This window comes from Pan troglodytes, chromosome 19 (assembly GCF_028858775.2).
Source record: "Pan troglodytes isolate AG18354 chromosome 19, NHGRI_mPanTro3-v2.0_pri, whole genome shotgun sequence".
Lineage (NCBI taxonomy): Eukaryota > Metazoa > Chordata > Mammalia > Primates > Hominidae > Pan > Pan troglodytes.
This window is the reverse complement of record NC_072417.2, coordinates 60226962-60279435: the sequence shown is the minus strand read 5'-3', so window position 1 is coordinate 60279435 and position 52474 is coordinate 60226962. Positions and strand designations below refer to the sequence as shown.

The following is a 52474-nucleotide window of genomic DNA, read 5'->3' as shown; positions in this document are numbered from 1 at the left end:
CAGGGCCTTAAGCACGTTTCCTTATTTGTTACCACAGGAACCCCCCACTGCATTCCCTTGGGCCACTACAGATGCTCACTCTTGAAGTCCAGGCTTAGACAGCAGAGATTCTACCTTGAGTCTCCACCATTGGGCCAGTGCCCACTCATCTAACTTTGAAAAACATTATTAGTAGAAAATAATATGTTTATTACAGAAAAAAATACAGGTAAGTAAAAAAAGTCTCTGTAATCTCTAATGCAGAAATAAGATAGAGGCATATAAGTGGGATCATATTATAGATGCATATATAGTACATGTATGCCTTGTAATATGCTTTAATAATTAATATATCATATCACTAGTGTAATTTATACCCTATTCTTTAAATAAATTATGATTTTTTAAAATTAAACTCTTTCCTTTTTTTAAGGTCAGATATATTGAGGTATAATTTACATAGAGTCAAATTCACCCTTTTAAAGTGACAGTTTTATGAGGTTTTTTGCTTTTATTTTTAAAAATTTTTAAACTTTATAATAAAATTTACTTCTTTTGTTGTATGATTCTATGAGTTTTTATACACGTATTGATTCATGTAGCCACCACCACAGATAGAATGCAGAATAATTCCAGGCCTATGGGTTTGATAAATATATGCAGTTGTGTAACCTCTTACACTGTAATTACATAAAAATTAAAGCCTTAGAGATTAGGCTAAATTTTCCCTTTGATGAACACTCACAATGCTGGTATCTCCCTTTTCTCCCAAGGTAACTATGGATACCTGTTTGGTTTGTAATATTGCAGACCTTTTCTGTACATTTACATATGTATTTTCTGGGAAAATATAAATTAGTAAAACTGGTCTAAGGAAATTGGGCCATAGAAAATTTATAATATATAATATAGATGTTTAAAATATAGATAGTATGATTATTTATTTACAAACTTTCTTTTTTCATTCTACACTCTTGGATCATTTGCCATGTTAGTACATAAATAATAATATGAAAACATTTCAAACATATGCAAAAGTAGAGGGGGTAGCATAATGAACCTAGTATATTCATCATCCAGCACTGATAATTATCAGTTCATGGTCAGTCTTGTTTCTTATATATTCTCACCATTCCCTCTATCACTGGATTATTTTGATATTACTCATTTTTAAATTTCTGTGTAAAATTCCATAGGTTTAAGATTGTAATAATTTTGTTTATACAAGTTCTAAAAAGTTTCTCCTGATTTAATAATGATCTTTACTATGCGATCTCAATCTTCTAGAAGTTTTACATCTTTAGGTAGTCAGAGTTATAAGAAATTTTCTTTTATATTTTTGGTTTTTTGTGTGTATTGTATAAGAAAAACTTTCTCTAACTCAAGAACTCAGAGTCATACATATATTCTTCTGTATTTTCAATCTAATGCTTACGAAATAGTGAGATGTGTAATCCTGTATTTTCAATCTGATGCTTAAAAAATAGTGAGATTTGTAATCCAGCTGTGTGTGTGTTCGTGTGTATGTAATTTGTTTCTGGATTCCATATTTTGTACCGTATTTCTATGCCAATAGCATAGGTTTTGATGACCAGTAGGGCCAATTTTCCCTAATTATTCAAAGTTGTCCTGTTAATTTTTACCTTCTACTATATGAGTTTTAGAATCATGTTTTTCAGGTTATGGAAAATTCTATTGGGATTTTGATTTTGATTAAATTGATTTAATAGATTAATTTGATAAGAGTTGATAGCTTTATAAAAGTGAGTCTTTCAGTTTATAAGGATGATATATTTTCCTGTTTATTCCAAGTCCTTTTCAAAAATACTTTTTAGTTATTTTTAAAAGTTTTTTCCATAATGATCTTATATTCCTTGTTCGGTATATTCCTACAAATTTTAGAGTTTTCTGTTGATATGTTGGATAGGATTATTTTTTCTATTACACTTTCTACTTGGTTACTACTGGCACGTGGCAGACAAGTTTGCATAATCAGAGCTTCACTTTTGTTTGTGGCAGTAGTATGCCAAACTATATATTATTATATTCAGACTCTCAGCATAGGGTAACCATATGACACTGTTTTGGCTAATGAAATGCAAGCAGAAGTTGCTGGGTGGAGCTTCCAGAAAAGCTCTTTTCTAAAAGAGGGTAGACTTTGCTCATACTACCTTTTTCTTTCCTATCTCTATCTTTCTCCTACGTAGAACACAGATGTAATGGCTAGAACTATAGCCTTAAAAGAAAGGTCAAGAGATTTTTGGAGACCTTAGCCTTGACACCTGTGAGCTGAATTTCATTGTGTGAAGAAAAAAGTAAAGCACTAATTTTTTGAGGCATTGTTTACTCAGGTTTTTTTTGTTACATTCAAACACAATCCCTAACATACACGGTGTTTCAGAAAGTTACTGACTTTTCTGTGTTAACTGTTATCTGGCCCTCTTGCCGAACTCTCTTACCACCTCTAATAATTTATTTGATGCTCTTGGATTTTCAATGTGTCATGCGCAAATAATCACAATTTGTGTCTTCTTTCTCTTGTCATTTATATGTTTTTTTTTCCCTTCTCTTATTACATTGTCTATGACATTTAGGACAGTGTTGAATAGTATTAATATAGTATTAATACAGAGATACTTGTGTACATATCCTGTGCAAGATAAGGGCATCCTTATCTTGTTCTTGACTTTTATTGGATTGCATCTGATGTTTCACCAAACATAATATTTACTATATACTTTGTATCTAGTTTGCTAATCATTTTGATCATAAAAATGAGTTAAATAGTTCTATTTCTAGGTATATGCCTGAGAGAATTGAAAACATGTTTATATAAAAACTTGTACATAAAGTTTATAGCAACGTTATCTATAATAGCCAAAAAGTGGGAACAATCAGATGTCCATCGGGCACCAGGTAGATAAGCAAAATCCTGTTTATCCTATAATGGACTCTATTAATGCAATGAAATATTATTCAGCCATAAAAAGGAATGAAGTTAGATACTACTATATGGGTGAATCTAAAAATATTATGTTAAGTGAAAGAAGCCTGACACAAAGGGCCCATATTTGATGATTCTGTAGATCTAAAATGCCCAGAATAGACAAATCCATAGAGAAAGAAAATAGATTAGTGATTGCCAGAGGATGTGGAGAGAAGAGAATTGGGGAGTGACTGAAAATGGACATGGAGTTTCTTTTTGGGGTGATGAAAACATTCTGGAATTAATAGTGATGGTTGCATAACTTTGTGAATCTAATAAAAACCACTGAATTATATACTTTAAATTGTGAATTTTATGGTATGTAAATTATGTCTACAAATAATGGGTTGAATTTTACCAACTTTTTTATATCTGTTGAGATTACTGTTTTTCTCCCCTGACCTATCAATGGAGTGAATTATATGGTAGGTTTTTCTCACCTTTACCACCCTAGAATTCATGAAATAAAAGCTATTGATATAATATTGTTTAATTCTCTGCTGCTTTCAGTTTTCTAATTTTTTATTGGAATTTTAAAATCTGAGTTCATATATGACTAGGTCAAAGTTTTCTTGTGCTATCATTTTCTTGTTTTGATATTAGGATCATATTAGTCTTGTAAAATAAACTGAGCAGCTTCCCATTTGTTTGTGTTTTCTATAACATTGCGTTTGAGATGTGAATTATCTGTTCCATGATGGTTTGATAGAGTTCCTCCATGGAATTCTTTTGACCTCTAGCCTTTGTGGAATATAATTTTTTTACTCTTATTGAGTATTTTTATGATTATTGATTAGTCTTTGTAGAGTTTCTACTTGTCTTTTGGCCCATTTGGATGATTTATATTTTCCTGTAAAATTACTTATTTTGTGTGAGTTTTTATATTTTTGGGTCTTTTTTGTGCATATCTCTTTATAATAAAAAATCTCAGTTTAGTAATCTGTTTCATTATTTATATTAATTTTGTTCTTCTTTTTATTTTAAATCATATTTGCCAAAGTTTTATCTTTTTCATTTAGTTTTACTGATAGCTTTTATTTTCTAACTTCTTATTTTCTTTTAGTTTTATCAATTGCTTTATTTCCTTAGATTTGTTTTGATTAATTATAATTAGTTTAAAATTTTGATTCTTGTTTCAACTCCCAAATTATTTAAAGCATTTTGTTGTTTAAACTTCCAGGTATATGAATTTGGGTGTTGGACAGGCGAATTTCATCTAGCCGTTAATTATTTTTATCTTTTGTGAGTGTGTGTGGTTGTGGTGTGTTCATATCCTAGTACGCCCAATGGGAATGAGGATTATGGTTCTTGTGATTGTGTTTGTGTGTGTGGATGTAAGTCATAAAACAATTCAAATAGTATCCAATACCCCACGAAACTCTCATGATCTTCTGTATTATAACTCATATTTTCCTTCCTTAAAAGGTTACTATGAATTTATTTTTATGATAATTATTTCTCTGCATTTCTTAATGTTTTAAAATTTGTATATGCATCCCTAGTTTAGTTTTGCTGGTTTTGAACTTCATGTGAATACAACTGAATTTATTTTTTAGTATCTTACTTCTTTTGCCCAAAATTATTGTTGTGAGATTTTTCCATGAAGTTGCCTGTAACTGTGTTTTATATTCATTGTGTACAGTATTACCTTGTCTGATAATATGATTATTTATTTATTCTACTGCAGACAAATTTTTGGGTTGTTCCCAGTTTTTGGCTGTAGTTTATTGATTGATTGATTGCATGATGAACAGTGACTGTCACCTGTATGATATCTCATTTTAGAATTAGTTGACATTTCTTTTGTGGCTTTGTTCATAGATCAGGGTATTTTTTTTAAACATCTTTATTTAGGTAGAATTTTACATACCTTAAATGTCATCCATTTTAATTATACAGTTAATGAATTTTAGTAAACTTATAAAGTTGTGCAGTCATCACCACAATCTAGTTTTAGAACACTGTTATCAATCCAAAAAGTTTCCTTTTGCTCATTTGCTGTTAATTCCCATTCAACCCCAAACCTTGGGGAACCACTGATGTGCTTTTTGTCTCTACAATTTTGCCTTCTTAAGAAATCGTATAGAAATGGAATCCTACAATAGGCAATTTTTCGTGTCTGGCTTCTTTCCCTTAGCATTTTCATTTCAACTCCCAAATTATTTTATTTTTTAAACTTCCAGGTGTAGAAAGTTGGGTGCTGGGGAGGCAGATTTTATCTAGCTATTAACTTTTTATCTTTTGTGAGTGTGTTTGGTTGTTGTGTGTTCGTATCCTAGAAGGAAATTCAGTTTTTTGAATTTCATCTATATGCTGTTTTATGTGTCAGTAATTCATTTCTTTTTATGAATGTATATGTGGTAGTCCATTGTCTAGAAGTACCACATTTTGTTTATCCATTCACCAGTTGATGGACATTTGAATTCTTCCTAGCTTTTGGCTTTTATAAATAATGCTGTTATTAACATTCCACATAAGTTGTTGTTCAGACATTTGTTTTTATTGGTTTGTTTTCCAGGAATAGATGTTGGATATTATAAGAAATGGCCAGACTGGGAAGTAGCAGACAAAAGATATTGCATCTATTCTGGTTGGAGAATTGCAGTAGTGGAGTTCTAAGTAAAAGAAAGCAAGTTTCCAGGAATAAAAAGCTTTTACCACCCAATGAATTAACAAGCCATCCTACTTGACATCAAAACACATCTTTAAAATATGGGATTAAAACAATATATAATTAATGTAGATAAGTATAAGAGTAGAACATAATGTAGTCCAGAAATGGACTCTTGTATGTATAGCAAGTTAGCATAAGATAAAGGTGCATTTCTGATTCACTAGAGGAAGGGAAGAACAATTCAGTGAATTAAAATTGAGACTTAACAATTTGAAAAAAAATTAAATTACTTCCTTGGCTGACACCATTTATAAAAATAAGTTCTAGATGAATTAACATCTTAGGCATAAAAACAAAGAAGTATTGAAGAAATTATAGGAGAATATATTGATACTGTCAGAGTAGGGGGAGATCTTTAATAAGGCAAAAAGATCAGACATTTGACCACATCAAAATGTAAAACTTCTCAATCATTAAAAAAATCTACACAAACAAATTGAAAGACAAGTGGCAGGCTTGGACAAACTATTAGCAACTTAAATAAAGAAGTTATATTCAACACACACACACACACACACACACACACACACCTCTTTCAAATAGAAAAGAAAGGGAGATACAAGCAAGTAGGAAAAAATAGCCAAAAGATAGAAATAGATAATTCATGGAAGATGCAATACATATGGCTAATAAACATGAAAACATGCTCAATCTCAAGAGGTACAAAATAAAATAACAAAGAGCTAGTGTATTTTACCCATCAAGTTGGCAAAAAAATAATAATAATGGTAGCAAATGGTGGTGCAGAGAGGTGAATGTAATATGTTGTGAGTAAAGGTGTAAATTTCCAGGGCAATTTGTTGTATCTTTTGAAATTTAAAATTGCAGTGATTTCACTTCTCACTTTCTTTCCTGCAGAAGCACACTGAAATAGGAAGGATGCTCAAGACTGTACATTTAACATTTCTTCTATTAGCAAAATTTTGGAAACAACTGTCAATTCAGTTACTTGTAAGTTAATTAAGTGGCCACCTGTTAAGTGGTGGTGCTCCGATGATGTGGTCAGTGATTGAAACTTGAAACTTGCCTTAATCTAAGATTTGGATCAGCATAATGCATTTTCCACTGGTTCTCTTTGAGATATACTGATAACTGAAAATCTTATTTAAAATAACAATAAACAATGAAGTAAAGAGTTTTTATAGGTAACATATATAAGAATACTAAACTGGGAGATATATTTTGCTAAAGCCTAATTATTAGTATATTTCAACCCTTCTGTAATGTACAGATATCTCTTCTACCATTCTTGTGTGACAACTCATTTATTTTAACTTAGAGTAAAGGCCCTTCCAAGGTCTGGCTTACATCCCTTGTCCTTGCTCTTCTTGCTAGTATCCACTTACAATTAAGCCCAGGGTGAACATTAAGTTACCGTATCCAATGACCCTTCTGCTCTAAGAGTCCTTGCCAGAAATTAGCTTACAATTCCTAAGATTTCCTCTGCCCTAAGAGTTCCTCTATTTTCTGTCTGCAGTGAGTAAAAGCAGATGAATTACAGCCACTTTAAGACATCTCTACCTTTTCTAAAACTCTGTAATTATATTCTCTTCAACCAAAGGAAACAACTGACCTTTCATATGACTCATGCCAAAGAGGAATGTTATTTAGATTCATCCACATTCTTGCATGTATCAGTAGTTCATTTCTTTTTATTGGTGAGTAGTACTCCGTTGTGAGGATGTACCATATTTTATTCATCTGTTCTCTTGCTGGTATATATTTTTTATCTTTTTATAGACATATCTTTCATATCTTTCAGTTAAATAACAAGGAGTGGAATTGTTGGATCAACAGGTAGGTGTCTAGTAACTGTACTGTTTTACATCCTCGCTAGTGATATATGAGCAATGTGGTTGCTCAGTGTCATTAGTCTTTATAAATTTAGCCATTCTTGTTGGTTTGTAGTGGAATCTCTTTGTGGTTTTAAAATGTATGTCCCTAGACAATGATATTGAGCAACTTTTAGTTTTGTTATTAAGCTTTCATGTATTCTCTTGATGAAATGTCTGTGTTTTGCCCATTTTTGTTGGATTATTTTTAAAGAATATTGTTTTGTTTGTGTTCTTTATAAGTCATTTTTTCAGTATATGTATTGCATATATATTTTTTAGTAGGTGGCTTGCCTTTTTGTGTTCTTAACAGTACCTTGATGAGCAGTAGCTTTAACTTTGAAGAGGACCAGTTTTATCATTTTTTCTTTCATATTTAGTGCTTGCTGTGTTCTGTTTAAGAAATTTTGCATGAGATTACAAAGATACTCTCCTATATTTTCTTCTAGGAGATGTATAATTTTAGTATTTACATTTAAATCTGTTGTCTACCTTGAATTAATTGTTGTATATGCGTTATTATTTTTTTCTATACAGATGTCTAATTGATCCATCATCATTTGTTGCAGAGACTTTTCTTTCCACGTTGAATTGCATTAGCAACTTAGTAAAAAGTCCACTATATACATATTGGATCTATTTCCAGACTCTCCATTCTACTCTATTCTGTTCCATTCAAGTATTCTTCTACCCTTACACTAATACCACACTATCTTAATTACTGTAGCTTTGTAATAAATTTTAAAGTCTGTAGAGTAAGTTCTCCAATTTTGTACTACTTACTTTTTAAGACTTCTTTGGCTACTGTAGGTACTTTATATACTTATATGCATTTTATTATCAAACTGCCAACTTCTACCAAAAAAAAAAGCTTGATAGGATTTTGATTAGGGTTACACTAAAACTATAGATCAATTTGTGGAAAACTGACAGATTTACAATATTGAGACTTCAGTCCAAGAACATGGTGTCTCTCTCTCCCCTCTCTCTTTTAGTCCCATTTTTTGACAGAAAGTGTTCACTGTTTTATTATTAAGCAAGATATCTTAGCTGTGCTTTATTTGTAGGTGCCTCTTACTAAATTGAGAAAGTTTTCTTTTATTGCTTGTTTGCTGAGAGGTTTTTTTTCATGGATGGGTGTTGGATATTGTCAAATGCTTTACTTCATCTGTTGAGATAGTTATATGATTTTCTTTTTTATTCTGTGAATGTTATGAATTACCTGATTTTTGAATATTAAACCTACCTTGCATTCCTGTGATAAATTCCATTTGGTCATGATTTATTATTATTATTGTTGTTGTTAATATTGTTTTCATATATAGTAGGCACTGCATAATGACATTTTGGTTGACAGCGGACTGCATGTATGATGGTGGTCCCATAAGATTATAATACTGTATTTTTCCTGTACCTTTTCTATATTTAGATATGTTTAGATACACAAATACCATTCTGCTACAGTTACCTACAGTATTCTGTACAGCAACATACTGTCCAGGTTTGTAGCCTAGGAGCAGTAGGCTATACCACATAGCCCAGGTGTGTAGTAGGCTATACTGTCTAGGTTTGTGTAAGTACACTCTGTGATATTTGTACAATGAGGAAATTGTCTAATGATGCATATTTCAGAACATATCCCCATTGGTAAGCAACACACGACTATATTGTTAGACGTTGTTGGATTTGACTTGCCAAAATTTTGTTAAGGATTTTTGCATCTATTAGGGATATTGGACTATAATTTTCTATATTGTTTTTCTATTCTCGATTTCATTAATTTCTCCTCTAGCCTCTATTATGTCCTTTCTTCTACTTGCTTTAGATTTCATTTGTTTTTCCCACCTGCTGTGCCTTAGGTGGAAAATTAGGTTATTATTTGAGCTCTTTCTTCTCTCTTTATATAGACATTTACAACTATAAAGTTCTGTCTAAGCACTGCTTTAGCTGCATCCCATATGTTTTTGTATATTGTATATTGTATCTTCATGTTCATTCATCTCAAAGTACTTTCTGGTTTCCCTTTCGATTTTTTCTTTGACACATGATTATTTAGGAGTGTGTTGTTTAATTTCCACAAATCTGTGATTGTCTCAATTTTTTTCCTAGTATTGATTTCTAATTTCATTCCATTTGTGGTCAGAGAACATACTTTGTATCATGCCTATCCTTCTAAGTTTACTGAAGTTTGTTTTATAGCCTAGCATGTGGTCTGTCCTGGAGAATGTTACATTTGAACTTGAGAAGGATGTATATTCTGTTGTTACTGGGTGGTGTGTTCTATAGATATCTGTTAGGTCTATTTGGTTTATAGTGTTTTTCAAGTCTTCCTTTTTTTCTTATTGATCTTCGTTAATTGTTACATCCATTATTGAAAGTGAGTTATTGACATCTTCAATCATTATTGTGGAATTGTCAGTTTCTCCCTTTATTTCTGTCAGTTTTTGATTCATATGTTTTGGTGCCTCTGCTATTAGGCACAAATATATGTATAAGTATTATGTCTTCCTGATGGGCTTATTCTTTTATTATTTTTTCATTATAAAATGTTTCTCCTTATCTCTGGTAACTTTTTTTTAAGTCGTTTTGTCTCCTATCAGTATAGCCATTCCATTTTATTATGGTTCCTGTTTGCAAGATAATGTATTTTTTCATCTTTTTACTTATATTTGTGGCTTCTGTAGACAGCACATAGTTTGACCATATATTTTTATACATTATGACAATCTCTGGCTTTTGATTGGACTGCTTAATTCACATTCACATTGATTCACATTTAGTGCTGTTATTGGTATAGTTGTAATTATTTCTTGTATGTCCCATGCCTTTTTTGTTCCTCCTTTCTTTCTTACTGCTTCCTTTTGCATTGAAAATTTTCTAATGTAGCATTTTAACTTTTTAGTAATTCTTTCAGTATATTTTTATTTTATTTTGAAATTTTTCTATAGAGATGGGTTCTCACTTTATTTCCTATGCTGGTCTTGAACTCCTGGCTTCCAGCAACCCTCCCGCATTGGCCTTCTAACATGCTGGGATTACAGGCATGAGCCACCATGCCCACTCCTTTCACTGTATTTTTTTAATAGATACCCTAGAGTTTACCATATACTGTAAACCTTAACTTATCAGAACCAGTTTCAGATTCATACTAGTTTTATTCTAGCGACATATAGAAAAGTTACTTCTATATAGCTCTATTCCATTTTTCCCCATTTTTGTCATATTACTGTTACCTGTAGCTTTTAATGTTACAAATCCAGCAGTACATTGTTAAAGTTATTATTTTACTATTTATAGTCATTTCCTTAGCCCAATACAGCTTTGTTCCCACACAACTCCTTTATGCTGTATTGGCAAGTATGTTACACCTATATTACATTTCTTTATGTTACAGGCCCAACCATACAATGTATATGTATTATTTTATACAATTGCTTTTTAAGTCAGTTAAGAGAAGAAAGGAGAAAAAAATATGCATTTATACTGTCTTGTAATTACATACTTACATTTTCTGGTACTCCTTTTTTTGTGTGGATATGAATTCCTGTCTGGAGTTACTTGCCATCAGCTTGAAGAATTTCCTTTAGTATTTCTTATCAAGCAGGTTTGCTATCAGCAAATACTCTGTTTTTATCTGGGAAACTGTTTATTTCACCTTCACTTTTGAAAGATAGATTTGCTGGATATAAGATTTTTTGGTTGATGTGTGTGTGTGTGTGTGTGTGTGTGTGTGTGTGTGTGTGTGTATGTGTCTTTGACCACTTTGAATATGTTATTTCTCCTGGCCTCTATTATTTTGGCTGAGAAGTCAGCTGTTAATCATACTGTTCTCTTACAAGTAATGAGTCATTTTTCTCTCACTGCTTTCAAGATTTTCTCCCTGTCTTTAATTTTCAGCATTTTTACTATGATGTATCTATAGATCTATTTGCATGTATCCTAGTTGGTGTTCATCGAGTTATCTGGATGTATAGATAATTGTTTTTCAATAAATTCAGGGAGTTTTCATCCGTTATACATTTGAATATTTTTTCTGCTCCTTTCTCTTTGTCCTCTCCTTCTGGTATTCTCACTGTGTATATATCGGTGTACTTAATTGTGTCCTACATTTCTTTGAGGCTCTTTCATTTTTTATTATTCTTTTTTCCCTCTCTATTCTTTGGCTTTCATAAGCTTTATCAATCTCTCTTCAAGTTCACTTATTCTTTCTTCTGCCAGTTCAAATTTCCTGTTGAGCTCCTCTAGTGAATTTTAAAATTTCATTTATTATACTTTCAACTCAACAATTCTGTTTTTTAAAAATAATTTCTACGTTTTTATTGATAGACATTATTTGATCTGACATTGTCATTATGCCTTCCTTTACATCTTTCATCATATTCTCTTTATTTTTGTGAAAATGTTTATGATAACTAGTTTGATATCTTTTTCTGTTAAATTCAACATTGATTGCTGTCACAAGCAGTTTCTGTTGCCTGCTTTTTTCAGCGTATGGATTATGCTCTCTTATTTCTTTGCAGGTATCATAATTTTTTGTTGGAAACTGGACATTTTAGATAATGTATTATAGCAACCTTGGGTAGTGTTGCCCTCTCCAGGGACTGTCAGTTTTATTTTCTTACTTATTTGTTATTAAACAATTTCTTTATTACCTTTATTATTTTTAAAAATTTTAATTATTTTTAAAATTAGTGCATAATATTTGTACATATTTATGGAGTACATGTGATATTTTGATACATGAATACACTGTGTGATGATCCAGTCAAGGTATTTGGGATATCCATCACCTCAAATATTTATCATTTCTTTGCATTGGGAACATTTCCATTTTTTTATTCTAGCTATTTTGAAATATACAGTATACTGTTGTTAATTAGAGTCAGCCTCCTTTGTTATCAAACACTGGAACTTATTCTTGTCAGCACAAGAATATTTGTTTTTAACTGGCTGGTTTATTTTAGTGAAGTTTGTTTCCCACCCACAGTTTAAAGCTTCTGATATTGCTCCTCAGGGAGGTGCAGCTTTGGTATGCCCACATCCACCCTGTGATGACAGTGGTTTTGAGAGGGCTCTCTTCCTCTCTTTCCCTGACCACACCCAGATGTCAAACTCCACTACTTGGTGGCCGATAGCTTTATTGATTTTAATAATTCCTTTGGGCATAAATTGTTCTATGAACTAATCCAATCAAATTCTGCCTCCTTTGAAAACATAATTTCTGAGGTCAGTGTTTAATATTTGTTTTGATCCCAGGGGGACTTCTCCCAGCTATCTTATTACCTGGTTCTCTCCTAAAAACTAGCTGGCATACAGTTTAGCCTATATCTTTAATTTCATGGCAATTTGTTTTTACCACAATGTGCCCTGTTGTTGAAAGTGCACTTGGGTTTTAATTTCTCTGCCTTCTGTTGCAAATGAAATCAGTTCCTTTGGGCAAAGATTAGGAGCTCTGTTTTATGACTCACTTCTCCCCTCAGGCAAAATCCGAGCCAGAGCTTTGGAGCTGGTGGTGGAGACAATTTTAATCTTCTGATTGACACCTCCATTCTGGGAACTGAGCACTTGGTGGGGATGAGCGGCAGCCTAAGGCCCTCTTGGCTTGTCTCTCCTGGTGTGGAACCTACACCTCATAAGTCAGGTCAAGGGTGATCAGGGCCCCAATATTCTCAGCACCCGGGGTAGAGCTTCTGTTCCCTGAGTGGTAGCTGGGCAGAAAAGAGAGCCTAAGCCTTTCAATCACATTTGCTCGGGTCTTAGCCTCAGAAACGGGTAGCTGGAGGTAGATGAAAAATATTAATGTCTTGCTCTTTCTAGAAAGAAAGCTCTCTGACTGGGAGCTTGAGGGAAAGGAAATCCTGTGGTTGGCTGTAGCAATCTGGAGTGGAGTCCCACCTCTCTGTGCTGGGATGGTAAGAGGCAGGAAGTGATTTTGGTTCAATACCACAGAACCTTACCTTTCTTACTGAATTTGCATGGATTTTCTTGATAGATGTTTTTTCCTTTTCTGTTTCTTTAGAACCATTTACAGAGACTTTAAATGTTGTTTTGTTTAAGATAATTTTCACCTATTTCACTGGGAAGAGGATCGGTGGAGCTCCTCATGCTGTCATGCTGGAAGTCAATCCTCCTTATAGCACGTGTGTGTATGTGTGTGTGTGTTTCTTTGTACGTCATTTTTTGTAGTTTGCTTTAGGTATTACATTATGTGTGTCTCATCACTGTCTTCTATTGTCATGTTATCAGTTCAAGTGAAACATAGAAATTTTACCTCACTGGAAGTCCTTTTACCCTCCCAGTTTGTAATTGTCTTAAATATTTCCTCTGTATACTTTTAGAACCACACCAGAAGGTGATATAATTTTTGTTTCAATCATCAGACATAATTTAGGAAACTCAAGAACAAAAAAACCTTTTATACCTACTTTTATTTTTGCTTATATATTTTTTTCCTCTTTGATGTTCTAAGGTTTATCTATTCACTTTTTCCTTTCTGCTTAGAGACTTTCCTTTAGCCATTCTTTTAGGGTAGGTCTGCTGGTGACAATTCTCATAGTCTTGATCTAAGACTTAGGTTTAAGACTTAAAATAGTCTTAATCTAAGAATGTCTTGATCTCCCTTTCATTCCTGGAGCTTATTTTTTCTGGACATAAGATTCTGGGTTGACTTTTTTTTTCAGCTACTGAAAAATATTGTACCATTTATTTCTGTCCTTCATGATTTCTGATGAGAAATCCCCTGTCATCTAAACTGTTTTTCTCCTATAGGCAAGATGTCATTTTTCTCTGGCTGCTTCTAAGATTTTGCTTTACTTTTAATATTTAGAAGTTAATGATATGCCTGGGTGTCGATTTCTTTGAGTTTATCTTGTGTAGATAAACTCCTTCTTGAATCTGTAGGTTTATGTTTCCTAGCAAATTTGTAAGTTTTCAGCCATTATTTCTTTAAGTACTTTTCAGCCCCACCCTCTTCTTCCAGCACTTTAATAACATGAATGTTAGATCATTTGTTTTAAGGTTCTGTCTACTATTTTTTTCATCTACTGCTTTCAGTTGTTCAGGTTGGATTATTTCGATTATTCTTATTCCAACTCACTGATTTCTCTGTCCTCTTCTTTTTCCTGTTGAGCCCACCCACTGAGCTTTTTAATTCAGTTATTGTATTTTTCTGTTCTAAAATTTCCACTTTTTTTAATGTCTTCTTTTTATTTGCTGAGGCTTTCTGTTTTTCCATTTGTTTCAAGCATGTTCATAGTTGCTCTTCGAAGCACTTTTGTTATGTCTGTTTTAAAATCTTTGTCAGATAATTTAACATCTCTATCATCTTGGTTTTGGCTTTTTTAACTCATTTATCTTCTTTTCATTCAGTGTGAGATTTTCTTGGCATAATGAGTGATTTTAAGTTGAAACTTGGGCATTTTTGTACTGTTCTTGGAATCTGGATCTTATTTAAACCCTTTAATTGGCTTTCTATTACACTTCTCTAATAAGGGAAGTGATATGGTTTGCTGTGTCCCCATTCAACTCTCACTTTGAATTGTAATAATCCCCACATGTCAAGGTCAGGGCCAGGTGGAGATAATTGAATCATGGGGTTGGTTTCCCCCGTACTGTTCTTGTGGTAGTGAATAAGTCTCATGAGATCTGATGGTTTTTATAAATGGGAGTTGCTCTGCACAAACTGTCTTGCCTGCTGCCATGTAAGACATGACTTTGCTCCTCATTTGCCTTCTGCCATGATTGTGAGGCCTCCCCAGCCACGTGGAACTGTGAGTCAGTTAAACCTCTTTCCTTTATGAATTATCCAGTCTTGGGTATGCCTTTATCAGCAATGTGAGAACAGACTAATACAGGAAGCAGGGCTGGTGATGCTACCTTACTGCTTCCAGATAGAGTTGAAAGTCCAGTTTCCCTTCTGTTAGCACTTGAATGGGGAGTATCTTTTCATTACTGTTGCATGGGGGTAAGCTCATTACTACTGAGCAACAGTGAAAGTGCTGACTTTCGTCTAGGCCTCCTCTGATGGTGGGAAGGACAAGGGGTGCCTTGTTACTCCCAGTGCATGGGGGTCAAAGATCCCAATGTTGTCACTACTGATATAGAGTAGGAGGGCATTACTGACCAGCAGGGATGAAAATCCCATTTTCCTGCTTGGTTGGCATCATCATCCTCTAGTGCAGGTGTTGGGCATCTTATTATAGCCTCATAAAGGCAGAAGTATAGGCTTTCCACTCATCTTTTGCTGGGGGTGGGGAGGGGTCACAGTCTTATTCTCTTTTGTTTGATTCCACTAGAGAAGCTATTGTCTAAAAAGCTATTGTCTAAGTTTTCTGTCTTGCTAGGCTGCCTGTTTCTTTGTCCTCTGGCTAAAGAGAAAGGCCTTTGTTGGGCTTTAAAAATCTTCATCCACTTGGGTTTCTCTATTGTCTGCTTCTTCAGTTCCAAGTCTGGGGCATATAAGTCAAAAAGAAAACTCAGGGAATTTATGTCATTCTTTGGGTCCTGAGGTCCTGTATTAGTTCATCCTCATGCTGCTAATAAAGACATATCAGAGACTGGTAATTTATAAAGGAAAGAGGTTTAATTGACTCACAGTTCTGCAGGATTAGGGCTTGCACCCTCTGAAGCAACATCCTTAGCTGTACTTTGGCTCCTTTTAGCCATGGCTGGAGTGACTGGCACACTGGGCACTAAGTTCCAAGGCTGCACACAGCAGGGCCCTGGACCCAGTCCAGGAAACCATTTTTCCCTCAGGAAACTTACAATTGTGGCAGAAGGGGAAGCAAACATGTCCTTCACATGGTGACAGCAGGGGTAAGTGCTAAGCAAAAGGAGGAAAACCCCTCAGAAAACCATCAGATCTCATGAGAGCCCACTCACTATCACAAGAACAGCAGCATGGGAGTAACCACCCCCATGATTCAATTACCTCCCTCCCATGGCACGTGGGGATTATGGGAACTACAATTCAATATGAGATTTGGGTGGGGACACAGCCAAACCATATCAGGTCCCTGGCTTTTCCATCTTTTCTCCATCTTCCAGAATCTCTGATGTAAGTTTTATGTATAATGCCCAGGGTTTTTTTGTTGTACTTAATGAGAGGAATAGGGAAAAGTACAAATACTCTATCTTCCTAGAAGTGGAAGATTCCTTGTAGATTTTTTTTGTAGTTCCATCAATTACTGAGGAAAAGGTGTTAAAATATACACTGCTTTAGGATTTACTTATGGATCATATGTGTAAGATACCTAGCACTGTGCATGGCACAGGTTAAGTTCTTATTATTCATTCACCCAACAGATATTTCTTGAGCACCCATTACATGTCAGGCAATGTTCATCAGATATTCAACAGTGAGCATAACAAAGTCCCTGCCCTTATGGAACTTATATTTTAGCAGAAGGAGACAGATATTAAACAAATAAATTACTAGTTAAGTGGTGCCATGGACAGATATGAAGCAAATCAAGGAGATAAGAAGCATAACTGGCAGGGTAGGGAGAAATGGTTGTTTTTTTATACTGGGTGGCCAGGGAAGGTCTCTCTAATAAGGTGTAATTTGACCAGAATCCTAAAGACATTAAGGAGCAAGCCACATGGATATCTGGGTGAAGAGCCTCTGCTTTGGTGAAATGACAGATTACTGACCTTATTTGTAAGGGAAGAATGTCATCAGAACCTTTTGCTTGTCAGGGTACGGTGGAACTCAGAACAGTGTATTGTTTCCAGAAGGAAGAATTAGATGATCATGCCCTAGGTCTGGCTTTCCCATCTATAAGTCATACAACTTTTAACAAAGCACAATCTTCTTTGTACCTCATTTTCCAAAGGATTCTGTTATCTCACATGGTTGTGAGAATTCAGTGACTGACAAATTGCACATGAAAAAGCATTTTACAAATGAAGCAAAGGGTTCTATAGATATAAGATATTATGATTGCATCATTATTACTGCCAGTGCTATCTAACTTGGAATCAAAAACATTTAGATTAGATTTTAGAGATTATTTTTAGCTCAACCTCCTAATTTCATGGCTAAAGAAACAAGCCCAGAGGAGCTGCAGCCTAATTTATAGATGTAAATGTGGGGCTATAGAATATAGCATCTGATTTCTTTGTGGAAAAAAATGGTAATATAAAGCTGTGGTTTTCAGAATGTGGTCCCTGCATCAGCATCACGTAGGGAATTGTTAGAAATACATACACATTCTTTGGCTCCAATCTATACCTACTGAGTCAGAAATTCTGGAGATGGGGCCCAGCAGTCTGTGTTTTAACAAGCCCTCCAGATGATTCTGGTGCTTGCTAAATTTGAGAACGATTGATTAATAGGGAGGTTCACAAACCCCTTCACTCATAAAGAATGACACTGGAGAATTTAATGCCCAGGGTGAGCCTTCAGCAAAATTGTGATTAAATGGCCTTTGTAGGGGCATTTAAAAATCTTCCCTCTTTTCCTGCTTCAGGGTTACCTTTTCTTCAGGCACATCTCAAGGAACCTCTTTCCTTAGATGCTTTCTTAGTTGTTTGGCCAATAACTCTAGTCAGGGTGTTAGTTGAAATTACTACATCTTCAGATTAATAAGAGAGTAAATAAAATGACCATCCTTTAGGGTCCCAAGAATTCAGATTCTAATAGGAGATTTGGATATAAGACACATAGAAGAGGTAATGCTCTGGAGTAGAAGGATCCTGAGATTTCTCCTATTCTTAACACCTGTTTGGTTATTTGAACACTTATGAATGGAGTGGAAAGAAGATTTATGATATTTCCAGTATCAGTCACAGAATTTGCTTCTAGTAACCATGGTTTTTAAGTTCTCAGAACATAGAGAAAAAAAGGGATTGGCCTTATTACAGATTTTTTTTTTTTTTTTTGAGACGATGTCTTACTGTGTTGCCCAGGCTGGAGTGCAGTGGCGCGATCTCGGCTCACAGCAAGCTCCACCTCCCGGGTTCACGCCATTCTCCTGCCTTAGCCTCCGGGAGTAGCTGGGACTACAGGCGCCGGCCACCACGCCCGGCTAATTTTTTTGTATTTTTAGTAGAGACGGGGTTTCACCGTGTTCGCCAGGATGGTCTGGATCTCCTGATCTCGTGATCCACCCGCCTCGGCCTCCAAAAGTGCTGGGATTACAGGCGTGAGCCACCACGCCCGGCCAAGATTCTTAGGTTTTATTAGCGTCATGATGCTTGACTTACCAAAAACACTAGGGTGTGGTCATCTTTGCCTAGTTCTCTGTGTGTACACTTTAAATAGTTTTATCTGTAAGTTAGAGAAGAAGTCCCTTGCTTTTTTTAACATTTCAAAGTCTTTTTCCAGTCTCGTTTTCTTTCTGTCACACTAAGTGTTAGTGTTACAATCAGGTAGGAATTGAATTTAAACTACCTCTATTTGTCCTAATTCAGACTTGTGTGTTCTTGGAGACAGCCTCTGCCTTCTCCTTGCATGCATCCTATTTAGGTTCTCAGATCCAGCAGCACTAGATTAGAAACAGTCACCAAATCTCACTAATACCTCGTATCAATTAAAGGAAAGTTGAAGAGTGCTATAAGCTGTCCTAGATTATTATGTGTGGCTTTATTTTAGTAGATAAGGAAATACGTCTGTAAATCAGCTAGTCTGTGAGGAAGATGAGGAAGAATATTGACCAGAATAACTGTGACTCTATATGCTTGCTCCTTTAATCAGGAAACCCATAATAATTGACCCATATATAATAGAATACACTCTTGACTGTCTACATAAGCAATTATTTAAGTTAGGAGTCAGAATAATAAAGCAATTGCCCAGTGCTTTTGAGGTCAGTAGATTAACTCTACAGAGCTTAATTAAAAAGCGATAATAAATGCTTGCTCTAGGGAGGATATTTCATTAGTCTTCATCATGGCCTAGGTGAAGTATTCCTGATAATTATTTTCTACCCCTTTAAAATTCTCCTCTTACGAAGCAAACTTCTCACTACTAGTTAGGATTCCCACATTGGGGAAGGAGATTTCCCAAAGCAGCTCCTCCATTAGAAAAGACTAAGTTTGAAAAGACAGCACCACTATAAAGAATAAATTGGTATTCTCTTATTTTTGGAAGAAGCAAAATTTTAAACTAAGAAAATATCAAAGAAAAGAACACTATGGCAATGGCTATGATAAAATTTTGGAAATACTGTTTTTGAAATTAAGAATTAGATTTCCTTTATGGTTCCTCCTTAAAATATGCAAGATACTGAGAAAAGTCAGGCTCCTTTTCTGGAGCAAAAATGGACAGAACTTTTTGGATAAATCTTTCTGTTGACCTTCTAATTCTACATACCGTTAGATTTTTGGATAAATCTTTCTGTTGACCTTACAGTAAACAGAACTTCATCTTCATCATGGCCTAGGTGAAGTATTCCTCATAAGTAAGCAGAACTGTATGTAGAATTAGAAGGTCAACAGAAAGATTTATCTAAAAAGTTCTGTTTTTCTTGTAGAAGGAGAAAGTTCAGAGGAAAATAACTTCTTCCAAAAGGAAATGAAATCTGTAACCACAAAGTAACTGGGATGTTTGAATGCTGTGAAACTGTTTAACTTCTTCCATTCTTTCAAGCCCTTTTCTTTATACTGTGTTAGAACTGTGCTTTCCTTCTGCATTCTTGTTTATTTCCATCACCATCATCTCTAATTTTGACCATTTTAATAGCCTCCTAAACAGTCTTTGAAGGCTTTGATCTTTCCCACTTTACTCATTCCTCCATACTGCTGCCATAATTGTGTCAATTCTCCTCTTCAAGAAATTGGACCAATTTGATGTGTGTCCTTGTTCCTTAGCACTACATATGAGGACATACCCTTCACAATCAGGCCTTAACTTCCATATCTGGCCTCATCTGCTCCCCTTTGCTCATGAAGCCTGTGCTAAAACTATGCTGAAATCTCATGTTTTCTTTTCTTAGAATGATCATAATTTTTTTTCTCTTTCACCTGATAACTGTCTGGTCCTCTTTTAGGAATCAGCTCATAGTCTCCTTTGAGAAGCCTTTCTGGATTTCCAAAGTTAGCAGCTCACTCTATGTTATTGCCACATTTGTTTTTCACACTTATGTCAGAGTATGTATGTTGCACATACATACAGCGTATATCTTTTTGAACTGCCATCTTCCACACTGGATTGAACTTCTCAAAGACAGGGATAACTGTCACATCTTTTGTGTCCATTTCTGTACCAGACATATAGTTGATACTCAGTAAAATTGGTTGAATGGAATTGAGAGTGCATTTGTCACCTTCATGTCTTCTCAGAGCACCTTATTTCATTTACCTTCTATTAAAGTTGGGTTCACTGCCTACATTCATTTTTGTTATTATCTCTGATTGCACATATTAGGAACTCCACAAATGTTGAATAAAGGAATTAGTTCTAATAGCACTAAAGAGCTTATAATTAAGAGACAAATGTATTTTTAGATGCAAAATTATCTAAAGATTTTATTTCCTTGATATACAGGACAGTGACAAAGAACTTCACATTTTGTGCATTTCTTTGGTCACATTTTCTTTCATTAGAGTGAATTACTCTTCACTTATGACTTTTGTGTGAACCTCCCGACTCTTCACTCTCAGCTTGTTGACTTGGGACTCAGCAATGTCAGCCCGTTCCTCGGCCTCCTCCAGCTCGTGCTGGAGCTTGCGGAACTTGGCAAGGTTGACATTGGATTGTTCCTCCTGAAAACAGAGATGCATTTGAGATAACAAGAAAATTGGACATTTCCTGATTGTTATTGCTTTTGTTACTTCAGGATTTGCCTCATGAATGAGAAAGAAAAAGGCTCCGTTGTCCAGGCATGGTGGCTCACACCTGTAATCCCAGCACTCTGGGAGGCTGAGGCGGGTGGATCACCTGAGGTCAGGAATTCGAGACCAGCCTGGCCAACATGGTGAAACCCCCGTCTTTACTAAAATTAGCCCAGCGTAGTGGTGGATGCCTGTAATTCCAGCTACTCAGGAGGCTGAGGCAGGAGAATCTCTTGGACCCAGGAGGCAGAGATTGCAGTGAGCTGAGATTGTGCCATTGCACTCCAGCCTGGGCAACAAGAGCGAAACTCTGCCTCGAAAAAAAAAAAAAAGAAGAGAAAAAGGCTTTATTAGTTAGTAACATAGTTATTTGAGAGCAAGGCATCCCACAAACTCGCCTATGTAAATGAATGTGCTTATGACCCTCCTCAAGTCTCTCTCTCACTTGACTCTCTTTCTGGCAAACTGAAGAGGCTGCAGTGATAACTGGAAGAACAAAGTAGCAGGGATCTGAATTCAATCTTGTTTCTAAAAAAGAAACTTTGAAAAATAGGTGCAGTAGTGGCATTTGGTGCCAAGAACCCTAAGGAAGGTTTCAGAATTAACAGAATGAAAAAGATAACTGCAGCCGAATTGAAAAAAAAAGTCCCAAGATGGATTTATCATGAAGTTAAATGAAGCTTAGAATTCATACTCTCATTTGCACAGGTCCATATGAGTGCTGGGGGTTGTAGAATGTTCTAGATAGGGAGGGAAGTGGATTGCAACCAAGAAACATTTGTATGTTAACATGTCTGGAAAATTGCTTAAAGAGGTCTCAGAAGAAATAAACTCAAATCTGTAAGGCTCCAGTAATTTATGGTTCATTTTTCTCATTCTAAATATTCATGTTCATACCTAATTATGTATTCCCAATTTAAAGAAAACCCCCTAAATTCTATAAACTTTAGGCCCCTAAAAACCTGGATGTGCATCTGAACCTTTCATTTCCACTGTGGAGATACTCACAGCCTCTTCAGCTTGTCTCTTGTAAGCTTTGACTTTGGTTTGCAATTTGTCCACCAAGTCCTGCAGCCTGAGAATATTCTTGCGGTCCTCCTCAGTCTGAAAGAGGTGCAAGTAGATAGTGCCATTATTTTAAAACAACTCATGATTTTCTTGAAAACTATAGGCCTGGAAGATATGAAAACACTGGTCACCTGGTAAGTGAGTTCCTTCACTCTTCTCTCATGTTTGCGAAGACCCTTGACAGCCTCAACATTGCGCTTCTGTTCACTTTCCACCTCACTTTCAAGCTCTCTCACCTGGAAGGGAACAAAGATATTTACCAGTTTGGCTGTAACTGGCCACAAGGAAGTGAGTGAGGTTGTGGAGACCCACCCTGGCCTCCAGTTTCTGGATCTGCTTCTTCCCACCCTTCAGCGCCAGCTGTTCAGCCTCATCCAGACGGTGCTGCAGGTCCTTCACGGTCTGCTCCATGTTCTTCTTCATCCGCTCCAGGTGGGCGCTGGTGTCCTGTTCCTTCTTCAGCTCCTCAGCCATCATGGCAGCCTAGTTAGCAAATAAATTTTGAAAATAATGAATTCTGATGATAGCAGGCAGCATGCATGTGTCAGTAAGACAAATGCTCATCTTGCTTACATCAGTGATGGCCTTCTTGGCCTTCTCCTCTGCATTGCGGGCTTCCTGGACGATGTCCTCCATCTCTCCCTGGATTTGGGAAATGTCTGTTTCCAGCTTCTTCTTGGTGTTGATCAGGCTGGTGTTCTGTTTCAAATTAATGAAAGAGAAGAGAAGCACATTTACTTATAACAATTCACATTGTCATTTTACCTAGTGTACACAGGCAAAAATTATTGATCATAAGAAATGTTTAGAATAAAAACCAAATTAGAAGATAATTCTAAGTTTATGCCTTTTCTCCTTTCTACATATAGCTCTTTAATCAAACTTCTAAATTTAATTTTTGATGTCAAACATATTCAACTATTACCATTGCCATTTGTAAGCATGAAACACAGCCCACAAAACTCAAAGTGCAGTACCATGGAGCACCACACCACAGCTCATTTAAAATGAATCAGTAATTTTTAGCTATTAACTCATGTTGGTTGGCTCCAGATTTATAAATGCATAAATAGTTGTCTTGTTGGCTGGGCGCAGTGGCTCATGCCTGTAATCCCAGCACTTTGGGAGGCCGAGGTGGGCAGATCACGGGGTCAGGAGATCGAGACCATCCTGGCTAACACGGTGAAACCCCGTCTCTACTAAAAATACAAAAAATTAGTCGAGTGTGGTGGTGGGCGCCTGTAGTCCCAGCTACTCAGGAGGCTGAGGCAGGAGAATGGCGTGAACCCGGGAGTCGGAGCTTGCTGTGAGCTGAGATTGCACCACTGCACTCCAGCCTGGGCGACAGAGTGAGACCCCTTCTCAAAAAAAAAAAAAAAAAAATAGTAGTCTTGTTGGGATAAAAATGAGCCAAGAATCCCTTCTGTTTTTGGCAAGTTGATGGTGTTTGGAATAGTCAACTTCAGATACTGTTAATAAGAAAAATGTTGCATATTAATTTGATTTTAAAATTATATAAAGCATGTGATTTTAACACTTCTATAATAGTTATGTTTATATAGTGCAACTTTCTGAAGTATACAGTACTATATATTTATTGTAAAAGATAGTAGAACATACAAATTAGCAGACAAGAAACAAAAAATAATTACTGTGCTCTCACCAGAGATAAAGGATAAACTTCTATTTATCCTTCTGGATGTTTTCTATATGTTTATACGGGAAAAAAGATCACACAGCCTATATTATTTTTAAGTTGCTTTTTTAACTTACTATAATATAAACATCTTCCCATGGCAATAAATTCATACTACAGTGGTTACATATTAGCCATTGCGAGGATATACCACCATTTATTTAACAAATTCACTATATACAACAAATGCTAACTAGTATTAATAATGGCCTCCATGAATTTGAACTAAAGAGCTTCTCTTTGTATCCCATGAGGTTAGCATTCTGTGCATATGCGATAGGTAAATATTATTTAGTGGCTTTTTGTTTTTCTCCTCTATTTTATTTGCCTATCTTTTTGTAGCTTAGAGTTGCATAAGACAAGACAGCTACAAATGTTGTGTGTATGTTTATTTGTAGATGGTCTTCTGTGCTTTTTAAATAAAAGTTTCTAGAATTCCAGATTATTTCAACTCAACATGATTATGCCAGCCCATAAATATACTCGTGAACCAGCTAGGTCCCAGTAAATCCTTACAGCACCCTGTACATTTTCCAGAGCTCCAGGAAGGGACGAAGATTACTTTTTACTTTATAAACAAGCTTATCTTCTCAAATTATCTTCAGCTTCAGGGAGTACATTTTCTAAACCATAGTCTAGAACCTCACCTGAGTGTGCAGAAGTTGCACACGTTCACTGGCATCCAGAAGCTCTTGCTCTGCCATTTTCCTGCTTCTCTCAGTCTGTTCCAGGGATGCCCTGAGCTCTTCAACTTCAGCCTGCATCAGGTTAGCTCTGCGCTCAACCATTGCCAGTTGTTCCTTAAGGTCATCTTGGCCTCTGATGGCATCATCCAAATGTAGCTGAGTGTCCTACACAGAAAGAGAAAAAGCCTCTTACTCATGCTGCACTTAAAGCAAATGCAAACTTATGGTCATGTACACTCTTTGATCTTAATGACTTAGAGTATGATTAGATAGGAGCAATCGGCAAGTACCTTTAATAATAAATTCTTTGTAGCTGAGGGTTGCAGTTCTACTCAAAAGAACATGATGTTTTATTATTTTAGACCCTGAATCATTAAAAAATACCATGGCTAGCTCTACAAAATTTTGGATCAGGAAAGTATCCTTAGACTTCAGCGAATCCAGTGGTGCTATTTTACATATTAAGCAAATGAAGTCCAGATTAATGAAGTGATTTAAGCAGTGGCATGTAGCCCAACTCTTTCATCACTTCCTCTATCTCCCTACCCCTCACCACAGTGCTTCTCTGCAGATAGCAAAGCAAACTCTGTCCTGGGCCTTCCAGAATTAAGCTCTTTTTCAGTTGTGTGTGTATAACTTTGAACTTTGAACTGATTACCATGTTGCTTAGGTGATTTATGACACATAGTCCTCGTAAAACATTAAAATTTGAGTTACACAGTAGCACTGAGACTGTACAACACTATGTGTATTTACCCCAGCATACCTTCAGTATTCCTTGTGTGTTTCTAAGATTCCTTAGTGCCTCAGCAGCCTGGCGGTTGGCATGGTTCAGCTGGATTTCCATTTCATTAAGATCTCCCTCCATCTTCTTCTTGATCCTCAGAGCATCATTTCTGCTCCTGATCTCAGCATCCAGTGTACTCTGCATTGACTCCACAACTCTGAGATGGTTCCTCTTTAGCTGATCGAGTTCTTCATCTTTTTCAGCAATTTTTCGGTCAATCTCAGATTTCACCTGATTTAGCTCAAGTTGAATGCGAAGAATTTTGCCTTCTTCATGCTCAAGAGATGCCTTAATAAAAGCAACATTTATTTAGGTTACCTAAAGAGCTTTTTATTTCTTTCACATTATGATAATTTCCCCAAGAAGGCATTAAAAAACCCATAAACTATCATACGTCTTAATGTAGCCTATTAGCTCTGCATTCTCAAGGTACAATTCAGTATTTTTCACTGAATTACATGTGTTATTCCCTAAAGATTTGCAACATGATAGAGATCTCAGTTGCTATTAATTTTCAATTTATTTATAATGCAGAGCTAAGCAAATGAAAAATGTACCTCTGCTTCCTCTAGGGAAGTCTGTAGTTCACTCTTCTCATGATCAAGTTGTTTCTTTACTTTCTCCAGTTCGTGGATATGCTTTCCACCCTCTGCAATTTGCTCTGTCAGGTCAGAAATCTCCTCTGTAATAATAAAGTACCAAATTTCAGTTGAGTAGAAAGAAAAATTGAAAAGATATCTCCCTACCATTTTTGAAATAGAATGATTACAGTGACTCACGTTGTAAGTTCTTATTCTCTCGCTTTAGAGTTTCAAGATGATCCAGGGATTCCTCGTAGGCATTCTTCACCTTGAACAGCTCAGTGCTGAGAGAACGCGACTCCTTCTGGGAGGCCTCAAGTTCAGCCTGAGTTTCCTCATACTTCTGTTTCCATTCTGCCAGAACCTGGAAGTATATAGAAAATAAGCCTTTGAAACCAAGAATGATGTCAGTTTCCCCCGGGGGAGCTGGTACTGTGGACCACCTTGTCAAAGTTTCTTTGCTTCTTATCGAGAGCTATGCAGGCAGCATTAGATCGTTCCACATCAATCATGAGGTCCTCTACTTCATTCTGTAGCCTCTGCTTTGTCTTTTCAAGAGAAGCATATTTGGAATTCACAGCTTCTACATGTTCTTCTGCATCCTGCAGACGCTGGGCCAGCTTCTTCCTGAAAATTGGGTCAGTATGAGTGACCAAGAGCAGACTCAGAGTCACCACAGTGCCCTTTATAAAGCTGCTGACTAGGAAAGCATATTTCCCCAAGAGTTGTCTACAAGTTGTTGAATTTTTCTAAACATTTTCACTCTCTTAGAATTCTGTTTTCCCTGTTGAGTTCTTATTTTTATCCATCTCAGGTATTGCCAAACATATTTACGAAGCACGTGTGTGTGTGTATGTGTGTGTATGAGAGAAAGAGACTATAAGTTAGCACTAGAGCTGAGTGAGCAATGTGAAAATTTGCTCCTCTTTCTTTGTTTTTATTTCACTAAGCTGGTCCTCTATAGTGTGGCACATTTTCTTGAACTTTGCCTGGGGTGAGAAGTAGAAAAAAGGAAGAGACAATACATTTCTCTTTTGAAACCTGGGATTTAGAGATCTGTAACTACTTGAGGAAAAGGGCTGAGTTTTATTTACTTTGAGGAAGAAATGGCAACCATGAACAGGAAGCATATCACCAAGGAATGGTAGCATTGAGTAGTATCTTTAAGCATTTTCTAGTATGGTTCTGTTTATTTTGCAAATGAGGAAACTGCGGCCCAGAGTGATATGTTCAAGGTCATACAATGAATCAGTAACTTTCTGGATTTGGTGGCCTTTGATAATAAATATTACTGCATTATTGCATTTCCCAAATTTCCTCTAAAATCTTATCTACTACTCTTCACCAACCTATGTAATTCATGACCTTTCCCAGCCCACACTCTTATCTAGAACTCTCTCTGGAAATGCTTGCTACAAACTCTTTCATCCTGTTTAATTCTAACAACTACTGAGATAAATTAAATTTAGAAAGGCTTCTTTCACTAGGAGTATAATGCTTTTTTTCCTTCTATGTGTAAATCTGTGAATCTCATGACTTGTAGTCCACAAACAGTACGTGTAATTAGTGAATACATCCATTGATATAGGTTGTTAGTTGAAATAATGACAGCATATGACAACCTTAATATAAACATTCAATACTCCAGGTAAGGAAAAACTGATTATTGTTAATTGTAATACTCATAGTAATTTACCAGAGAGTCTCAATGTCTCAATTTTTCCTTCTATTAAAAGATACTAATTCTATTTAATTCATAAATAATATTCTGATAATTAATAATCCATCTTGGTGGAAAGAAATTTAAGATGCTTCTGGACCAGAATGGGTGGAGGGATCTGGTCTCATTCCATTCTCCAGTGGACATACACTGGGCTTTAAGAAGAAGAATATGGTGGAATCCACCAACCTATAATAAAATAAGCTGAAGTCTTTCATGTGTCCCCAAGCCTGGAATATTCTCTTTCTTCTATTTTTCCTTCACTGCCTTTACTTTTATTTCTTCCTGCCCCCCTGCACTAAAAGCGCATACTTGGCCTCCTCCAGCTCCTCTGTGCGCTGGATGGCGTCCGTCTCGTACTTGGTCCTCCACTGGGCAACCTCACTGTTGGCCTTGGACATTCCCCTCTGCAGCTCAGCCTTGGCTTCCTGCTCCTCCTCATACTGTTCCCGCAGCAGGTCACAGTCATGGCGGGCTGACTGCAGGGCATGGGCCAGAGTGCTCTTGGCCTAGACCAACCAAAAACTATGTGATATAAGTTTATCTTCTGATCATTGAAATTCTCTATGCAAAGTTCAATAGTGTGTTATGTTGCACAGTTCAAGTGATTGAAAGTATCAGCTGGAGAATTCTCACCTTAGTCTCCTCTTCTAGCTGCCTCTTTAATTCTTCAATCTGTTGTGTAAATGCTTGTTTGCCTCGGGATAGCTGAGAAACCATAGCATCTTTTTCATCTAGCTGTCGTGAAAACTCACCTGTGGAAGACAAAACATCAATGATTTAGTTCTGTTGTCTAGGTAAACAATAATTTAAAGAATGGAATAACATTGTAACCCTCTTATTTCATATGATGAAAAAACCCCTCAAGATTTTCAGTGCTGTTGAGAAGGTTATTTCTTGCTTTTTAAAAAATGTATGAGTTTTCTTTGATATTTTAGAATTCGAGAACTTTTGAGTAATGCTGAGTCACAAAAAATCTCCTGAGCCCAGGGAGCTTAATTCTTTTCCCCAATTGTAGCTTAGAATCATTGCATTTTACTGTCTCATAATAAAAAGATGGAGGAATAAGTAAGACATGATAAATGAATGTACAGAGCTTGAGAAATTACTTGTATTTGATAGGTAGGTAAAGGCTTGTCTTTCATTCGTCACCTCTCCGAAGGCTGATGCTATTTATTTACTGACCTGATTCTGTGTGTAAACGTGCCTTCTGGGCTGACAACTCATTTATTAAGCGTTGTTGCTCTTCTTCCTTTGTTTTTATTTCACTAAGCTGGTCCTCTAGGGTGCGGCACATTTTCTCAAAGTTTGCCTGGGGTGAGAGGTAGAAAACAGGAAGAGACAATACATTTTTATTCCAGAGGCTGGGATTTAGAGATCTGTAACTACCTGTGGAAAGGGGCTGATTTTTATTTACTTTTCTATCAATCTTGCATGGTGGCTATAAAGTAGTAGAGGCATTTAATTTGGCTAAATAATGAACACATGATTATCAAAATTATATTCTCTTTGAAAGTGTGAACATCATTTAAATTCTGCATCATTTAGAGTATGGTTTTTAGATAAACCTTTTTTGTAATTACATATTTTTTTCATGGTAATAGTATCAAAGGTTAAAGTGTTTTCTACAAAGAAGTTAAGAGAACTTAAGTGATTCAATACAATAATGTGTACTAGGAGTAAGTTTAAGCTTCAGATGCCATCTAATGTTTGTGTAATTTGGCTAAAAATAGTCATATATAAACTTGGTCATTTTGAATTGTTGCAAATAAAGATGAAAAGGGCACAAGTTAATGAAGACCTTGGCTTTGGAGACAGTCTCCATGTTACTAGCAAGGTCATCGATCTCTATCTTCAGCTCACTCTTTTCCTTCTCCAGCTTCTGCTTGACCCGCTGAAGGTTGTCAATCTGCTCCCCAAGCTCAGCCACACTATCTGCGTGCTTCTTCCGAAGAGCAGCTGCCGTGGCTTCGTGCTGCAGGGTGGCCTCCTCCAGGTCCCTGCGCATTTTCTGGAACTCAGCCTCCCGCTTCTTGTTCATCTCAATCTGGGCTGAAGTGGCCCCACCGGCTTCTTCCAGCCTCTCGCTGATCTCCTCCAGCTCCCGGGAGAGGTCAGAGCGCTGCTTCTCTGCTTTGGCCCGGGAGGCCCGCTCTGCCTCGATTTCCTCCTCCAGCTCCTCAATGCGGGCCTGGTTGTGATATGTCAACATTAATGTGAATTTATGTCAGTTTTGTTTCCTGTAATGCCCAGAAAAGGTGGAGGTTATAACTTACCTGTAACTCTTTGATCTTCTTTTGTAGCTGCATTGCAAGGGCTTGTTCATCTTCAATCTTGCCTTGCAGATTGCTCATTTCAAACTCTTTCCTATTAGAAGAGCAACACATTAGCTTATAATCACTTCTCTTACCAATCTTCTTTTCTATGTATAATCTAAGACTTTTTTTATACTGCTGGTGTTGAAGGAGTGAGTAGTACAATGTTTTACAGATTAATAATTGTATTAGTTTAATTAAATAAAAAGGTCAAAGATGTCATTATTTTTTTCCATATGTCATGATGTAACATTTTGGAGATCTTTTTAGCGTATGTTTCATTTGCATTGACATACAACAAGCAGGTTATAGCTGAATTATACCATACTTACTTTTTGAGTTTCTCATTAAGTTGCTGTTTGTCATTTTCTATATCCATTGTGGATTCTTGGGCCAATTTTAGGTCACCCTCCAGTTTTCTCTTGGCTCTTTCTAAGTCCATGCGAAGTTTCTTTTCTTGTTCCAGAGATCCTTCAAGCTAAATTTATGATGCATTTTATTTATTTCAGCTCTTAAGCACTGAACCCTATGCTAGTAGCCTTCAAAGATACATAAGAAAAAAATTTAAAGATACAACAAATAGCACAAGAACTTTATTCACAGACCAAGCGTTAAAGGCTTATGACTATCAGTGCTGGTTTCATGTCACAATTGGTTATTTCATTGCAAGGGGAAACATTTTCTTTTTCACACCTACATCATCCACTTGCTGTTCTAGCTTGGTTTTAGCTTTGGTCAGGGTGTTGACTTTGTCCTCCTCCACCTGCAGGTCATCCAGGGTCTGCTGGTGGGCCTCCTGGAGAGCCTTCTTCTCCTTGGTCAGTTTTGCAATGTTTTCATCCAGGCCTGCCATCTCTTCTGTGAGGTTTTTCACCTTTAGATTAGAACAGATGACCGGAATGCCAATGACAACCTATTATCTTGATGAAAAACATGATGCTGTAGTATCTTAGGATAATGTCAGCCTAAGATGGAAAATGAGAACCAGGAGCTAACCCAGGCCTATAATGGCTGAAAATATAGGAGGTAAAGGTCAAGTAAGTAGATTGAGGTGGTGAAGACTAAAGAGATGACATAGGACATAGTTATGACAGTGATATTTTTTATATTCAATCATCTTAAGATTAAATTTTTAATTCAAATACTTCAGTATCAAGGTACTTATAAATATTCTAAAATGGATCATGATTTGTACCTTGTTCTCTGTGGCATGTTTCTCCTTCTCTACCTTGGCCAGTGTCAGCTCAAGGTCATCAATGTCTTTCTTGAGCTCTGAACATTCATCTTCCAGTTTCCTCTTCTTAGCTGTCAGCTCAGCATTGATCTCTTCCTCATCCTCAGCTCTTTCAGTTACCTCTTTGATTTTGGCCTCAAGTTGGATTTTGGTTTTAATCAACTGATCACATCTTTCCTCTGCATCAGCCAAAGCATCTGCTTCCTAAAGGGAGAAATTAAGCGTTTTCATTTGTCTGAGCTATATCTACAAGCACACAATAATTTATTATAAGGTGGAAATTTCAGTGACTACCAGTTTGGTCAACATGTATACCAGTTGCTAACTTTTAAAATGAAACAGACAAAATGTTAATACTGTTATCTACTGATCAAGTATAATAACAAATTTCCTTCAGATATTCATGTGTGGAAGACCAAATCAGGAAAACTAGCCCTTTGGCAAAAATCTGCCACTTTACTAACCTTTGCAACTTTGGAAAAGTCACTTGTTCATTGTAGGACTCAGTTTTCTCACATTTAAGAGGGGATTAACTTAGCCATTTCTCTGCCCTGATAAAAACAACATAACTTCTATTTTATGCACAAAAATACACTAAAGAAAGAATAATCTGATCTGAGAGAAAGTTCCATAAATAAAGGAAAATGTCTGTTGATATTTTTATGAATTTGCTCACTGATGACCAAACTGTGTGTGAATGCACATATGAATGTGTGCAGCGTGATATGTGACTTTGCATCTATTGCTTCTTTATGCCCGAGTCTTGGTGTTTTTGAACAGCAAACAATCAGAATAAATGTTTCAGTGGAAACCATTCATTTTAAAACGTTAAAAGTAATAAGATGTGGCTGAACTGCAATGTATAATACTTACAGCTTGAACTTGGAGTTGTAAGTCATTTTTCTCTTGCATTAGCGTCACCATCTTTTCTTCTAGTTCTTTCCTTTTTGCCTCTGTCTTAGCCAGCTCTTCTTTGGTTTTCTCAAATTCTTCCTTCATGTTGGCCATCTCCTTCTCTGTCTCTGCACTCTTGAGGAGGGGCTTGATCTTGAAATACAGCTTCATCCAGGGCCAGTGCTTCACATTCATGAAAGCACGGATGTTGTACTGAATGCAGAAGATGGACAATCTGTTGGAAAAGAAAAAAAGATGCAAATGGAGAATAATGTGGAAAGTGATCATCACTCAACAAAAGTAATGACTGCAGTGGATTCATTTATGAAAGTGTGGAGCAGGAAGACTTGTGTGTGGGCTCTCACCTCCTCTCCATCATCTTTCTGAACTCCACTCTCATCAGGAACCCTCTGCATATGGCTTGAGTGCGCGTGATGAGTTGAGCTAGCTTTTCATCTCGCATTTCCTCTAGAGTTCCCAGCAGGCCAGCTTTAAAGAAAACCTTATGAAAGAACAAGTTAAATATGTTATTTCCACTTACAGGAAAGTCTAAAAGTGATATAATTATGACAGATAGAAATTTGGACTGGTGATACCTTGGTATGACCGAATTTGTACTGGGTGTGGTCAATTTCAATAGACCCTAGAAGTTTCTCAGAAGCCTTCTTGCTGTCAATGAACTGACCCTCTGGGATAGCACTCGCATTTAGAACCTTGTATCTGTCAGAATAAAAAGAATATAAAAATGTGGTTTTTCTTCACTGAAAAAAACAGTAGAACATTTGGTAGCTATCATTGAAAAGATGATAGATTAAGTTTTGGTGAACAAAATGCCATTTAAAAAGTCAGTGCTTTATTTAAAACTTCGGAAGATATGATGAAAAACTTATGATAATATAAACCTAAGCTTCTTTCTTTTATGATCAATTTTCAAATAATTGCATGTCATTTTTCAAGGGAAAGTTTTAAAATGTTGGAATTATATAGTGATTTTGTGTAGACTAAGACATTGGAAGGGAAAAATAATGAGACACAAACCTCTGTTTGAAGTCTGCATAAAGGATTCTGCTTGGGAAGCCTTTCCTACAGATGCGGATGCCTTCCAGCACACCGTTACACCTCAGCTGATGCAGGACAAGCTCATGCTCCATGGCACCTAAAAGAATGAATCCACATGCCATACTTCGTGGTCTATCGCACACACACTGGAGCTTGTCTGGATATCAGAAATGTCTTACCAGGAGTTTTAGTTTCATTGGGGATGATGCACCGCACAAAGTGGGGGTGAGTGCTCCTCAAGTTGGTCATCAGCTTATTCAAATTCTCCTGTGGAACCATATGAAAAGTTTTAAAATCATTTCTAGTTGCATCGACATGAGAGTCCCTATCAATGTTTGTCTTTCATTTCACATTTTAATGAGCTGTCTCAAGGAAAAACAAATTATCATAACAGAGAGGAATCATATAAGTGGAGCACAGGTAGGAAATTACAGATTACACAAAATCAGTTAATTTCAGTTTGTTATTCTCAAGCACCACCAGTCAGAGAAACTTTGTATTGAGATTTTTGTCACATGAAGGAGATGTAATTGAATACAGTGGTTATTTTTAAAAGAGCATTTGATTTCATGTGAAATTTGTACAATACCAGATCTCTTGGATGTAGGGCTCAGGGGCAATGGTTCACGTATCATAAAGATTGATGTGAAGAGATACATAGTTTGTTTTTTTGTGCTAATTTTTTTTCCTAAGCCATTTAAAAAGTTTACAAAACCTTTAGTAGTATACTAAAAAGTATACTATACTACTTTATTCACTTTCACCATAAATATCTTTAAAAAATTTTTCTGTTTTGATAGTTTAGTTTTTTAATGAAAGTATTTATCTGTAATTCAAGAATATACTGTACCCTGAAAAGAGCTGACACTGTCTGGAAAGAAGAACCCTTCTTTTTGCCACCTTTCTTTCCACCACCACCCTCTAAAAAACAAAATGGAAAAAATAAAGTTATTTGCAACTGCCTTTTAAGTACTATCCATAAACATCAGGACTGCCAAAATTCCCTTTAGAATTTAAATTTGCACTCATTCACTTGCATCATTCCTATTCTTTCCATATCTCTCCTCCCTCAATTGTAGATTAAGAAAGTCTAAGATTTGGCTGACTTTATAGGCATTCAGGAAAAAACCAACAACAAAAGAATTGTGAGTGTAAGGGGTAGACGTGGGTAGGGGATGGGACTCCCCTACTCCAAGTCAGCAATGTCTGTTCTCTGAAGGAAGGGCCAAGGAGACAGAGTAGTAATGCCTTGTTAGTGCAGGCCTCACTTGGACAACAGGCAGAGTTGCACACTTGGTCCCAGGTAGGTGAGCCTCTGCTCACCTGCAGGGAAATCCTGGCTCCCATTTGCCTGTGCTTCCATGGTGTTACTTGCACATCTGGTCTTAGAACACTTAAGAGAACAGAACTTCAGTTCCCCAAGCACTAGGGCCCTGACAAAGGATTTCCTTATCTCCAGCCTAGCTGGAGAACCTTGAAAGAACCAATACTATTAAAATGATAGAAATGAGTTTTATGATCCTGAGCAAATCACTTAACCTCTCTGAGATTCTTGTTTTCTCATGAGTGAAATCAGGCTGTGGGCTAAATACTCCATAGTGTCACTTAGCTCTGAAAGTCTGTGACTGTAAGACTGTATCACAGTTATTAAATACACTTTCTTTCATTAGGCATGTATTGGCCAGTGTTTTCGTGTCAGGTTTTGCTATAACTACATTTGTCTCTGTTGAACAGTGTATATCTATTTTGTGACTCTTGTAACATATTAATGCTATTAAACATGACCTGCTTCAGCAGTTTGTGCCCCAGAGAAGAGGAAAGCCAGAGTCTTCATTGCAGACTTCTGGTACAGCCCCACCACAGTCTCATTCAGGGGGTCCTTGTTTTTGTCCAGCCAGCCGGCGATGTTGTAGTCCACAGTGCCGGCATAGTGCACCAGTGAGAAGTGAGCCTCAGGCTTGCCTTTGGAAGGCTTGGGCTTCTGGAAGTTGTTGGATTTTCCAAGATGTTGTTCATACAGCTTGTTCTTGAAGGAGGTGTCTGTTGCCTTGGGGAACATGCACTCCTCTTCTAGGATGGAGAAGATGCCCATAGGCTAAGAATAGGAAAAAAGGGATGATAATGATGAGTCCCTCAGAAAGTTATGCTCCATGTAATTGATGGAAAACTGAAAATACAATGTTTCAAAAGAAGACTTTGAATGATAAATTAAATAGGCATGACATGTGAAGCAATCATTATGTACCCAGAACATATGGGAAATATACTTGCTAGAAAGACTCAGTTAAAAAAAATACATCTGAACTATTTGGCACACTTTATGTTCAGTGTATAAAATCAGATTCTGAAAACATCACTTCAAAATTGAATTCTTTATTCCATAAATGTATATATCTGACTACTTTCTTTCCTACTGACAATATAACTTCCTTTACCTCGAATCTAGAGGTGACAGAAGTATGAAGGGAAGAGAGATTATGTGTAAGGACTAAAAATGATGCATTCCTAGGAGAAAATTGCGTCTTATATTGTATCATTAAAATTCTGTACTTTAACCTATATTCTCTACCACTGTGGAGTGAAGTGATAGTAATTTGGTTTTGCTTTCTAAGAGTTTGGCTTTTTTCTTAATGTATTTGATAGGAAAGACTGAAAGAAAATTCAACATTGATGATTTAACAAATTCACAAATTGTACCCCTAAGACTATTTTGGTGATACAGAAACTGAAATACTAGAGAATAAAATAAATGCCTTTTCTGAGGACCATAAAGTTTTCATGAATAGTAGAGATATTATATCACCAAATTAACATATCTTTTCCCCAAATTGTGCAGACCTAGTCTGCTTTTAAACTCTTATCTTTCATATTTTTGTGAATTTTAACCTGAGTATTTTAAGTTTTCCTAGGTGGCAATTGCATTTACTCTTCCCTTCCCACTGCTTAGGATAGGGTTCACACATACACTTTATTGATATCAATAAGTATATGACAAGCTCTCAAGATACTTTTGGAAGTGTTTAACAATTGCTTGATGAGTGTTAACATATCTAGATCTGATGTAACTATTGCTCCACCCCCTTAGTAATGGGGAATTCAGGGCCCATTTTCTAGGTAAGTGATACAGAGGTTTGGTGTTTATTCAGTAGTTATCATGAACGGAGAAAGACTTAATGACTGCAACAGTTGAAGGACTAACTTTCCAATCTTTAAGACATGTTGACATAGCCTGCCTTGTTACACATGAGGGATGATGATAAATGCACAATACACTGTCATGGGTACACCAGGGTTAATTACATAACCCAGAGGAATAGCTGTAATTTCATCCCTTTCTCCCATATGCATGAAATCGTGTAGGAAGAAAAGTGAGAGAGAATTAAGTTTTTAGAGGGATAAATGCGAATCCATATGTGTGTGAGTGATAAACATTTTTCTACAAACTGCTCTACTTATTAATAACAGATCACTTGGAACATACCTCACAACCAATCAGAATATACGAGTGTGTCAGGAAACAGCACTGCTTGTTCTTTGAGAACAGGGAGTGTGATTAAGCACAGGGAGGCAAGCAATTTGGTTTTCATGTTTTGAAAGTTAGAAAAGTCATATGAACCTTCTCGATGAGCTCAATGCAGGCAGCCAGGTCCATCCCGAAGTCAATGAACTCCCACTCGATGCCTTCCTTCTTGTACTCCTCCTGCTCCAGCACGAACATGTGATGGTTGAAAAACTGTTGCAGTTTCTCGTTGGTGAAGTTGATGCACAGCTGCTCCAGGCTGTTGAACTACAGGACAAGATAAATATAGGAAATTACACATAACAAGTATTCTATCTACAGAGTATCTATTAGTATTTTCTTCTGAATTTAAGGCATTTTGGTTTATTAAATTATAAACCTTCAGATTGTTTTCCTATTATATAGTTCTAAACAAAGTAGAATTGATTCTTTGAATACTTATTTTCCAAGTAACTGCATGAGATCATGCATACTAGGCAAAATACTGTTAAATGAGGACTCTGAAATATTTCCTTAGAGTAATTTTAAAAAGGTGTTTTCATGCTCATCTGCTTGGATCCAGGATAGATTTTGACTATTTTAACCTCTCAGGGATCAACTTTTGAGACTTCTAGACTCAAAAGAATAGAATTTTCTCTTTTCCTATTTATACCTATTTACTTTTCATATCTTTTCAAAGACTCTTTTCAGTAGGAATTACATTTGTATATTTTGTAAGGTACATTTTGTAAATGTGATTTTGTATGCTCTAACAAGATTGATAAAGTGACTGAGGATTTTCACTTGCTAATTTTCTGTCAGTTCACTACTCACATCAAAGATCTCAAAGCCAGCAATGTCCAAGACCCCGATGAAGTACTGCCTGGGCTGCTTGGTGTCCAGCTGCTGGTTGATGCGGGTGACCATCCACAAGAACATCTTCTCGTAGATGGCTTTGGCCAGAGCACCCACTGCATTGTACACCTTCAATAGAAGTGATAGTTTAGTTTTTTAAATTGAAAACAGTGATGAACTCCTGAGTCACTTGCGGTTCAAATAAATCAGAGAATTTAAGTCACGTTTACCTGCTGCACAGTCTGGCCTTTGGTGACGAACTCATTGCCGACCTTGACTCTGGGATAGCAGAGAGATTTGAGCAGGTCAGCAGAGTTCAGACTTGTCAGATAAGCAGCTTTGTCAGCAACTGTGTGAACAAGGTGAGAATGGTGAAACTGACCATGGCTTACACAATTTAAAATGTAAATGATGATGACAAAGAAAAAAGGTTTCACTCAAAAAGTAAGATGTGCAAATGTCATTGAAACCTTTTCATTTGTTCATATTGCCTCAAAAGCATTGCCACCACTTGCACTAATTTTAGTCATTTCTTGTGATGATAGATTGGAGGTTGGGGAATCGATGCTGTCTGTGATATTTAACCTGGCAAAAGTAGACCACAGATAAAAATAATTTGAGAAACCTTAACCTAGAGGAGTAGTGACAGAAATATTCAGATCTCTGTTTCTTTCAGTGCCTGTGGGCACACAGATTATCCACTGAAATAAAATATGTTTTAGTCAAATAGCAAATATGAGCTTACGAAAAGCCAATGAATAATGGAATGAGCAGAAATCACAAATCTGCTCAATAATGTAAAACGTCAGGCAGTGTGTAATTTCCTTCTCTTAATACTTTTGCCCTTCACGAGCTAGGTCAGAGAAAGTAAAAACACGGTCCCTGCCTCTGAAAAGTTCACTATGTCAGCTTTGTCAAGTGAAAGATACCAACAGGGGGTGGTACCTTCCGTGCCATCTGGCTCTGCCTGCTCTTCCCTTTGCTTTTGCTTGAATTTCATGTTCCCGTAATGCATCACGGCTCCAGTGAGCTTGTAAATGGCCACCTTTTCATCAGCAGTGAAACCGAGGATGTCCACAGCACTCTGTCAAAAGAGTTGAATTTGCTCATCCCCAATTAGCACCATGGAAGAATCCCTCAGAACACCGGGGCTGTCTCCCACTTTTTTCTCATCACGCCTTGCCTTATATTTGACTAGCACTTTGCCATCTTCAAAAGGTGCTCGTATGCTTTACCTTTTGATCCACATGGCAACACCAAGAGGTATGCATCAGTCTTTCCATTTGAGTCATGAGTCCATTTGGTCACAGGATATGATGTGACTTGTCCACACTCACTGAACCAGGACTCAGAGCCATGACTTTTGATGCCAAGGCCAGTGCTTTGCCCCTTTTCTCCACCCCAGCCCCCCTTTGCTTCTCAGGCACATGCTCCTCTTGGTCTTTTAGCTATTTTTGTTTCTTTTCTCCAGTCTCGCGAGTCTCTCTGTTGCTCCTTCTTCTCCTATTTGTCCTATCCTAATACATAATCCCAGTCTACCTTCCCCTGCTAATGGGCATGAGTGATAAAGTTGGAAAGAGGGTATGAGGAGAACAGCAATGGTTGTGAGTCTTTCTCCACATGCCTCTCTGATAGCAAGCCACAGCTCAGCGACCTTGAGATGCCTGGGGTAGCAAACTTTACCTAGTCATTTATTTCTCATGCAGAGAAGAGACATTTATGAAAAGAAGGAATTTTGCCATTTAGTGTAATATTTCTGTGTCTTTTTTCTCTATCAAATTTTGATTACCTTTTTAGTTGCCCACATAGGCTTTGAAAAGGCTTATAAATGGGGGCAGGATTCAGAGCAGGCAGAGGAAAATATGTTTATTTACCATTCTTACCTAAGACTCTTTCCCCAGATTATTGACTTCCACTTCCAGCTCACTAACTCTACCTATTTACAGAAACTAGACATTATTACGGAAGTCTTAGAGCAAGACTGCTACATTTTTTTAACCTCGCAGACCAGGGTGTGTTTCTTAACTCCCTATCACTTTTGGACATACAAAGATAATAAGTTATAGAGAGTACAAGCTGATATTTATAATATAAAGCCACACAAATGAATTATTGACTTCTTGAAAATAATATTTTAATAGAAAAAGCAGTTTTGCAAGCACTGTCAACCCTAACTTGGGGGTATTGGGATAGTCCCACTGATATTAAAGTTAAAAATAAGGAAGATTATTCAGAAATCAAAAGAAAACATGAAATATACATAAAGTTTACATATAAAGAAAGTAAGCCAAAAAGCAATAATCCTTAAAAAAGAGGTGATGGTGGGGAGAGAGTGTGTTGTTTCAAAAATAAATATAAAGGCTTATGGTGTCCCCAAAATGAGTGTTTTTGAAGTAGACAACCCACTTTTTCTAATGCTGCTTAGGGAGTAGAGAGGGATATATCATTAGCCCACAGAGGTTTATTCAAAATAAGGCTTATGTTTACATGTGACTGTAGAAGAACAGTGGGAGTTCCATGTTTAGTTGTAATAATATTGCAGTTCCTTCCCAGAATCTTGGGTGTGAGGTCTGGCATAAAATAGCAGAGAAACATTAATATTGGAGCATAAATATCAACCAAAAATGACTAATAAGAAAGATAGAATGAAAGGAGCCTACTAGCTAAGGAATACTAAAGACCCAACATTTATTACAGGCAGTGAAAGCTTTTTAACACATGTAGGGGGAGGGTATTGAAATATCCTACAATTTTTTTCCAAAAGTAAGAAAGCCCAAAGGGTTGTATTACCTATTTATAGTCTTTCTGCCACTGCTTTCCACCCTAATAGAGGAGAGTGTTGTACACTGGAAAATGAATTTACTTTTTACTACTTTGTACCTATTACTTACATCTGTGGCCATCAGCTCTTCCTGGTCATCAATGCTGGGCACAGTAATTTCCCCTTGGCTGACAAATGCGAAGTCATATGGATTGGTGGTGATCAGAAGCATTTCTGAACACGTGGAAAAGAACAATATATAGACAGCATTGCTTTGGTCATCAAAAACATTTCAGAGAGGCTTCTTAGAAGGGCTGTTATTCTTTGGTAGAAATAAATCAAAGATGTGTCTTACCAATGAGCTCTGGTTTCTTATTGGACATGATTTGATAAAATATGTGGTAGCTTCTTTCAGCCTTTAGCTGAAAAGTAACTCGGGACTTCTCTAGCAGATCTGGAAAGTCAGATTAAGCTCATTTAAAAGAAGATACCACAGTGAAAAATTAAGTGTTTGAAAATTTCACACAACAGAAATAAGTACAAGATTTTCTAATATGTACCCACAAAGAAAAAGATTCTCAATCACTAATATTTATTAACTTACATGTTTCAATATCTGCAGAAGCCAGTTTGCCTGTGGCACCAAAATGGATCCTGATGAATTTACCCTTAAAAAAGAAAAGGAGGGATTATCGTACACATTAAAATCAGAAACTATTTCTTTAGCTGTGGACCAAACAGGTGGAAAAAATATTGACCCCACATGCACACAAGAGTCAGTGCTGATCCTCATGAAAATGAAGATCAAGAGACTTACAAAGCGAGAGGAGTTGTCATTCCTCACGGTCTTGGCATTGCCGAAGGCTTCCAGTAGGGGGTTAGCACTGATGATTTGATCTTCAAGGGTCCCCTTAAGAGAAATGAATAAGACAGACAAGGAAAAAAGTTGCAGTAAATAATTTCCCATTGACCTCTTTCCCTTCCCCATTGCCCCTGCACAGTATTCTGTAACTTTGGGAAAGGCTTTCTAAAATGAGTTAAAAAGAAGGTAAATTGGGAAGGGGAGTGGGACACTCCAGTGATGTGGTCTTGATTTCTGCATCCCCCAGGCCCAGAAAAGCACCTAAAAAATGACTGTGAGAATTTTTGCCTATTATACTTGCCAATACATTGCCCTATTCATCTCATTCTCATGAGCTCTTCCAAGAGTTATTTTCCAAATTCTGGCATCACTTGCAATTGGCTGCTATGATTTTGAAGCACCACAGTCAATTAAAAAAATTAACCTGTATTTTGGATTCAGGGGATACATGTGCAAGTTTGTACATGGGTATATTGCATGACACTGAGATTTAGGGTATGGATGATCCTGTCATCCAGGTAATGAGCATAGATAGTACCCAATAGGTAGTTTTTTGGCTCTTGCCTCCCTCCTACCCTTCCCCATCTAGTAGTCTCCAGTGTCTATTCTTCCCATCTTTATGCCCATTCATGCTCAATGTCTAGCTCTCACTTATAAGAGAACATGCTGTATTTGGTTTTCTGTTCCTGCATTAATTCTCTCAGGACAATGGCCTCCTCATGTTGCTGCAAAAAATATGATTTTGATCTTTTTTAAGGCTGCATAGTATTCCATGGTATATACATACTACATTTTCTTTATACAGTCTACTGTTGATGTGCACGTGGTTAGATTTTAAAATCTGTTATTCTGTCCTTAGATGAATATCATGCCCACCTGCATTTTGCCAGAGGCAGGTTCCTCTTTTTTCTTCTCTCCAGTAACTGCAATTGTTGCAAAGTACTGGATGACACGCTTCGTGTTCACAGTCTTCCCTGCACCAGATTCTCCACTATCAAGTTCAAACAGAAGAAAAGGTCAGAATCTAAGGTAGTAGTAGCCACTACAATGATCAAAACAGAAAGAAAGTAACGAAATCTACATACGTAATCAGGATTGACTGGTTTTCACGATCTGTAAAAGAGAAGCCAAAGATAATATTTAGAAAAACACACTTAACACATAGGTCAACGCAGTACTTATAAACTCAAAATTGTCTTTTAAAACTCCCCATTTGCAAAAATAACTATATGAATTTGTGCTTTGCTTCTCATAAGGTTTTTCTAAAAATAAGTATCAAAGATGTGCTAATTAATAATCCCATTACCTTTCTAATGTATAGACTATGTAATGCATCATTTTACCATTTTATCCATGAGAATAATCTATCAATATCAGATTAATAACAATTTTGTGTCCCATCCAGTCACCTGGTTCATAGTACAAAATTATGTCAATGTCCAATTTAAAGTTTTGTACTGTGCTTGTGATAACTTGTCACTGTGAGTCTTCAAAACTTACTTTTTAGGAGAGATTATGTATTATCTATAATTCAAATGCAGAGTTGATGCCTAAATTTAATTAATTTTGAGGTGGAACTAGCAGTAGTTAATTTGGATTTTAGCATAGAAATCTAAGCAAAATTTCCTCTATTTTTGGAACTAGTGCTTAGCATAGAAATCTAAGCAAAACTTCTTCTATGTTTGGAACTAGTACATTTTATTCTAAATGTATTTCCCTAATTTTATTATTTCTGTTATCATGTTTGTGCTGAACATTTATTCTCAGAATACTAGCCCTATGTTTTTTCTGATATCAGTATACAACTATTTTACAAATGGCTATGGAAATTGTAATTCTCACTCACCAGTTAGCATGAACTGATAGGCATTGTCAGAGATGGAGAAGATATGGGGTGGGGCCTCCTGGCGCTTTTTGCCTCGGTAGGCTGTCACCACCTCAGGGTTGTACACCGGCAGCCACTTGTAGGGGTTGACGGTGACACAGAAGAGGCCCGAGTAGGTCTGTGGGAAAGGATGGGGTTGCTTGATCAGCAATCACCTTGTTTATCTATCTTGGAAATACTGTTTAAGGGCAAGTAGAGCAGGACCTAAGTACTGTGTTAGTTCTCATAAAGTTTCATTCATTTGTTACCTCCCTCCATCATTGCTGCTGCACAAAATGCTTCAGTTTTTCAACTAATTCAGTTAAGTAAATGGTTTTCCACATGTACATTTTAAAACATATCAGAGTTTACAACATTAACCAAACAATTGGTCATAAAAGAACAGTGCAATAGCCAAATGTATTGAAAGCCCTTAATTTATTTTAGCTAACATGTGTAGAATGTGGAGTGAGTGAGAAATAGCGTTGAAAGGGTGCTCACGTAGATCATCCAGGCTGCGTAACGCTCTTTGAGGTTATACAGCACAGCAGGCTCATGCAGGTGAGTCATCATGGCCATGTCCTCGATCTTGTCATATTTGGGAGGGTTCATGGAGAAGACTTGGTCTTCTTTCACAGTTACAGTCTGTTAAGAAAAGAAAGAGCCAGTGCATATCAAATAAGTAGCAGAAAAGGCCAGGTCAAAAAAATATCACCTAAATTAACCCAAAATGAGGCAGAGTCTAATCAGCTCCAGGTGTTTTTACTCACAGCTCCAGCTTCAGTCTTGGCTGTCACCTTCCCCCCTTCCCTGCTCTGCACTATTGCTTTCACGTAGGACTCCTTAGGGTCCACCACAAAGACTGATGTCTTGGCATCAAAAGGCTTGTTCTGAGCTTCAATTCGCTCCTTTTCAGACTTTCGGAGGAAAGGAGCAGCCTCCCCAAAAATGGCCATCTCAGAGTCGGAACTCATGGCTGCAGGTTATTGATGGCAGTACTGGACTAGGTATACCTAAAGGAAGAAACAGAGCCAAATGATGATTCAGGGTTGGGGTGGAGAATTGTTCTGTTGATTTCATATTAATGTGCTTAATTTTCCATGCTTGTTTCCTCACCCCTGCCTTTAGGGACCACTCCTGTGTACTATGTCAAGGAGCTGAGAGATCAGCTCATTGATTTGAAAGCACTATGTTGATAGCTTAATTTTTGTGATACTTTAAGCCTAAGTTCCATCCTCTATGTTGTAAATCTTAGTTGAGAAATGTGGAGGAATCAACGTTCAATCAGCAACATTTGTGATGCTCCAAGCATGTTCAGAATTTTTTCTTTTTCTTGCTACTTTTCTTTCTTATTTCCAACTTCCCCCTCTTAACATCGTGATGATACAAAGAAATGGACAATAACTGTTTCCACTGGCTTTACAATATAAATGAACCTGTCTTAAAAACTCAAATACAGATCTTTAGGCAAATTTTCCTCTCATCCCAAATTATTAAAATTGGATGTCAGATTTACTAAAATTGAATGTAGACAGATACACCTGTTCTTTCAGGACATAAGTCCAGATCTAATCATTACAAATAAACACCTAGTTAACTGACAGGTATTAGGTAAGTAAAGGAAAAAATAACTACAATGAAAGCTGAATATCCAACATATAATTTTGCCCTAAGTTAAAATTAGAATCTCCTTTATTAGCTTTGAAGTTGTTTGAAAGTCAGAAGTAGTATCTAAACCAAAAACAACTTTAAAAGATTCTTGGAGAAAAAGAACTTCTTAATTTTTAATAAAATTTTATAGTGATTGTATGTGTTGAGTCTGTATTTCTCTTTGTTTTTAGTTGGATTTCAACCTAACATATTTTAAAATCTGATTCTTATTTTCTTAGGTTTATAATCTCGTTCTTTCTTCTCCTCTTTTTAAAAATACCAACCAGTCTTCTAAATATTTTTTCTGAAATGGATAGCCAGTATAAAGTTTCAAGCCAAAATGAACTTAAAAAATTTTCCCTACTGACAAATTAATTATGAGAAAATAAAATAAGTCCTGCTGTCCTGATGGCAAGGACAGGGTAAGTGGCCAGAATAAAAGAAGGTGACCTCTGTGGAGCAGAAGTGTCTTGGTTGCCAATGACAATGACAGCAATGATGGCGACAACAACAGCAATAGCCACCACCTTCTGTAGGCTTTCCAGAGTCTTGATCTTTTGTCATCAGCATTAACTTTCCCTCAACTTAAAATGTTAGCTATGGAATTTCCACATACTCTATTTTCAAAATCAGTCTTATCTGTAACAGTGTCCTGATGACACTGTGAAACTTAGACATATTTTCAGGGGATATATATTGGAACATTTAATGTCAGGTTTTTTTTCTTTGAAGAAGAAATGTTATTTATATTACATTATATTTTGTTTCTGTGTTTGTTTTTACACCAGGCAACTTGAATTAACAACACACTACCACGTGGAGGTTACTATAATGCAGTGTATCCAGGAAACACAGAAAGATGATTGCTACCCTTCCCATCTCCTGTCTTATTATAGATTAATTGTTTCCCAACTTGGGGATCAAGCCCCCATAGAGCCTCAGGTTGTTGCAGGGGGTTCTTGAATCCACCCACACAGTGATCATTGCCTCAAGTTTAAGGAAGGAACATTTCCACATGAACAGTGTTTTCTGTTCTTTTCTAAATGAATATAGCTGCTATGTGAAATATAAACACATTTAAAATAATTCTTAAGTGTAGAAGAGGTTTTCATGATTATATATATCCTTAACATAATACTAAAAGTACATGTCTCCACATGAACAATTAGCAGGATTCCATTAGTTTTGATTCTCCATTAGCAGGGTTCCATTAAATGTTTTGATTCTGTGGAGGAGTCCTTGAAAACCACTGACTTCAATCACAGTTGGCAAGAGCTGGAAGGACCTTAGCAGTCAATAGAATCCAGCCTCCTCGTTTACTGATGAGGAAACTAAGGCCTAGAAAGGTTAAGGGTCATTCAGTGTCATAGAGGTGGGTGATAAGTGGCGGTACTGGGACATGAGTCCTGTTCCGCTAAATGCAGGTTTGTTAATTCCACTGCAACACACTGTATTTCGAGATACATAAAGGCTAACTGGCTTGACCCAGGCAAATAGAATCAGTGAAAAGCCTGGATTGGCACCTAGAAATATCGACTTCCAGATAAACACACCTCGATTTTATCATGCGGTCTCTCTGATATATCTTTATGGGTTAAGTTGGAGTAGTAGTTCACATTAAATATTACATATGATGGCTGCATTCTTTCTGAAGTTCTAACAACATGTGAAAGAGAAGTTTCATTAAGTTTTGTTTGATTAAGTGGCCTGAAAAGTCAAAATTTTATGAGAAGGCATTTTTAAAGAACAGCTGCCCCGATATCCTATTCCCAATACTGAACTAGGAAATAAAATGGTAGCTCATTAAGATGTAGCAATATAGAGATTCCTTTGTTCTTTAGAGTGTAATAATAAATTATTCTTACCTCTTGTATTATGAGATGAAGAAGGTGGCAGGCTCAAAGCAGACAACTACTGTTGAAAGAAAAAAGAGAATGTGGGATGCTTTTTTCCCCCCATTTAATCACAAAATACTAGTAACTATATTGTGTACAATGTCGTCCTTAAGAATGTTGGAAAGAATAATTAAAATTTGGGAAGCAGTAGATATCCCTTAAATGAAAAATCATCATCATCAGGAATGTAAAAGTAAGTGTTCTTCCACATATACATACCTTCAAGAATTTTGAGGAAGAATGGGACAGAGGCATCTCAGCTCCACTTTTATAGAGACCATTCTGCAAACACAGCAGCCACCTCAGCTGTCCTAGCTGGGAACCTACTTGGCAAAACCGTTTTTGGCAATCTCTTTGCACAATATTCACTGACTGTGGCTGTGAATGGATATAATTAGAAATATTTCTTGACACCCATAAATAATTTAACAGAGGATGATCTAGGGTTCTTTATAGGCATTTGATAGGGGATGGGGATTCAGGGCTTCTAACACTGTTTCTCCAGTTTGGCTGTTGCATCATTCATCACAGAATTCAAAGCCAGATTCCCACTTACTCCTCTGCCTATAAAATTGGTCCAACAGAATGAGTCTGATGTGAGGAATTTAGGATTAATTAATTTGTTGGTTCTTAGAGCCATTAAGGAGTCTGGAATGAATTTTAGACCTGACACTATGATTGGAAGCAGTGAGCGATGGATATTAAGACAACATTCCTAGCCACAGTCTGGATTTTAGGAAGACTGGCGATAGATTCTTTTAAAGTCTGAAAGTCTAAATATGAAGGTGAAAGTGAATTCTCAGATTAGGCAGTGGTGATGGACCACTGGGGGAGGCATAAGGGATTTAGAATAGATATAAACGCTTCTGTTCTTTTTCTGGAGGACTTTCCATGGATATCTCCAGCTTGTATGTTTTCACTGAAGGAACAACAGGATGCTGTGTGATGTTCCATGCATGTTTCCTCTGCATAATGGAAGGAGACACAAACATGCATTCCTAGTTCATGGGCAGACTCTCATGACTAGCTATAGCTCTAATGAGGTGGGTACCGCATATTTTTATTTAAGGTGGGAGGAAAGTCATGGTATCCACAATATTCTCCCTGTGGATTGAAAAGATGGATGGGCCATCACATATGCCCATAATACTCATAAATTGGCTTTTGATGGTTTTGCTACATACACAGCTGTTACTGAATATGGCAGGAAATACACCTACTCTAAGTGTGACCCTAACTGAGCTCTGGTGAGATATTTTCAACTATCATTAGCTGGCTTAAATTACCAATTAATGAGATCACTGTTTTTATAATTCTGTTGACTTAGAATTTATCTTTGACACATTGATAGATTGAATCTTTTATACTTTAAAAATTTATTTTGATAAAATTCTATGAAATAGGTCGTCAGGCGTTAAAAACAAAATCTCCATGAAAATAACTCACCAAAGTCTAGCGACTTACCCAAAGTGCTAGGCTCTAGGCCAGAAGGAAACTTGTTCTATTTTTTCTCTCAGATTTTCACAACTCATTTATTTTTACTTCTTTTGGAACTTAACATCTGACTTGCAGACATAAGTATGTATTATATTTACTGTATTTGAAGTTGAAAGATGAAAGAAGAAAATATGAATGAGACCAAGATACATAGGATGAGTTATAGGATTACAGATAGTGAGGACTCTTTACATAATAGTTAAAACTCTGATCAATTACAGATAGACTGATCACTCAGATTTTGAAAGCTCTGAAACAAGACCATAATATTCTAGTGGGACCCCTATTATGGGCCACCAGGAGTGGATCAGAGAACCTTGCAGAGCTTGGACAAGGAGAGAAGAGAAGCAGCACTGAGTGAGGGAGTACACATTTCCCTTAGACTTGCTTCTTAAAGGATTGTCTACATAGAAAACACAGGAGATTAATGCGAAGGCTTTTGTATTTGTATGGTTCTTTGTGATTAGATATGAGTGGGAAGAATGGCTCCAATCTAAACAAGGAGAATTATTTTGGAAACTGTCTTTAAGCAGTCTGTGTAAAAGCTGCTCGCTCTCTATTTTCCTCAGATTAGGAAATATTATAGGCTTCTATAACCTTGCATTTCCTTATCTATTAAAAACATAAATGTGGTGAAAGTCGAATACTGCCTTCACCTTACGGGGTTGTATGAATTAAATTAGATTTTATATATATAGGTATCAGAAATTATATTATTATATCACATATGGGAGATTATATATACTTTATTATATGTAATCTTATGTAATTCATACATGCACGTATGTAAACTGCTTAGGATAGTGTCACCAGGGGCAGCTGAAGCAAACATTTCTTCACTAGAGATGAAGGTCACAATGGCTTGCTGGTATTTCTCCCAAATATACCCAGGGAGTTAAAGTGGTAGTAAAGAGCTGAAGATAGATGGTAGATAGGAAATGTCTAATGAACAAGATTTTTTTTTCTTTTATAAATTTTGTTTAAAAATACATTTGGGACCTAGGTTGGAGATGTTCATGTCTTAGCTTCTATAGTGTCCAGTGTGGCAGCATGACATTAATTAAAAAAATCCTTAAGATTCAGCAAGTCAGACTGGTGTTTGTCTTCTTTTAAATTTCTCTGAGACTCCAAAGGGCCATCACTACTGAAAAGAGGTTGTATAGTCACTTTCAAGTCAACTACTTTTATTACATTCTACATAGTTATATTTCATCATGTGGGTAGGTCATTGACTCACTTGTTTGCTCAATACATACTTACAGAGTGTCCGCTATGTGTCAGCTGTTGTTATAGCACAGGGGATAATGCAAAAAACTGGCAAAGCCCTGCCCTTATGGCAATTTCAGTCAGCAGGGGTGGATATACATAAACAAATAAACAAGTAAATATGTAGCATGTCAGATGGTATTAACTACTATAAAAGGAACAATAAAGCAGAGTAAGGAGTAAAGGGAATACTGCACCAAGGGGAGTGACCTGGATGGGCTTCTGTATTAAGGTGTCATTTGAGTAGAAGTTTGAGAGAAGTGAAGGAGCAGCCCATATGAATATCTGGAAGAAGAATTTTCAGACAGAGGGAGCACAAAGTACCAAGTCTCTAAAGTAGGAGTACGCCTAAAGTGTCTGATTTGTGATAACACGTATGAAACTTGAGAATATTATACTAGTGAAATAAGCCAGGCACAGAAAGACACATACAACATGATTTCACCTATAAGTAGAATCTGAAGTTGAATTCACGGAAGCAGAATAGAATAGTGATTACCAGGGATTGAGGGTTGGGAGAAGGAATTAGATGTTGATTAAACGATATACAATTTCAGTTAGGAGGAATAAGTTCAAGAGATCTATTGTACTGCATCATAACTATAATTAATAACAATGTATTGTATACTTGAAAATTGGTAAGAAAGTTGATTTTAAGTGTTATCACCACAACAAATAAGTATGTGAGGTAATGCATATGTTAATTAGTTGAATTTAGCTATTCCAGAATGTATACTTATTTTAAAACATCATGTTGTACACCATGATATGTGTAAATATATATAATTTTTATTTGTCAACCTAAAAAAGCAGCAAGAAAACCTGTAACAGGAGCAAAATGGGCAAAGAGGAGAGTGGCAGGAGATGAGTTAGGAAGGGTCAGGTAATGTAGGTCCTTATGGGACTATAGGGACTTTTTGGCTTTTAATCTGAGTAATATGGGAAGCCAGTGAGAATTTTAGGAAGAGAAGCAATAAAATCTGACAGAATGTAAAAATCACTCTGCTTTCTATGTTGAGTGTAGACTGCAGGCATCAAGGGTAGGCCAACAGTGGGCAGCAGGGCCAAGGATAGATAGGCATTGCCACAATGCAGATGGAATAGAGTAATGGCTTGGACTGTGTCCTAGTGACTATAGCTGCATAACAAATTACCCCAAATATGGTGGATTAAAACAGCCATTTTAGTAGGCACATGCATTCTGTGGGTCAATAATTTGGAAAGGACACAGTGTTCTCTCTGTTCTCCAATATCTGGGGCCCCTAAGATCCCAAATCCTGGGGGTGATTCAACACCTAGGGACAAGTACTTTGTCTTATAATAATGGTTAGAGAAAAAAAGGATTGTTGAGAAGGATAACAAATAAATGAAGTGGTATCTGGAGGCAGACATGGGGTCAAGATAGGAAAAACTAAGCATATTGTTAAAAGATGGGCAAGATTAAATATATTTGTGTTGGGGAGAAAAATTCTGTGAGTTAAACAAATTGATAATGCAAAAGATGGAGGGGCTAGAATCCAGAGGCTAAATGGAAGGGTTGGACTCTGATGGGAACAGGAACACTTTGTGTATTAGGAAAGAAGACTGAGAGTGAAGGCAAGTTTTAGCTTAGTAGATTTGATGCTGAAAAGATGAGGGAGTTGGTACTTATGGGACAATAGGGACTTTGGCTTTTAATCTGAGTGATATGGGAAGCCATTGAGAATTTTAGGAAGGAATTCTGCTTGCTTCTGTTTTCTCAGTGACGTATGCAGCAAAGTCATTGACTGAGTGGAAGGCAGGGGAGGAGATGTAGTGGGTATATAGAGAGAAGATGTGAAGTGTTCATTTTGGAGAGTGAAAGGTATACTACATGTCCCCAGAGTACTGAGTGATAATCATGAAATTAAAGTGAGACCTGTTTAGCAAAGTTACATGCTTTTTTCCCACAACTTTGTTTGCTTGGATGTGTCCACAGAAAAGATGAATATTTGGGTTTAACCAAGGTAAGAGTTTATCGGGTAAGTGCAATAGAGGGAGAGATGGGCAAGGGAGCTAAGAATCTTTTCAAGTGTGTAATTGTAATAATGTGCCATAAAATTTAAGCTTGAATAAGGAAGGAAGTGAGAATATGAGGGGACACACCAGAACAATGAAAAAGTGGAGGGGCATCAATGGATAGAAGGTCTTGATGATATCAAAGAAATTGTAGGGATGAAAATCTGGAGTAGGTGAGCTGGAAGAACAGAAGGTATTGGATAGAGATTGACTGTAATAAATCCCAATTGGTTGTGATGTGTAACTCTTTTTATACACTGTTGGATTTGATTTGCTAAGATTTTGTTGAGGATTTTTGCATCTATGTTTATGAGAGATATTGGTGTGTATTTTTTCTTTCTTATAAGATCTTTATTTGGTTTTGGTATGGGTCATGCTGGCCTCAAAGAATGAGTCAGAAAATATTTTCTCTGCTTTTATGTTCCTGAAATTATTGTGGATAATTAGTATTATTTCTTCCTTAAATGTTTCGTGGAATTCACCAGTGAAACCATCTGAGCTTGGTGCTTTTTTAGGGAATTCTTGATTCAACTTCCGCAATAGATATAGTCCTATTTAGATTATCTGCTTCTCCTTATGCAAGTTTGTGCAGAGGCTGAATAGTATGATTGAAATTGAGGTTTTGGAGAAGGTACACACATAGTGATGATTAAGTCAAGGATGACTATGTGCTGAATCTAAACTCTGGGGAGTCCCAGAGGCCGTTTTCTATACATGCAAACACATTTTTGTGCACACATATATAGTGTATATATTTATACGAATGGGATTGTATTATACGGATGGTGTTTATACAAATGGGATTGTGTTATACAAATGGGATTGTATTATACAAATGGGATTGTATTATACGGATTTTTTTTTTCATTATACTGTATTTTGAGCTTCTTTCCATGTTAGTATTCACTCGTTCAATTGGTATTTATTGAGCAGATATACAATGGTTTAAAAACCAAAGTGCTTGCTCTGATGGAATTTACATTTTGATGGGGGTGGTAGTGGAG

At 36.6% G+C, this 52474-nt stretch overlaps 1 protein-coding gene across 1 annotated transcript; it reads right to left on the bottom strand.

The window, feature by feature from the left end:
* Positions 1 to 21022: 21022 nt before the first annotated feature.
* MYH4 (myosin heavy chain 4) lies at positions 21023 to 44139 on the bottom strand. Its single transcript, XM_054671050.1, has 38 exons — positions 43896 to 44139; positions 43627 to 43770; positions 43108 to 43264; positions 42347 to 42374; positions 42138 to 42252; positions 41217 to 41309; positions 41004 to 41067; positions 40755 to 40853; positions 40530 to 40633; positions 38584 to 38722; positions 37869 to 37987; positions 37618 to 37767; positions 36901 to 37071; positions 35070 to 35379; positions 34135 to 34205; positions 33464 to 33551; positions 33264 to 33381; positions 32822 to 32945; positions 32591 to 32727; positions 32205 to 32460; positions 31293 to 31535; positions 30795 to 30971; positions 30430 to 30575; positions 30059 to 30149; positions 29584 to 29973; positions 28968 to 29094; positions 28419 to 28537; positions 28095 to 28291; positions 26506 to 26689; positions 26261 to 26426; positions 26039 to 26163; positions 25461 to 25769; positions 24656 to 24859; positions 22886 to 23011; positions 22625 to 22795; positions 22444 to 22548; positions 22253 to 22348; positions 21023 to 21175 (listed from the first exon to the last, which is right to left on the bottom strand). The coding sequence occupies exons 1-38, from the start codon at positions 44097 to 44099 to the stop codon at positions 21023 to 21025; spliced, it is 5820 nt and encodes a 1939-aa protein (XP_054527025.1). The 5' UTR covers positions 44100 to 44139.
* Positions 44140 to 52474: the final 8335 nt, after the last annotated feature.

What these genes read in the sequence shown, in the direction of transcription:
- MYH4 (XM_054671050.1), bottom strand. Translation starts at nt 44,099, where the DNA reads ATGAGTTCCGACTCTGAGATGGCCATTTTTGGGGAGGCTGCTCCTTTC. An exon ending in ACAAATTCGGTCATACCAAG is followed by an intron (nt 32,728 to 32,821) that starts GTATCACCAGTC and finishes TTCTTTCATAAG; the next exon opens with GTTTTCTTTAAAGCTGGCCT. An exon ending in CTTAATGAGAAACTCAAAAA is followed by an intron (nt 30,150 to 30,429) that starts GTAAGTATGGTA and finishes CTCTTCTAATAG; the next exon opens with GAAAGAGTTTGAAATGAGCA.